We start from the raw sequence: 72089 nt of genomic DNA, 5'->3' as shown, positions 1-72089 counted from the left end.
CCTCAGATGTATGCGATGTTTCAGAAAATGATGAAGAGGATGATGAGTGAGCAGGCTGGCACCAGCTCAGACAAAAATCCATTCAGTCAGAGAATTAGAGATCGTGTGGCCAAGAGGTCAACCAAGTCCTCTAAGGAGAATGTTCAAGATACTTCAGACGAAGATGATACCGATGAAGAATATGAGGTGCCTCCGGTATTTCAGAAATGTGGCCAAAGGAGGAGTCACAAATCAAAAAGTCAGGTTGTAGAAGAGCCCCTGCAAGCACAATTCAGGGAAATGGCCAGAGTGGTCAAGGATCTGCAAGCCCGCGACAAGGGCAAGAAAGTCTTCACCAGCGAGGACTTCTACGACGGTTTAGAAGGGGATGATGATCTGGAGAATCTTCCCCAAAAATTCATCAAGTTCGATGGTTCTGGCGACCCAAAAGCCCATCTCGCCATGTTCTTCGCTGAATGCTCTAGGTTCAAGAGAGACAACAGAGCATTGTTCTTATGCTTTCCCCGCAGCCTGGAAGGAGTCGCGGCCAAATGGTACGCGAAACATGTCAATCCTATAGAACTGAAAGAGTTCGACAAAGTCGTGAATTTGTTCGTTGAACGATTCTTGTTCAATACTGAAGCGCTCCCAACATTGAGCCATCTCTGCAATCTAAGGCAGAATGAAAATGAAAAGGCAAGGGACTTCATTCGCAGATGGAGAGAGACCTGCAACAAAATGAGAGATCCTATATCAGAAAGACATGCTTTATCATTGATCCTCAATAATTTTTCGCAACCATTAAGAGGATTAATCTCTACATCACCCTCCAAATCTTTCATTGAACTCATTGAGCGAGCAGAATGACTCGAGCTGAGCATGGAGAATGGAGTCTATGAAGGCTTCACATTTTCCAAGAATAACCCTCAAGGTGAACAAAAGAAGAAGGCTCACTTCACTTTTGCGGCTAAATCTTTCAATAATAGCAAAGGCAACAAGAATGATCATGACAACAGTTTGGAGGGAATCAAAAAGCAAAAGGGGAAGGACATCAACAGTGATAAACCTCTCAAATCCAGCCCTCAGCATCTAAAGAAAGATCAGGAAAAATCAAAGCGCAAGGACTGGAGAAGTGATCGAGAATTCACCCCTCTGGATCAGACACTCGAGAGTATCCTCGAGTATATGCTTGAGAAAGACCTTGTCCGGTTGCCTAAAGCCAATGACACTCCAGCAATTATAAGCAGATTCAAAGAACAGTTTTGCAAGTTTCATCGAGCAATAGGGCACGATACAGAAAACTGCTTCGTCCTTAAGAACATTGTTCAAGACTGCATTGACAAGAAGCTCCTCGTTGAAGATGAAAAGGAGGACTAGTCATCCTGACAAAGATTTTTTCTACAATCATTCAAGAAGATGACAATGCCAACAATTTCCCATTTCCCATCTTGTTTTTCAAAAGAATAATGTAATCCCATTCTCTTTCCTTGATTTTAAAGCATCAATAAAGTCATCAATTTTTTTTTCAATAGCTTGGCGCCATCTTATTTACTTCCTCATCCTTTTCATAATGTCTCTCTTATGAAGAATATCTTGAGGACATCTATCAGTCAAGAAGCTTGTCGCCTTATTCATCAATTATCCTTCTTTTATTCAAAATTTTCTCCTTAGTTACATTGGGGCATTTTTTTGGAAAATTTATCTTTACCTCAAAACATCCTGTATGCAGGCAGGATAAACCATTTTCTCATTTCGCATATATATGCACTCATTTGCATCAATTTGCATTCATTTGCACTTTATTTGCATTTCATGTGCATGTGCATTGCATTTGCATTAACTATGCACCCAATTCCATCCCCATTCAGGATAAGGGGTTAATCCTGAAAATCAGACCACATACATCTAAATATGATGGTCTTTTTCATTGCAAGTCAAATAATCCAGTCCTCGAACTGGCCATTCTCAAAACTTTCAATCCAGTTCCTGCATTGACAATTTGCAAATTTTTGATCCCGTAACTGGGTTTTCCTCTGAAGATCTGAATTCCGATCCAAGCTCCTTTTCCTTCAAACTCCAACTTTCAAGTTGGTCCATATTTTTCTTCTGTTGATCCGAGTTCCGACTCATGATCTCTCTACTTTATTCAAGCTCTAACTCGAGCTCTTCATTTTCCTCTGTTGATCCGAGTTCCGACTCGTGATCTCGTTACTTCATTCGAGCTCAGATTCGAGCTCTTCATTTTCTTTTGTTGATCCGGGTTCCGACTCGAGATCTCTTTATTCACTCGAGCCTGGACTCGAGCTCTTCATTTTTCTTTTGTTGATCCGAGTTCCGACTCGAGATCTCTTTATTTACTCGAGCCTTGACTCGAACTCTTCACTTTCTTTTGTTGATCCGGGTTCCGACTCAAGATCTCTCTATTCATTCGAGCTCTGACCTGAGCTCTTTATTTTCCTTTGTTGATCTGGGTTCCGACTCGTGATCTCTTTACTTTATTTGAGCTCTGACTTGAGCCATTCATTCTTCTGCATCGATCCAAGGGTCAGTCGATTTCTCAAATTTGATATTTTGCCCACCAATTCCAATTCAAATCCTCGAGTCATTCAATTCTTCAATTTCGACCTCCGGGTCACCCAATTTCCAATTTTCAAATTACCAAAATTCTCAATTTCGACCGTCAGGTCATCCGATTTCAAATCCCCGTTCAGGATAAGGGGATAATCCTGAAACCATTCATAGAAGCAATCCAACTCTCTATAATGGTCCTTGTTCTTCATTGAACTGATAGTGTTCCTATGTGAACTGATAGTCGTTCTTCATCGAACTGATAGTGTTCCAAACGAACTGATAGTCGTTCTTCACTGAACTGATAGTGTTCCAAGCGAACTGATAGTCGTTCCAAGCGAACTGATAGTCGTTCCAAACGAACTGATAGTCGTTCTTCATTGAACTGATAGTGTTCCAAACAAACTGATAGTCGTTCTTCATTGAACTGATAGTGTTCCAAGTGAACTGATAGTCGTTCTTCATTGAACTGATAGTGTTCCCAAGTGAACTGATAGTCATTCTTCATTGAACTGATAGTGTTCCAAGCAAACTGATAGTCGTTCTTCATTGAACTGATAGTGTTCCAAGCGAACTGATAGTCGTTCTTCATTGAACCGATAGTGTTCCCAAGCGAACTGATAGTCGTTCTTCATTGAACTGATAGTGTTCCCAAGTGAACTGATAGTCGTTCTTCATTGAACTGATAGTGTTCCCAAGTGAACTGATAGTCGTTCTTCATCGAACTGATAGTGTTCCAAGTGAACTGATAGTCGTTCTTCATTGAACTGATAGTGTTCCAAGTGAACTGATAGTCGTTCTTCATTGAACTGATAGTGTTCCCAAGTGAACTGATAGTCATTCTTCATCGAACTGATAGTGTTCCAAGTGAACTGATAGTCGTTCTTCATCGAACTGATAGTGTTCCAAGTGAACTGATAGTTGTTCTTCATCGAACTGATAGTGTTCCAACCAAACTGATAGTGTTCTCAAGTGAACTGATAGTCGTTCTTCATCGAACTGATAGTGTTCCAAGCGAACTGATAAGTGTTTCAAGCAAACTGACAATCGTTCTTAATTGAACTGATATGGTTCCCAATGAACCGATGGTCGTTCTTCATTGAACTGATATTATTCCCAGCGATGGTCATTCTTAATTGAATTGATATTGTTCCCAGTGAACCGATGGTCGTTCTTAATTGAATTGATATTGTTCCAAGTGAACTGATAGTCGTTCTTCATTGAACTGATAGTGTTCCAAACGAACTGATAGTCGTTCTTAATTGAACTGATATTATTCTCACCGTTGGGCGTTCTTAATTGAACTAATATTGTTTCCAGCGAACCGATGGTCGTTCTTAATTGAACTGATATTGTTCCCAGTGAACTGATAGTTGCCTCCTTTGGGGAAAGGAGAGGATAATTTTCGTCACGGATGTGTTAAGCCGGACTTCAAATACTCACTTTCACCAAGGATTTCAAGAAAATTTTGTCAATTTGTCAATCAATTGTTGATTTCAGAATCTTTATTGCACAAATCTTTATTTCAGTTTACCTTCAGCATTACTTCCAAAAGAGTGAAGCTTCTGCGAAAAGAGATTCAAACTTTAAATTCTTTCTATTGGCTAACCAAAAGGATGAAGGATAAATCCTCGATATGGCCAAAAAAAAAGAAGATTCAATGTTATTGAAAATTCGTAGATGATCGATATTGATCGCAGTCAATGGCACATCTTTAAAGACTATTCTTGTAAAATGAGGCAGTGGAAATATCCTGAGCGCTGGAAAAAGAGAGAATTCATCCAAGCCCTGTCTCCTTAAAATCACCTAAGCTGCAATTAAGTATCCGCAAAAGGGATCTCTCACCTGTCGTCAAGATGAAGGCGAATTAGGCGAGTAGACCCCCGGGGCCAAAGAAGATTCGAAACATCTCCAAGATGACGGAGTTTGTGACGGATCCTTCCAGAGAAAGTCCAAAGCACTGTCGAGATGAAGGCAGATGCGATGAACCTCTCGACAATCCCTAAAAGGTATTTAATTTCAGCTATCATCCAAAGATCTTCCAGCCAATGAGCCAATATCATCAACATAACCCGTGAGCCAATATCATCAAAGAAGGATCAAAACATCTCCAAGTTGAAGGAGTTTGTGACGTACCCTTCCAAAAGAGAGAAAGAGAGGAAAAAGAAAGAGAGAAAAAAATCAGAACATCTCCAAAATGAAGGAGAATATAGCCAAAACACCAGAGAGCCAAAAGAGTGCAGAAAGATTATTATGAGAGAAGCTCTCAGGATATCAAACTGCCAAATCTATCAAGAATCCTCTTTAAATTTGTGAAATTCTATTATCAATACTCTTTCATCAACTGCTTTCATAATATCAAATTCTCTTTTCTGCTCATATCAAGGAAATTGATAGCTTCCTTGAAGAAGGTCAATTGCAAGAAATTTGGGTTTCCAATCTCGATTCTACGAAGTGAACCTTGTTTGGAGGTAATGCTTTGGGTAGAAGAGAAAGAACATCTTTGCAACAATATGCAACATTTTCAAAAACTTTGAATCAACAACAGAATTCTCAATATTTTGACAATACTTCCTAGCTATCCTAACGTGAAGTGAGAGCTTGATGTCCGTTCTTTGATACATCCTGACACCAATTTTAATCCCTCTGAAGGACTTGATTCCTTCCCTTCTTTGAGAGCATGAACTCTCAGATTTGCACACTTCCCTGTGTCCCCACTGTCCCACCATAGACAGTCCCATTTCGGTTCGAGGTCGAACCACCAATCATTTCTCGCAAAAGGCAATTTCAAAAGCTGATTTTAGTCTCAGTAATGAGACGCCCAAAATCAATCCCTTTTCAAACTTTAGGGACCCCATTTTCCTTCCTTTTGCAAAACCCCTGTCGGATTTACTGTGCAAAATCCGAAGGTTCCATCATGGTCTCTTCCTTCGAGGATTCCATTTCATCTTCCGCCCGATCAGGATACCAGTACTGAAGAAAATTTCAAAAAAATAACCTTGAATTCTCAGAAAACCCTCTTTTGTAAATATTTCTCAAAAAAATTAGTTTTGAATCTTTTTTTAGGGTTTTATTCAATATATATATATATATATATATATATATATATATATATATATATATATATATATATATATATATATATATATATATATATATATATATATATATATATATATATATATATATATAGAAAATAAAGAAAAGAACAAAAAAATAAAAATATAGAAAAGCAAAAAAATAGTTTTTGAAAATCTCTTTTTTTGAAAACATCTTCCTAAAATATTTTTTTAAAGAAATTTTAAAAAGGACAGCTCTTTTGAAAAACCTTTAAAAAAATGAAATTTCATTCTTATTATAAGAAAAGCTTTAACGAAAACTTAGGGTTTTAAAAGAACCATTTCTCTGGCTTTCTCCCTCGCTCGAACCCTCCATGGCCAACCCCACCCCCACCCCCCCATGTGCGACCTCCTCTCCGTCGCCCTCCGATCCTCCATGACTTTCCTCGACCATCGATCTGCAGCAACCCCTCTTTCTTTCCTCCATCCATCTGCAACGGAAGCCCGTTCCAGATTATTCTTGCCCCTCTTTAAAATAGGGAAAAGGGGAACTCTCTGGAGGACCATCGTCTTCACCCCACCATGACTTCTCTTTCTCAATTGTTTCTTCCTTCTCTTCTTCTTCTCTTGCCTTCCTCTAGCAAAGAAAAGGTCGCCCCCCCTTTGTAGTTGTAGTCCATCCTGCCATAGGAACTTCAAGCAACCAGTAAGAGCCTTTTCATTCTCCCCTTGTAATTTTGATTCCCTTATTTTCTTTAGTGTTTCTGGTTAATTGCCTCAGTTAAAGCATTTACACAACATCTATCTTGCATATAGCAAGTATCGATCTGTGTAAATATGCAAGATCAAAAGGAACGAATGTGTTTCAACAAATTTTTTTTTTCTCTTTTCTTTTCATGTTTTCGTTTCGATTTCTGTTTGTGTTATGCTCTAGTCTGTTCCTATTTTTGCCTCGATTCTTGCTTGATTTTTTTTTATATTTTGCCTTGATTCCCTATTTTGATCCCCACTTCTTTCGTCATTATCCGTGCATGAGTGTTATTATTGACATTTTGTTTTCTTGGTTTTATATTCCAAGTTATATCAGATTTGTTTGAATACCCGAAATCTGCTATCAATGCCAGTAGGTTTGCATTTGTTTTTTGTTTTTTTCTTCTCTCTTGCCCGTTTGTTCTTTTTTTTTTCTTCTTTCTTTCATCACTTAGATTTTGGTTTCCACCACCATGTTTTGAGTTAGCATGGCGTCACCGATCTTTGATCTGTTATTGGTTTCATAAGGCTCGTTTAAATTCAATAGGCTGAATCAGCATTATCTGTACATTGAATCTTATTTTCTTTATCTCTTTATATACTATGTGATGAACGAATCCCTTGGTTGAGCATTGATTCGTTACTGCCTTCTCCAGCTTCTAATTTATTCCAAGCTATGCTTGTGTTATGTGTTGTTCATTATTATCTCATATCACCTATGTTCATCAATGAAGTTTCATCATTGTGTTATATCAGTTTCTAATGCTCTCTCCATCGGCATCATTTCATCATTGTGTTATATTTGATTTTGATGCTTTCAGATTTATCGTATGTATTGATTCTCTGCATTTTATTAAGGTATTAAACATTTTTGATATGTTGGTTTATGCATATTGGTCTGCATCTACACCACGTCTAGGAAATGGTAAGAACCTAAGTCTTTGAACTCTGACATAAATTGATTGATCCTTATTTGTTCTTCATGTGATGATGAAATCAAAGAATCAATTAGCTAAGCACAAATTTGATGGTGTTGCCGTGAGTTCACCAGCAGAGGGGATTTACCCCTGTTTTGTTTAATGTATTTCTTATATTTGTTACAAAAAAAAAGAAGAAGCAAAGAATCGTTATCGCGTGTTTTTCTTGTGCCCATCAACAAACTCATCATAAACTACATCACTCAACCTGCAACATCATTTTTAATCAGCATCTCAAAACAGCATGTAATTAAGAGTGCAACAAATGAATACAGTTGGTTGAATGAGCCTCCAGTAGTGGATATTCCTAGAGCTGCTGCTAATGAAAGTTTTACCATCTAAGAGAAGATTGGATATAATCTTTCTCTGAGATTTGATGGCCTATGCTTTTTCGTGGAGTCTACTACAGAAAATCAGCAGCAATACATTTTGAAGCCTGTGTCAGTAACTATCCATTCATCAAGCTGCAGGGAATATATTCATTCCCTAACTGTAGTTGCAACTGTCTTATCAATGATTCTGAGTTGTATGGCCATTCATCTAACAATTTCAGCTTACATGGATGAATTAGAAGAAGTATTGCAGGAGCGTGTTGATCAAGCCAAGCAAAAGTGCTGCAGGGGAATCTGAAATTTCTTTTCCTTTTTTTTTTTTGGTTTTGTGATTCTTTTACTATTAATGGTACAAAATTCATGATTGATGTTTCAGACACTGGATATCACTTTAAACAATTGTAAAGACTCTATCAGGCATAATGCTGCATTTTACCTTCTTTTTTTTTACTGCATTATGCCTTGACAGCCTTATTTTACCTTTCCTCTGTATATGCTAACTCCCTGATTCATGTTCATTGATAGTAAAATAGACTTTTGTAAGCAGCAGTCCAATTTCCTGAGAAAGCAAATGCGATAAATGATCTGATTGCAGGGAAGACGAGTTTCTCTGCTAACTGAACTTGTTGTAAATCATGTGATACAATTAGTAAGTAAAACAGTTGGCGATATCTCGGGGTTTGTTTGACATTAACACTCATCTGAAGTGCAAAATGTCATAAGTAGAATGGATATTAAATCAGTTCGTTTATTTTGGAGACTGTAAGCATTAAGGTGTCAACACCATGATTAAAAGGTTGCTTTGGTTTTGCTATACTGGGCCAAGGATCTAGTGAGATTGAATTCCAGGGAATGATATTACATTGGACACCAGATTTTACTAAATGCAATGTTGGAAATGAGTTTCTCTGGAGCTGGTTGGTTTATTCCTTTGATCTTGAATGATAAAAAGAGGGAATGCATTTTGATTACTTCTCATGTTTTTTTTTTATTGTCCCCATATTACACATTTTCTTGTTACCTGCACATTCATTTCCAAGCTTGCTGCCACAGGAGCACCACTGAACATCCACTGGGTTGGCAGCTTCATTACAACCAACTATTGGTACACCGCAATCTGATAGACTGAGGCAGTCACTCAGCATGGCCCTGTGGCTTCTTGATGTTTATTTTACTATTGCTTTACGAGATGTCAATGACTCTCTCATATGTGCTTTGATTCCATTGTTAATGGCAAGGCATTCTACATTATTCCCAGATAAGAACTTTGTTGCTGAGGTGCGAAGGAGTCTGCTTGAATTTATGCTGGCGTCATTTCAGTGTTCCCCTGGTTTCATTGCATTATTGAAGAAGCCTATCATTGACAGACTTGGAGAAGCATATGACAGCACTGCAAAGACTGAGCTTGCATTGCAGTTGTGCAACTTAACCATCCAGCTATGTATCTCAATTCATTCTCAATTATAAAGCATCTTCTTTACATTCCAGCACATCATACACTATGCACAGCATTGTGGCACCCACTATAGCAGAATAATGCTCACTTGCTGGCTGTGCATTACAGCTCCAGCAACCCTTGCTGTCACCACTGCTACAAACCATTATCATCTCCCATTAGCAGAAGCCGGTACACTGATGAACCAGTCTTCATCAAACCACCATTACGGTTCATTCCAACACCCATTGTGCACCAACCTTGCACATTTCCAACAGTAACACCTTGTGTTGGTTGCTGCCACATTGGTTGCACCCCTGCATTGACACCTTATACCTGTGTGCACAGTTGTAACACCCATACTTACCCCAATTCTCATCTTTCTTATTTCACAAGGAATGATATATGTCATATATATATATATATATATATATATATATATATATATATATATATATATATATATATATATATATGCATATATGTATATATACATAGGTATGTATACAGGTATATATCATTTTCTACTTTTTCCATCATAAATATCTTGGCATATGAGCACCTCACATTTGGCATATTTGAAATGTGCAATTCTCTTTTGCTTCCATACTAACTATAATGTTTTGCAGGGAATATGTGGAAAATATCATTACTTGGGATTTGTATTTTCAATTTTAAGTGTTGTAATAAGTTAGGCCTTAATGAGAATTTACATTTTCAGCTTCTAGATATAATGAATGAGCATTGTAAATATCATAAATTGCTTGTTTTCATGCTTTTTATCTTTGTTTTTCAAAATCTCACAATGGTGAAACATGAATGGCACGTGCACCATTTTATAAAAGGTAATTAATCCTAAGTTGATGATTTACATCAATGGCCATAGTCAGGATGTAAACAAAACTTAGGATTTTTATATTTTACAAAATAACATTGGATCCACACTGAATCCTCTTCAAAATCCATCATATTTTCTTTAAATATTTTTTTCTTTTATCAGAGTTTAGTTTAAAATTAATTCAATAAGTATATCAATGGCCATAGTCATGGTATATTGAGAGTTAATTTCATTCTAGATTTTATAAAAGCACCAAAATATGTTTTATTCTTCACTTGAATTTAAATATGATTAATATATAATATATCCAATGACCATAGTCAAGGATATATTATATCCTCAATCTTATTTACATTCACTTAAAGAATAAAATATGATTTTCAAACCCAATTTCAAAATTATCTAAATCCATTCATCATTTAGGATAGAATTGCATCATATTTTCAAAATTATTTTTCAAAAACCCAAGTGATTTTGAATATCTTTCTTCAAGTTTCTATTTCAAATTCAATTCTATCTCATTTCAAGATTCAAAACTCAATTTCAAAGTCCAATTTGACTTTGAAATTTCAAAATCATTTTGTATTCAAACTTCAAATTTCCAATTCAATTCAAAATTCAATTTCAAAAGTTCAATTTAACTTTAAAGTTTCTGATTCATCTTCTGATTAAAAATCAAGTTTATTTTCTTATCTTCAAATTCAAAATCAAAGTTTGAGATTGATTCTGAATATCAAAACTTGACCCTTCCTAAATTTAAATTCAATCTGGGTTTCCAAAACCCAGATCCATCTTCAAAAGTCCCATTTGGACTTTCAAAATCAAAATCCAAATTTAGATCCAAATTACATCTTGGAGTCCAGATTTCGGATCCAATTCCCATTTAGGATTCTAGATCCAGAGTTCAACCTCATCTTGGATCTCAGACTTCAGATCCAAAATCCATTTTAGGATCCAGAATCCAATTCCATCTTGGATCTCAAACTTCAGATCCAAAACTCCATCTTGGATCTCAGACTTCAGATCCAAAATTCCATTTAGGATCCAAAATCCAACTCCACTTTTGGATCTCAGACTTCAGATCCAAAACCATTTTAGGATCCAAAATCCAACTTTATCTTGGATCTCAGATTTCAGATCCAAAATCCATTTTAGGATCCAGAATCCAGTTCCACTTTGGATCTTAGATTTCAGATCAATTCCCATTTAGGATTCTAAATCCAGAATTTAACTTCCACTTGGATCTCAGATTTCGGATCCAAATCCATTTAAGATGTCAGATTCCAAATCCAAGTTTATCTTTGATTCCAAAAACCGATTCCATTTTCATATCCCATCTAGATCTTTTAAATCTAATTCTATTTTGCAAACCCAATTCGGATTTCTCAAATCTCATTCTGATCTCAAGCTTCAAATCTAGAATTTAATTCCATTTCAAACATGCAGCATTCCTTTTATCACATTAGAATTATATCTCACTCTGTCTTATGATTATATATTTCTCAGTTCTTGTCAATCAGTGTCCTGTGCTTTCACTATTATGCTAATAATGGTCGGTTGTTTAAAAGAATTATGCTTCATCATGAGTGCATATTCACTGCATCTTGTTTTGTTTGACATCATTCGTATATGCTGCAGCCTAATCCCTTGTATGTAAGCAATACTTGATAAATCCGCTCCCAACTCCAGATCACGATTAGAACAACATCCAACAAATGGTCTGGATTCCCTGTGGAGGTGGGCCTTGCGGTGACTTACTCTTCTCCAAACCATGACCTAGCAACCTGGGCTCACTAGGCACCAAGCGGGAATTGATCCTCTGTATGCTTGAGCAACAGAAATCAGCTCGTGGTTATTGTGATCATCGCGAAATTTTTCCTCTCGTAATATTCTCTCTTTTCCGTTTCCAACCTCTATTTCCTCCTTTTTTGAAGAGAGGATATAGAAGAAAGAAAAGAAGAGAGAAGAGAAGAGAAAAGAATAGAGAGAAGAGGAACTCTTTTGCGGGGTCTCACTTGACCTTAATTTTGGAAATATTTTAAAAATAACTCGCCTCCGTTTTGTAAATATTTGCGGGAAAACTGGGAGACGGGATTCGCAAGTTGGTACGAGGTTCGACCGTTCCTGGCACCTTTACCAGGGGTAATCGAACCAAGGGTCAAATTTATGCCTTTTGTTTTGCTAAGAAATTATCTAAGAATTTATTCTAAGTCTAAATGCACAAAGAATCATGCTTGTGCAAATGCAAAGATGCATGCTCCTTTAAAAAATATTTTGAAAATTTCCAAGTATTTCTGGGATGATCTTGATAAGGGAGTGAAGAAATGATCGAATCTAACTTTAGAACTTGAGATATATCAAAAAAGTTCTAAGTCTTTGAATTTTTGAAATAAATCAGAGTTGGAAGAATAAATCTTGATTTTGAGAAAGAATGATTTGAAGCTTTGAAATGAAAGGAAATGAACTTTCAAAGTCAGAAATGGACTTTGAACTTTGAACTTGAACTTAGGAAAGGAAATGAATACTTGAGATGGAATTGAATTTAGATTTTGAAGTTTTGAAATTTAAAATGGATCTGAGAAATGGTAAAAATAGAGATGAATTTAAGAAATTCAGAGGTGATCTGTAGGTGGAATTTGGATTTTGAAATCTAAAATTGGAAATGGAATTGAATTCTGGATCCTAAGATGGATCTTGGATCTGAAGTCTGAGATCCAAATGTAGAATTGGATTCTCGATCCTAGAATGGAGTGGATCTGAAGTCTGAGATCCAAATGTAGAATTGGGTTCTGGATCCTAGAATGGATTTTGGATCTGAAGTCTGAGATCCAAGAGGGAATTGAGTTCTGGATCCTAAGATGGGTCTTGGATCTTAAAATGGGTTTAGGATCTGAGATCCTAGATAGAGTTGGACTCTGGATCGTAAGAGGGATTTTGGGTCTGAAGTCTAAGATCCAAAGTAGACTTGGGTTCTGGATCCTAAGGTGGAATTGGATCTAAAATCTAAGATCCAAAGGTAGTTTTGTATTTAGAAAACTGGATCCAAGTTGATCTGATTTTGGATTTGGAATTTCCAAAAATTGATTTGAGAATTGAATTTTGAATATACAAAATTTATTTCAAAGTCAAATTGGACTTTGAATTTGAAGCTTGAATCTGGAATTTAGAAAAATGAATCAAGGATTTCAAAGTTAAATTGAACTTTTGAATTTGATTGGAGTTTTGAATATAAAATGATTTTGAAATTTCAAAGTCAAATTGGACTTTGAAATTGAGATAGAATTGGAATTTGAAATAGAAGTTTGAAGAAAGATGTTCAAAATCACTTGGGTTTTTAAAAGGGAACTTTGAAAATATGATGCAATTCTACCCTAAATGATGAATGAATTTGAATAATTTTGAAATTAGATTTGAAAATCATATTTCATTCTTCAAATGAATTTAAATAAGATTAATGATATAATACACTCCTGACTATGGTCATTGAATGTATTATATAATAGTCATATCTAAATTCAAATGAAGAATAAAATACCTTCTTGGTGCTTTTATAGAATTTAAAATGAAATTAATTCTCAATATACCCTGACTATGGCCATTGGTATATATATTGAATTCATTTTAGATTAAATTATGATAAAAGAGAAAATATTTAAAGAAAATATGATGATTTTTGAAAAAGAGGGATCTAGTGTGGAATGAGTGTTATTTCATAAAAGATAAAAATACTAAGTCTTGTTTACATCCCGACTATGGCCGTTGATGTAAATCATCAACTTAGGATTAATTTACCTCTTACGAAATGGTGCACGTGCCATTCGTGTTTCACCATTGTGAGAATTTTGAGAAATAAAGACAAAAATGCATGAAAATAGGTAATTTATGATTTTTATAATGCTCATACATTCTAATCTAGAACAAGGGATGTAAATTCTTATTTAAAATCTAACTATTACAATACATGAAAATTTTACAACTCCAAATAGGGATATTTTTAACATATTCTCTGCAAAATTCAAATTTTTTGACAAGGTAAAAGGAACATAGAGACAAGTATTATATTGGTCTTTGAAATGTAAGTGATGGAATACTCATACCTATGTTTCCAGCCAATGGACTCCTAATGTATTATGAATGAGGAAGCATATATATATTGGAATATATTTATAGGGTGCCTATGTGGTTTGTTATGACAAAAATACAAATGTAAAGGGTAATATATATATGAAGTACAGAGGGGTTAATATGTATATGGGTTTTGAATCCTATACAGTGATATAACATACCTAAGTGCAGCGGCTAATTACATATAAGCATTGAAGATGTAGAGGTAATGATGATGGAAAGTGATCAGTATGCACAAGTATGGACAATGAATGTCCTAGATGTATGAAAGGTGGATGTCTTCATGTTATGGATATGATTGGCCTGAAAAACAGCAATTTATGTGCTGATGCCGTGACATTGAGTGTCATAGCAGCTGATAAATAAATGGACAATGCTGAAATAAGTGGTGGGATGATGCTTACTGTGGTAAGCGTGAAGAAATATATATATATATATATATATATATATATATGGCAGCTATGGAATGAAGAACACAACAGTTGCCATGTGTTACTGTAGATGCAAGGAATAAGCCATAATATTCTTGTGCTATTGTGGGTTCAAAGAACCCACTGCCTTGTCTTGTGCCTTTTGCAGGTATGGAAACATAATTAGAATGATAACGTTGGAAATGTAAAATATGTAACAACCATGAGCTATCATGGGGATTTACAGCAAATGGGAGCATAGCAGTAACATGGTGAAAATGGGTAAGCAACAAGTAAATGTGAATGTGGGTAATGAAAATCATGGATGCAACTGAAAATAAATTTTAAACACTTACCTGCCGCAAGGATTTTTAGCCATCTGAAGAAACAACGGGTGCGACATACCAAGATTAACTGATGCTAATCATATAAGAGCAACTAAACTAATAGCTAGCACAGGCTGCCATAACTGGTTGATGATAAACAGAATATGTTGAAAACATGATACCAAAGAAAATGAAGATGACAATGAATAAAATGATCTAACTGATATCAAATGAATGAATAACACTGCCGAAATAGTTAAATCTTACCGTGTGATACCTGCAGGTGGACAAAATGAGGTGGTAGGTTGAAGCAGGAGGATAATGCAATCTGCAGCGAAGATTGAAATAGGGGCTAATGAGAATATGACGATGGTACGGGAAACTGTAACAATACTTGCATTGGTATTCAGATCAATACCATGACTTATCTATTAACAATTCATCTGACCTGCAAATGTTAATACAAACAGTACACTGCTTATGAATATGAAACGATGAGCATGACACGCCAGTGAATTGCACAGGATCATCCTCAGCTTATTAACAACTTAAAAAAAAATGATTGCAGGCACCTGGGAATTGTTTAATGGGTGTTCTTGTGCTGCCCTGCTTCCTTACCTGGTTGACTCCTCAACTCTGAGGATCAGAAGAGATTGGATCCCGAAGCGAAATTTACCAATATCAGTTCCAACGAAGTAACCATGGTCTGTATGAATACGTTCATCTGTGGCAACGATTCCCATTGCTGCCTCATGTTCCCTCCTTAATGAGGGTATTTTCTATGGAGGAGCTATCGGTCTAATACACATCCCTGGTGGGCATATTCTGAGTCAAGCAGTGACATCCACTTTTGAGATAAAACGCATTAGTAATACCCATAGCCTTGCCGTGATGAACAATTTGTCATAGGGATTATCACAACATTGGGTTTAACAGGGAAAGAACGTTACCAAAGGCAAAGCAACAGGTAAACGAAAGTAAAGGACCCACCACCCAACATCGAAAATACATCAGGCTGTAAATGAGCAAAGGTGAGTGCTAAAAAAAAAGAAAAGATGTGATCTAACAAACCGATCAAGGGTAGGCGATGCTATACAATACTGGACATAAAATGCAGGGATGGACCAAGCATCAGAGGATATAACTAATGAAACTTACATCCTGCCATCTCATATAGATCTGACGAATGCACAATGCTGATCGTTAAGAGGCAAATAGATTGCAAATGATGAAGCCAATCAGGTTAATGGAGCCCAATAACATAACACAACCATGAATGGCTCAGGTGGAATCATAAAACAGTAATTGCCTAATATGATATTTTTATATATATATAAAAAAAAATGCAAACCAGAATTAAATACTATGATACAAATGAAATGTATGAATTAGCCATTAAAGTATTTGACGAGAATCCATGAGCGAGACATCTCCACAATGAATGTGGTGTTGGGTCGAAGTTAAACTACTAAGAGAGATATTGAGTCAGGATGACCGTTCGTGACTTTTATATACTGAAGCCGAATCCAGGCGAATAGAAGCAGAGAAAATCAGAAAATATATATATTGATCATAGATCATGCAATGGTATTAATACCCCGGTATTAACATAGATCTGAAGCTAGAAAGCTTGCAGTTCGATGATAATGTTGATTTTAGGTGAAAAACACACGATCAAATGTCAAAATCCCTGCCAAAAGCAGAAGTTATAACACATCTAGAAATTCAAAGCGAAAGCAAGCTAGAAGATTAACAGAAAAAAAAAATCGCATTAGGATTTAGATGAAACGATTAAGACGATTGAGCCCGGTAATATAAGTAAAAAAAATGACTAATGAAATGGAAAATCAATGAAATGGTCCAAACATAAAAGCTTGTCGGAACATGATAGTTCCCTTTCACTTTATCACGCTGATGGGTGGATGTTACACAGGTAACGCCGAAACCACTAGAAGTGCATTAATGGAAGTTGGGAATAGAAAATCCAAAGAAAGGGAAAAAAAAATAATAGGAATGTAGACAAGGAGAGGAAAGACTCACCGGAGCGCTGTAAAATTTGGGAAAAGGGAGGCGATGCTCCTTCAGAGGAACCAGAGGGGAGGCTCGCGGATTCCTCTTACTTATAGGGACCTTGGAAGAGGGAAGCGATCTTCAATAGCTTCCAGAGGAGCACCAGAGGGAGAGGAGGCCGATGGATGCCTGATTGAGCTCCCAAAAATCGATATAATGGGTAGATTAAAGAGGCTCAGTGATGAAGGGTGCTTTGTGAATCTAATGGATGATGAAGCTCATCGATTGAGGGCGGCGTAGGGAATATCTGAACAACGGATGCCCCTGATGTCGCTGGATGCCACTGGCGATGGCGATGGTGTAATCGGGCGGATTGTGAATGTAGAAGATGGATGAAGGCGCTAATGGATGTCTGAAAGTGAAGGAAGATGCGGGGGTGAAGAAGCGGGGGTCTTGGGTTTCCATGTGCGGTTCCTTTTAAAGATGGAGGAGAAGGGTCTGGAAGGGTGGAGGTTATGGATCAACGGCTGAGGTGAGATGATTGAAGGGTTTAGGGAGAGTGGAGGATTTGGAGGGTGCGCCACGGTGAGAGAGGCGAGAGTGAAGAGAGAACGAGGGGAGGTTCCCTTTTTTTCTTTTTCCTTACGAAGAAAACCCTAAAAAAAGGTTTTGCAAAAGACCCCCTTCGGTTTTCAAATTTTTACAAAAGAAAGGGCTTCCGAGGTCTTTAGCAAAAATCGATTTTTACACTCATTTGTTTTTCTCATAATTTTTTTCATTTTTTTCATTTTTGGCGTTATTTTCCTATTTTTTTGTATTTTTAAGTAGAAATCCTAAGATTTGCGAGAAAACAAAGATTAAAACTATTTTTTTGTGTTTTTGCAAAAATATTTACAAAAGGGAATTTTTCTGAAAACTAAAAGCTATTTTGAGAAAATTTCTTCAGAAATGGGTTCGGATCCGAATTTTGATGAAATATGGATTTTAAAGTACTGGATTCGGATCCGGAATTGATTTTGAATATATCAATATGGAATTTAATTTCAGAAAATCTGAAGAAATGACTTGATTTTCTCAGAAAACGGGTTAGGGGCAAAAGGGTCATTTTTATAAAACTTTGAAAAATTTGGGCTGTTCACAGATGCCCCTCTTTGTTACTAAGCTAGTTGAGAGCCGAGCTTAGTGGCAAAGACAACACTCCGTCAGCAGGTCTGAACTGGGTGTGGTAGAATTATCTTGGAAAATATGGCTTCTCAGGCTTTGAAACCTTATCCTGAATGGTTTTATGGAGACAAAATCCTCGAATATGATATATTTGAGTAGAAGATGAGGAAATCGTGATGGGACTTTGGATGAAAATCCCGAAATGGTGGAAAATCAGAATTTTGGTCAGGTCTCATGGATGAGACAAGATACTCTTTTTGGGAATGATTCAGGTTTAGCCCTTAACCTGGATGGGACGAGGATATATCAAAATGAATTGAATGAGGAAAGGATTATGTGAAGATCTTGATGGGACACTTTTGGAGAATGCCTCGTGAAATGAAGCTCAAGTAGGATCCTATCCTGAATGGATATACAAAGCATGGATTCCTCGATGGGAAGAACCATGATGGGATTGGAAGAAAACATCTCGTTAGAACAAGGAATCTCGTTGGAACGACTCTCAGATTTAACCCAAACCTGAAAGGAAGATACCTCGCGAAGCGAGGTTCCGGGTTAACTTTTAGTCTGAATAGGAAATCTACCATACGAGTTTCTAAAATGGAAAAACCATAATGGGACCTTTGGAACTTGGACAAACAAATCCGAAAGGGGTTTTACGAGAGGAGGAAAATATAGAGTTCCCTAAAGCTTCGAAAAGGGGAAGAAATTGGGCGTCTCATTGTTGAGACTGAAATAACTTTTTAAATTTATGACCTCTCGTAGGGGGTTCAGGTTTGACCCTTATCCTGAGTGGGGGAAATCTACCATACAGGTTTCTCAAAAATGGAGAAAGCACGATGGGACCTTCAGAATTTGGACGAACAAATCCGAAAGGGGTTTTTGCAAAAGGAGGAAATATAGGGTTCCCTAAAGCTTTGAAAAGGGAGAAGAAATTGGGCGTCTCATTCCTGAGACTGAAATAGCTTTTGAAATCAAATGATCTTTCGCAAATGGTTCAGGTTTGACCCTTATCCTGAGTGGGGGAAATCTACCATACAGGTTTCTCAAAAATGGAGAAAGCATGATGGGACCTTCGAAATTTGGACGAAAAAATCCGAAAGGGGTTTTGCGAATGGAGGAAATATAGGGTTCCCTAAAGCTTTGAAAAGGGGAAAGAAATTGGGCATCTCATTGCTGAGACTGAAATAGCTTTTAAAGTAAATGACCTCTCGCAGATGGTTCAGGTTTGAGCCTTATCCTGAGTGGAGGAAATCTACCATACATGTTTATCAAAAATGGAGAAACCATAATGGGACCTTCGAAATTTGGACGAACAAATCCGAAAGGGGTTTTTGCGAAAGGAGAAAATATAGGGTTCCCTAAAGCTTTGAAAAGGGAGAAGAAATTGGGCGTCTCATTGCTGAGACTGAAATAGCTTTTGAAATCAAATGATCTTTCGCAAATGGTTCAGGTTTGACCCTTATCCTGAGTGGGGGAAATCTACCATACAGGTTTCTTAAAAATGGAGAAAGCATGATGGGACCTTCGGAATTTGGATGAACAAATCTGAAAGGGGTTTTGCGAAAGGAGGAAATATAGGGTTCCCTAAAGCTTTGAAAAGGGGAAAGAAATTGGGCATCTCATTGCTGAGACTGAAATAGCTTTTAAAGTAAATGACCTCTCGCAGATGGTTCAGGTTTGACCCTTATTCTGAGTGGGGAAAATCTACCATACAGGTTTCTCAAAAATGAAGAAACCATAATGGGACCTTCGGAATTTGGACGAACAAATCTGAAAGGGGTTTTTGCGAAAGGAGGAAATATAGGGTTCCCTAAAGATTTGAAAAGGGGAAAGAAATTGGGCATCTCATTGCTGAGACTGAAATAGCTTTTGAAATCAAATGATCTTTCGCAAATGGTTCAGATTTGACCCTTATTCTGAGTGGGGGAAATCTACCATACAGGTTTCTCAAAAATGGAGAAAGCATGATGAGACCTTCGGAATTTGGACGAACAAATCCGAAAGGGGTTTTTCCGAAAGGAGGAAATATAGGATTACCTAAAGCTTTTTTAAAAGGGAGAAGAAATTGGGCGTCTCATTGCTGAAACTGAAATAGCTTTTGAAATCAAATGATCTTTCGCAGAAGGTTCAGGTTTGACCCTTAACCTGAGTGGGTCGTCCATACGAATTTTTTCAATGAGAAAACCGTGATGAGACAGGAAGAGATACTTTCTTCAGAGGCAACTCTTTTGAGAAATATATACAACGCTAAGTTGTATCAAAAAATGAATATTGAATGTTTATTTCATTCTTGGAATAGCTAGAAAATTTTGCCAATAAGATAAAATCATAGTAGATTCAAATGCTTGGAAATGTGCATGTATGTGCAAAGATATTCTCTCTTTTACCTAGAGTATTTCCCCCAAATGGGGTTAACCCTTCAGTTCTAAGAGTCAAATTCAAAATTTTAGTGCTGATGATTTTCTTCAAGGAAGCTATCCATTTCCCTGATATGAGAATAGAAGAAATATTCTTAATTTCATAAAAGTAGAAAATGAAGAGATATTGATAAAAGAATTTTGCATGAGAAAAAAGATGACTTCTGGCAACTTTGACAGTTTGATATCTGGGTGTTTTCCCACGATGATCTTTTTGCACTCTTTTTGAGTCATTGGGATTTCTTGGGCTTTTACATCATCCTTCATTTGGATGAGTCCTGACTTTTCTCTCTTTTTCAGGGAAGGGTACGTCACAAACTCCTTCATCTTGGAGATGCTCCGATCCTTCTTTTTTCTCAGAGGTTATATATGATATTGGCTTAAAAGGTCTTTAAATGATAGCAGAAATCAAATATCTTTTAGGGTTTGTCGGTAGGTTCATCACACTCGCCTTCATCTTGACGGTGATCCGAACTTTCCATGGAAGGATCCGTCACAAACTCCGTCATCTTGGAGATGTTCCCAATCTTCTTTGGCCCTAGGGGTCTACTCGCTTAATTTGTCTTCATCTTGATTACAATTGAGAGATCCCTTTTGCGGATATTTGATTGCAACTTTTAAACGAAAATGAGAAGATATGGGTTGAGTGGATTCTTTTTATAGCTCAAGATATTTCCACTGCCTGATTGCCAGAAAGTCATTTTTAAACATGCGCCATAGCCAAGATCAATATCAATTCGCTTTTGGCTTTTCAACATCATTGAAGATTTCTTTCATTGATCATATCAAGGACATTTCTTACATCCTTTTGGTTGATCAACAGGAAAAGATTTGAGTTTTACCTCTTTTTCGCAAAAAGTTTCACCTTTTTGGAAGGAAATACTGGAGGTAATCTGAGGAAATTCTTTTTGTGTAGTGAGACTTTTAGAATCAACAAATGCTTTTAGCAAATTGGCAAAGTTTTCATGAATTATTTGTGAAATAATCACTCAATATAGATTTTGATGAGACCTTGAGTTGCAATCTTCTATTTTGGAAATACATGACCAGCAAAAAGCTGGAACCTTTGAAATACATGACCAGCAGGAGCTGGAACGTTTGAAATACATGACCAGCAAAAAGCTGGAACGTTTGAAATACATGACCAGCGAAAGCTGGAACGTTTGAAATACCTGACCAGCGAAAGCTGGAACGTTTGAAATACATGACCAGCAAAAGCTGGAACATTTGAAATACATGACCAGAAAAAGCTGGATCTTTTGGAAATACATGACCAACGGAAGTTGGATCTTTTGGAAATACATGACCAGTGAGATGCTGGATCTTTTGAAAATATATCAGATTTAAGTCAGAACTTGAATTTTGTAAAAAGGAAAGAATTTGATCAGAACACTGAATTTAGAAGGTTACCGATGCGAGGACCGGATTTTCTAAATGAGCTCAACATATGATTGAAAATTTTGAGAAATAAGATGAGCTAGAAAAGTAGAATTTGACGAGAGATTCTGAATTCAATGGACTATCACATCCTAACTGCGTGTGGTCTGTTTTCAGGATTTATCTCTTTATCCTGAACTGGGAAGGAAGGAAAAGAAATACCTCATTAGCAGGAGGCATCAGGTTTATCCCTTAACCTGAAGGGGAACAGAAGGATTTTTAAAGGGAATAAACCTGAATTTTTGAAATTTGAAATGGATTAGCCGGAAGGCTGGATTTTGGAAGAATGTTCCGCCTGGCAGTTGGGATTTTTTTTTTTTGAAAAAGAAGAGAGTCCGAGTTGGGACTCGAATCTTCAGAAAATAAAAGATAAGGAAAAACCCGAGTTTTGAAAACTTAAATTTCTAAAGAAACAATTGCTTTCCAATGCGAGGATTGGATTCAGAAGGAAGTCCTGGTCGGAACTTCAAACGAAATTAAATCGATGAAAAACCCGAGCTGGAACTCGGTTTTCTAAAGAAATGATTGATTTCCAATGCGAGGATTGGATTCAAAAGGAAGTCCTGGTCGGAACTCAGAACTTCGAACGAAAAATAATAGACGAAAAACCCGAGCTGGCACTCGGATTTCTAAAGAAATGATTGATTTCCAATGCGAGGATTGGATTCAAAAGGAAGTCCTGGTCGGAACTCAGAACTTCGAACGAAAAATAATAGAAGAAAAACCCGAGCTGGAACTCGGATTTCTAAAGAAATGATTGATTTCCAATGCGAGGATTGGATTCAAAAGGAAGTCCTGGTCGAAACTCAGAACTTCGAACGAAAAATAATAGAAGAAAAACCCGAGATGGAACTCGGATTTCTAAAGAAATGATTGATTTCCAATGTGGGGATTGGATTCAAAAGGAAGTCCTGGTCGGAACTCAAAACTTCGAACGAAAAATACAACAACAACAACAACTACGCCTTCATCCCAAAACAATTGGGGTCAGCGATATGAACCAAAAAAGAAATTTATTTTGGGTCTTCCACATGAATCCTTTTCCTCCAATCATTTCTATCCAACGCCATGTCCTTGGTGAGGTTCAAAGCATTCATATCCTTTCCTATCATCTCCATCCAAGTCTTCCTAGGCCTACCCCGACCTCTTTTAACTAATATATTTTCCCATTTCTCCAACCTTCTAACTGGAGCATCATTAGGCCTTCGCCGAATATGTCCAAACCACCGTAAACGATTCTCTCACATCTTATTTTCAATGGGTGCAACACCTACCTTCTTACGTATCTCTTCGTTCCGAATCTAAAACTTCGAACGAAAAATAATAGAAGAAAAACCCGAGCTGAAACTCGGATTTCTAAAAAAATGGTGGATTTCCAATGCGAGGATTGGATTCAAAAGGAAGTCCTGGTCGGAACTCAGAACTTCGACCGAAAAATAATAGAGGGAAAACCCGAGTTGGAACTCGGATTTCTAAGAAATGATTGATTTCCAATGCGAGGATTGGATTCAAAAGGAAGTCCTGGTCGGAACTCAGAACTTCGAATGAAAGAATAGAGGGAGAAATCCGAGTGGGAACTCGGGTTTTTGACAAAAAGGTTTTTAATCAAGAGATTGAGTTTTGAAAATTTGCCAGTGCGAGGACCGGACCTGAGATTGAGAATGACCATTTAGAGGACTGAATTTACTTGTATATGATTTGATTGCCCCCTTATCTTGACTGGGGAGAAAATAAAATTTAAAAAGAATTAAAGAGAAGAGATAGAAATTGATGGAAGATTTGACAAAAGAGAAGAATCAAGGAAATTTTATGGATAGAATCTTTGTAAAAGAATTCTCACAGGTAGCATTGTTGCTCCTATGAGGGGTTTCAGGATTATCCCTTATCCTGAATGGGAAAGGAATAAAATTTAGGCAAAAGTTGATGAAAACTTTGATAAAGAATTAAAATTTAATTAAGAAATAAAATTGATAGAAAAAGATTTTAGCAGAGATTAATGAAGCTTTAAAAGAAGAAAGAAAGACATTCAGGACGATCCCTTCTCCTGAAGAAAGAAGGACCTCGTAGGATGAGGTTTCAGGTTTATCCCTTAACCTGAAGGGGGGGGGGAGGACAAAGAAGGAAGACGAAATACCTCATGGGAAAAGAGGCATCAGGTTTATCCCTTAACCTGAAAGGGTAAGTTTTGAAATAAGAATCAAGAAGAATTAATAAAATAAAATGAATAAAATTTTTGATAAAACTGATAAAGATGGATAAACAAAAGATTGATAAAAGTTGAGAGAAAGAGTTTTGATCCTGCCTGCATGTGGGATCTTTAAAATGAGAGAAGAAGATGAGAAAATCATTTTTGGAAAGAAGGATTAACCACGAGAGCTAAGCTTTGAAAGGGGATCATTCATGAGAGATCATCATGAGGGTTAATTTTTTGAAGCAATGATTTGAAAATCAATTTGTAGAAAATATGATCAACACGAGGGTTGATATTTGAATATAACGATTCAAAATCAATTTTTTAGAAAATATGATCAACGCAAGGGTTGATCTTCGAAATGTAATGGTTCGAAAACCAAATTTTTAGAAAATATGATCAACACAAGGGTTGATCTTTGAAATGCAAATGATTCGAAATCAGTTTTTTTTTTAGAAAATATGATCAACACAAGGGTTGATCTTTGAGATGTAATGGTTCAAAAAACCAAATTTTTAGAAAATATGAACAACACAAGGGTTGACCTTTGAAATGCAAATGATTCGAAATCAACTTTTTAGAGAATGTGGTCAACACAAGGGTTGATGTTTGAATGTAATAAAATCAATTTTTGGAAAATGAGATCAACACAAGGGTTGATCTTTGAAATGCAATGATTCGAAATCAATTCATAGAAAAATATGATCAACACAAGGGTTGATCTTTGAATGTAATGAAATCAAATTTTGGAAAATGAGATCAACATAAGGGTTGATCTTTGAATGTAATGGTTCGAAACTAATTTTTAGAAAATATGATCAACACAAAGGTTGATCTTTGAATGTAATGATTCAAAGTCAATTCTTTGGAAAATATGATCAACACAAGGGTTGATCTTTGAAATGCGATAATTCGAAATCAATTTTCAGAAAATATGATCAACGCAAGGGTTGATCTTTGAAATGCAATGATTTGAAATCAATTTGTTAGAAAAATATGATCAACACAAGGGTTGATCTTTGAAAAAGGTTGTAATAAAATATTTGAACTAAAATTTTCATGATTTTTGAAAGACCCTCATAGGTAATATCATTTCTCTCATGAATGATGTCAGGATTGTCCCGAATTTTGAAAAAGAAATTTAATGCCCCAATATAGCAAAAAAAAGAAGAAAGTATTGAATATCAAAGATATAAAGAAAATCGACATTTCATTGATGAGCAAAAGTTGATAATAAAACTGAATATTTATAAGTATTTTAACTAAAAAAAGTCACAAAGACTGGGCTGACTTGCCCCTACAAAGCGACTGACAGAAAGGGATGAAAGCGAAAAACTCTTGGCATTCTCAATTCTCTGATTGGTCTGAAAAAGGTCCGACTGAAACTGCAAGCTGCTCTTCTCCTTCCTCTGGTACCAGAAGCTCTTTATCAATGTAGTCCTGCACAATGTTTTTGAGGACGAAGCAGCGCTCCGTGTCATGCCCCCTCGCCCGATGAAACTTGCAAAAGCGATTCTTCCATTTCCCTTTGGTGACAGAGGGATCATCCTGCTTTGGGAGCTTGATCATTTCTTTCTCGAGCAGCTATTGGAGAACTTCTTCGATCGGCTGACCTAGAGGGGTAAGCTGACGATCATAACCCCAACCTTCATGCTTTGCTTTCTTTGGCTTGCTTGACTTCTGCCGAGTGTTGACCCCTGTCTGGCAACTAGACTGAGCTTGCATGTTTAGGAGGTTCGGATGCTTTTCTCCTTCATTTTGGACAAAGAGATTTTTATCAAGGCAATCCTGAATGATATTCTTGAAGATGAAGCAATGCTCAGTGTCGTGCCCTGTTACTCGATGGTATCCGCAGAACTGGTCTATATATTTTCCCATGACTGTGGAAGGGCTGGCGGCTTTTGGGAGCCTGAGTAATCCGCTAGACAACATGTATTCGAGGACTTTGTCGAGCGGTTCATCCAAAGGAGTGAAATCTCGATCCTTGCTCCAATCCTTACGCTTTGGTTCTTCTTGCTTCTTGCCTCTTTGTTGAGAACTGTATTGAAGAGGTCTATCACGGTTTTCACAATATTTCCCAATCTAGCTTTTATATTCTCTCAAGTTGCTGCCCTGGTTGCCTTGATTGCTGCCCCTGCTGGCTTTGAAATTTCCTATACCGATATTGCCGTGTTCATTCATGGGGAAAGTGACAGGTGTCTTTCCTTCTGTGGGAGCTTTTCTGCAATTGGCTTTAGCTTGTTCGGACAATATTTCAACCATCATCCTTTTGAATAATTGGTATATCGTGGGATCGATCTCACTTTTGCTGTCTTGAACTCCCTTTCTGACAGATTTTTGAGAATCCATTCTTTTATTCTTTCTGCTTGTAACTGGAATGTTAGTGCAATCTTTGAGCTTTGCCTGACTCAACTGATAGTGCCAATGCTCTCTGTAGAGCATAAATGGGTTTTTTAGAAAAGATCTAGGAAGAAATTTTAATAAAGGAGGAAATCATAATCTGAAAATGAAAACATTCCATTACAAGGGATCGGGTTGTCACCAAAATTTGCGACAACCGCACTGTTTTTCTGAAAAAGGATAGACAAGTAAAATGTGAATAAAGATAAATTTTGAAAAGGACATATCCTGACAAAAGATGTTTTATGGTAAATGAGGGTAAGGAATGGAATATAGAAAAGAATTTCAAAAGTTTTTAAAATTTTGAAGAAATGCAGGCAGGATAAAAAAGAATTAGAAGAATTTAAGAGAAGAAAAGGAAAATACACCTGGGTTTTTAAAACAAAGAGCAAATTTTGAATAATATATACCCAGGGTTGTTAGGAAAATATATAAGGAAAATATAAAATATTACACAATTACAAATAGACAAACAAAGATGCACAAATAGCACTCCCTAGAGGCTAACTCTAAATGCAATATTTTGAAATGGCTTGTAGGACCTTAATCCTAACTCTAGGGTTCAAATCATCTAATTCCAATCAAGATATGCCGATATACCCAGGCCGAAGCTCGAAGTACGTGGCATAGAAATATTCCTCCGGTTCTAAGGTAATGGTTTCCCAACATCCTTGAGCACCTACCGATATACCTCGGACTATGGCCCTTAGGTACGTGGTAGGGGGGCGCGAACCCAAATAAGTGGTCCAGTTGTGAGGCTCTCTCCCGAACTATGGTTCAGTGAGACAACCCAGCAACGTGAAGACCGGGACAATATAGGTAGGGAGGTTTTCAAAATATGCTCAACATGCAAGAAATCAGATGGCTCTAATGCAAGTCCTAAAGAGATAGATTTAAAATGAAAAGAAGCATACACTTGCATACATTTTTTGCATTCAATCACTAGAATTGAGGAGAGTTGTATTTCAGACCTAAGTCTAATGTGAACATGGAATAATCTCCTCAATATGGTCCTACCAAACCATACTTAGATCCTATATGCAATGATGTCAGCTTAGGACAAAATCTAGGCCCCTAAGGTTTGCATGGAAATGAAGCTGACATTTGAAGAGTAAAGACTTTAGATAATATTGAAGCAAAAGAAAAGGCATAATTCGACCGGACGGAGACGAGTCCCATCTCGGTCGCCAAAACTGTGATCTTAGATTTTGAAGTTTTGAAATTTAGAATGGATCTGAGAAATGGTAAAAATAGAGATGAATTTAAGAAATTCAGAGGTGATCTGTAGGTGGAATTTGGATTTTGAAATCTAAAATTGGAAATGGAATTGAATTCTGGATCCTAAGATGGATCTTGGATCTGAAGTCTGAGATCCAAATGTAGAATTGGATTCTCGATCCTAGAATGGAGTGGATCTGAAGTCTGAGATCCAAATGTAGAATTGGGTTCTGGATCCTAGAATGGATTTTGGATCTGAAGTCTGAGATCCAAGAGGGAATTGAGTTCTGGATCCTAAGATGGGTCTTGGATCTTAAAATGGGTTTAGGATCTGAGATCCTAGATAGAGTTGACTCTGGATCCTAAGAGGGATTTTGGGTCTGAAGTCTAAGATCCAAAGTAGACTTGGGTTCTGGATCCTAAGGTGGAATTGGATCTAAAATCTAAGATCCAAAGGTAGTTTTGTATTTAGAAAACTGGATCCAAGTTGATCTGATTTTGGATTTGGAATTTCCAAAAATTGATTTGAGAATTGAATTTTGAATATACAAAATTTATTTCAAAGTCAAATTGGACTTTGAATTTGAAGCTTGAATCTGGAATTTAGAAAAATGAATCAAGGATTTCAAAGTTAAATTGAACTTTTGAATTTGATTGGAGTTTTGAATATAAAATGATTTTGAAATTTCAAAGTCAAATTGGACTTTGAAATTGAGATAGAATTGGAATTTGAAATAGAAGTTTGAAGAAAGATGTTCAAAATCACTTGGGTTTTTAAAAGGGAACTTTGAAAATATGATGCAATTCTACCCTAAATGATGAATGAATTTGAATAATTTTGAAATTAGATTTGAAAATCATATTTCATTCTTCAAATGAATTTAAATAAGATTAATGATATAATACACTCCTGACTATGGTCATTGAATGTATTATATAATAGTCATATCTAAATTCAAATGAAGAATAAAATACCTTCTTGGTGCTTTTATAGAATTTAAAATGAAATTAATTCTCAATATACCCTGACTATGGCCATTGGTATATATATTGAATTCATTTTAGATTAAATTCTGATAAAAGAGAAAATATTTAAAGAAAATATGATGATTTTTGAAAATAAGGGATCTAGTGTGGAATCAGTGTCATTTCATAAAAGATAAAAATACTAAGTCTTGTTTACATCCCGGCTATGGCCGTTGATGTAAATCATCAACTTAGGATTAATTTACCTCTTACGAAATGGTGCACGTGCCATTCGTGTTTCACCATTGTGAGAATTTTGAGAAATAAAGACAAAAATGCATGAAAATAGGTAATTTATGATTTTTATCATGCCTATAGATTCTAATCTAGAACAAGGAATGTAAATTCTTATTTAAAATCTAACTATTACAATACATGAAAATTTTACAACTCCAAATAGGGATATTTTTCACATATTTTCTGCAAAATTCAAAATTTTTGACAAGGTAAAAGGAACATAGAGACAAGTATTATATTGGTCTTTGAAATGTAAGTGATGGAATACTCATACCTATGTTTCCAGCGAATGGACTCCTAATGTATTATGAATGAGGAAGCATATATATATTGGAATATATTTATAGGGTGCCTATGTGGTATGTTATGACAAAAATACAAATGTAAAGGGTAATATATATATGAAGTACTGAGGGGTTAATATGTATATGGGTTTTGAATCCTATACAGTGATATAACATACCTAAGTGCAACGGCTAATTACATATAAGCATTGAAGATGTAGAGGTAATGATGTTGGAAAGTGATCAGTATGCACAAGTATGGACAATTAATGTCCCAGATGTATGAAAGGTGGATGTCTTCATGTTATGGATATGATTGGCCTGAAAAACAACAATTTATGTGCTGATGCCGTGACATTGAGTGTCATAGCAGCTGATAAATAAATGGAAAATGCTGAAATAAGTGGTGGGATGATGCTTATTGTGGTAAGCGTGAAGAAATATATATATATATATGGCAGCTATGGAATGAAGAACACAGCAGTTGCCATGTGTTACTGTAGATGCAAGCAATAAGCCATAATATTCTTGTGCTATTGTGGGTTCAAAGAACCCACTGCCGTGTCTTGTGCCTTTTGCAGGTATGGAAACATAATTAGAATGATAACGCTGAAAATGTAAAATATATAATAACCATGAGCTATCGTGGGGATTTACAACAAATGTGAGCGTAGCAGTAACATGGTGAAAATGGGTAAGCAACAAGTAAATGTGAATGTGGGTAATGAAAATCATGGATGCAACTGAAAATAAATTTTAAACACTTACCTGCCGCATGGATTTTTAGCCATCTGAAGAAACAACGGGTGCGACATACCAAGATTAACTGATGCTAATCATATAAGAGCAACTAAAATAATAGCTAGCACAGACTGCCATAACTGGTTGATGATAAACAGAATATGTTGAAAACATGATACCAAAGAAAATGAAGATGACAATGAATAAAATGATCTAACTGATATCAAATGAATGAATAACACTGCCGAAATAGTTAAATCTTACAGTGTGATACCTGCAGGTGGACAAAATGAGGTGGTAGGTTGAAGCAGGAGGATAATGCAATCTATAGCGAAGATTGAAATTGGGGCTAATGAGAATATGACGATGGTACAGGAAACTGTAACAATACTTGCATTGGTATTCAGATCAATACCATGACTTATATATTAACAATTCATCTGACCTGCAAATGTTAATACAAACGGTACACTGCTTATGAATATTAAACGATGAGCATGACACGCCAGTGAATTGCACAGGATCATCCTCAGCTTATTAACAACTTAAAAAAAAATGATTGCAGGCACCTGGGAATTGTTTAATGGGTGTTCTTGTGCTGCCCTGCTTCCTTACCTGGGAGACTCTTCAACTTTGGGGATCAAAAAAGAATGGATCCCGAAGCGAAATTTACCAATATCAGTTCCAACTGAGTAACCATGGTCTGTAACCGATGAATACGTTCATCTGTGGCAACGATTCCCATTGCTGCCGCATGTTCCCTCCTTAATGAGGGTATTTTCTATGGAGGAGCTATCGGTCTAATACACATCCGTGGTGGGCATATTCTGAGTCAAGCAGTGACATCCACTTTTGAGATAAAACGCATTAGTAATACCCGTAGCCTTGCCGTGATGAACAATTTGTCACAGGGATTATCACAACATTGGGTTTAACAGGGAAAGAACATTACCAAAGGCAAAGCAACAGGTAAACGAAAGTAAAGGACCCACCACCCAGCATCGGAAATACATCAGGCTGTAAATGAGCAAAGGTGAGTGCTAAAAAAAAAGAAAAGATGTGATCTAACAAACCGATCAAGGGTAGGCGATGCTATACAATACTGGACATAAAATGCAGGGATGGACCAAGCATCAGAGGATATAACTAATGAAACTTACATCCTGCCATCTTATATAGATCTGACGAATGCACAATGCTGATCGTTAAGAGGCAAATAGATTGCAAATGATGATGCCAATCAGGTTAATGGAGCCCAATAACATAACACAACCATGAATGGCTCAGGTGGAATCATAAAACAGTAATTGCCTAATATGATATTTTTATATATATATATATAAAAAAAAAACGCAAATCAGAATTAAATACTATGATACAAATGAAATGTATGAATTAGCCATTAAAGTATTTGACGAGAATCCATGAGCGACACATCTCCACAATGAATGTGGTATTGGGTCGAAGTTAAACTACTAAGAGAGATATTGAGTCAGGATGACCGTTCGTGACTTTTATATACTGAAGCTGAATCCAGGCGAATAGAAGCAGAGAAAATCAGAAAATATATATATTGATCATAGATCATGCAATGGTATCAATACCCCGGTATTAACATAGATCTGAAGCTAGAAAGCTTGCAGTTCGATGATAATGTTGATTTTAGGTGAAACACACACGATCAAATGTCAAAATCCCTGCCAAAAGCAGAAGTTATAACACATCCAAAAATTCAAAGCGAAAGCAAGCTAGAAGATTAACAGAAAAAAAAAATCGCATTAGGATTTAGATGAAACGATTAAGACGATTGAGCCCGGTAATATAAGTAAAAAAAAACGACTAATGAAATGGCAAATCAATGAAATGGTCCAAACATAAAAGCTTGTCAGAACATGATAGTTCCCTTTCACTTTAACACGCTGATGGGTGGATGTTACACAGGTAACGCCGAAACCACCAGAAGTGCATTAATGGAAGTTGGGAATAGAAAATCCAAAGAAAGGAAAAAAAAAATAGGAATGTAGACAAGGAGAGGAAAGACTCACCGGAGCGCTGTAAAATTTGGGAAAAGGGAGGCAATGCTCCTTCAGAGGAACCAGAGGGGAGGCTCGCGGATTCCTCTTACTTACAGGGACCTTGGAAGAGGGAAGCGATCTTCAATAGCTTCCAGGGGAGCACCAGTGGGAGAGGAGGTCGATGGATGCCTGATTGAGCTCCCAAAAATCGATATAATGGGTAGATTAAAGAGGCTCAGTGATGAGGGGCGCTTCGTGAATCTAATGGATGATGAAGCTCATCGATCGAGGGCGGCGTAGGGAATATCTGAACAACGGATGCCCCTGACGTCGCTGGATGCCACTGGCGATGGCATAATCGGGCGGATTGTGAATGTAGAAGATGGATGAAGGCGCTAATGGATGTCTGAAAGTGAAGGAAGATGCGGGGGTGAAGAAGCGGGGGTCTTGGGTTAACATGTGCGGTTCCTTTTAAAGATGGAGGAGAAGGGTCTGGAAGGGTGGAGGTTATGGATCAACGGCTGAGGTGAGATGATTGAAGGGTTTAGGGAGAGTGGAGGATTTGGAGGGTGCGCCATGGTGAGAGAGGTGAGAGTGAAGAGAGAACGAGGGGCGGTTCCCTTTTTTTCTTTTTCCTTACGAAGAAAACCCTAAAAAAAGGTTTTGCAAAAGACCCCCTTCGGTTTTCAAATTTTTACAAAAGAAAGGGCTTCCGAGGTCTTAAGCAAAAATCAATTTTTACACTCATTTGTTTTTGTCATAATTTTTTTCATTTTTTTAGTTTTTGGTGTTATTTTCCCATTTTTTTGTATTTTTAAGTAGAAATCCTAAGATTTGCGAGAAAACAAAGATTAAGACTATTTTTTTTATGTTTTTGCAAAAATATTTACAAAAGGGAATTTTTCTGAAAACTAAAAGCTATTTTGAGAAAATTTCTTCAGAAATGGGTTCGGATCCGAATTTTGATGAAATATGGATTTTAAAGTACTGGATTCGGATCCGGAATTGATTTTGAATATATCAATATGGAATTTAATTTCAGAAAATCTGAAGAAATGACTTGATTTTCTTAGAAAACGGGGTTAGGGTCAAAAGGGTCATTTTTACAAAACTTTGAAAATTTTGGGGTGTTCACAGGTATGCATGGCAAGAGTCCAATATTTGGGATGGACCGGCTAATCAGTTCTACATATTGCATTTGGAAGATTGACGTCCATTTTTTTTATCATGCATTCCCATTTCACTTGTTGCAAATTCCTGTTTTACCTGCTACTTAGCTTTGGTATAATTTGTTCTGAATTTGTATTTGCTGTAAAGACCTGCTAGCCATTACTGTACAAGGATCTCGGTCTTGCCATAAAATGAGATTCAGATGGATTTGCCATGAAGGTGAGCATGAATGGCCATTGCGATTCGCCCGGATGGTCCATCAGATTGTTGTTGGTCATTGCTCATTAGCATTGAATAGCAAGCATTGAACACTGTTCATCAATCTATTTTGTTGTTTGTTCATCCTAGAACCCTCTTTGTGGTAATCCAGTAGTATGAACGAAGTGTTTTGTTCTTGTTTGAACATTTCTTTTCCTCTGGCTATGCTTTGGTGATTAAAGTGGTGGTGAAATCGTTGTATCAGTTGGGGATCTAACATCTATAATCCGATTATGAGCACCTGCAACATCCTTGAGCCTACATCCACTTCAGTATATCATTTGTAATATTATCCGCGATTCTTTCATTCTGAGGTGACAGAGAATGACATATGAAGAGGCGTGTCTTGGCAGAGTACTACAAGGGACGAGCTGCTACTGCTGCATCCCCTCCAGAATTAAAATCCTTAATTTTTACAGGAAATTTACTTTCACCATCGATGCAAGGCACTTCCATCTTCATAGATGATGATACCTCCATTGTCCGATGCATTAAACCTTTGCTGCAAATGTCAGCTGATAGTCCCTGATGAACCATTTTTTTTTCTTTTTTTTTATCCGCTATTGCGTTACAATTGTTACCTGTATCTGCACTTGCTTTTCTTTCACCATTCATGTTTATCGTTTCATTTTCATCAACACATGGCATATCATCATGCACTCAATGTGACCTTCTTCACAGCATGGTGCCTCTTTATTACGTTGTCACCACCTTCTGTGATTCTCACAGTAGCACCCATCTTCCCCAGTCCAGCCACCTCATACATACCAATAACCCCCACACTACTCACTCAATGTAGCTATAGCAGTATCTACCGTACCTTCACAAAACTTCCCTCCATCACCTACCTACAGCCTCAACCATACTTCCAGTATATGCCCAGGATACCAGCCTCCCTTTCATCCCATATATCATCTTATCTTTAGTTTTCTTTATATACAATATGTATATAGATCGGCTTGTGGTGTTCACAGTCAAACCCATTGCATACCCTGAATATTTCAATTCCTTCACAGCTGCATCTATTACACACCCTTCCAATATCATCAACATTTAGCATTCATGATGTCTCTCATTTGCATTATCACCCTTCATACCCTCCTGCTAACACCCTGCTACACAGCACATTTCCATTTCATCAACACACAGCACTTCATTACTCATTTTGATTTTCTGCATCAATGCACAAATCCCAGCATATAATACCAACTCACCTTCAACATACCTATTATGACATTACATTCATGTCCATATTGTTGCATCTCAGTGCATCCTTATATCATTGTTTGTGAAAACACAAATGGATCATGTGGATAACTCAGTTATTAGGCATTTATGCATATCAAATCACTCATATATCATCCTTTTCATCAATTTATCAATACAGTTTCTGCAAAATCATGTGACATTCATCTCATAATTGATAAATGCATCACTCTCATCCATCATGCCCCTATACATATCATCTTAAATTCATTTCCCATTTCATCTTCATTAGTGTTTCTAGTCTCCTATATACATTTTATATTTGTTAGAAACTCATTTATTTAGTATAAGCATTGTATTTAGATAAGTACATTTGCATTTTATTATTATTGGTCTAAGACATGACCATAGGTTTGTTAGTTTCTCAACATGACACCTCTTTTCCATATTGTTTGTGCTAACTTGGAATTTTGCAGGAAATATGCAAGAATGGTTGAATTCCCTTCTAGATTTAGAATTCCATTATTTTGATTTCAATTTCAATAATGTAATAGCTAGATTATAATGAGAATTTTCCATTTTTTTTAGCATAGATTAGAATGTATGAGCATGCATCTTTATAAAATTATGTGTTTCATATCATTTTTCTCTTTTCTTTAAAAAACCCACAATGGTGAAACACGAATGGCACATGCACCATTCTAATAAGAGGTAACTAATCTTAAACAAATGATTCACATTGATGGCCATAGTCAAAATGTGAACAATGCTTAAGATTTTTATCTTTTATGGAATAACATTGGATCCACACCAGATCTCTTTCAAAAATCATCATATTTTCTGAATTTTTCTTCCTTTATCAGAGTTTAACTTGAAATTAACTCAAAATATATATCAATGACCATAGTCAAGATATATTGAGAGTTAATTTCATTTCAAGCTCTATAAAGGCACTAAAATATGTTTTATTCTTCATCTAAATTTAAATATAGATTATTATATAATACATTTTATGACCACAGTCAGAAATGTATTATATCTTTAATCTTATTTCAATTCATTTAAAGAATGAAATATACTTTTCAAAAATCCAATTTTAAATTCTTTTAATTTATTCATCATTTAGGATAAAATTACATCATAGTTTCAAAATCCAAGTAATTTTGAGATAATTCTTTAAATACCTTCTTCATTTCTCAAATCAATTCTTATTTATAAATTCAAACTCATCTTCTCAATTCTATCTCATTTCAAAATTCAATTTCAAAGTCCAATTTGACTCTAAAATTTCAAATTCACTTCAATTTCCAAATTTAATTTCCAAATTCAAAGTTCAATTCAACTTTGAAAATTCAAATTCATTTCTATTTTCAGAATTCGATTTTAAATTCAATTCAACATACCAGATTGAATTTCAAAGTTCAATTTAAACTTTGGAATTTCCAGATTCATCTCCTGATTTCAAGATTCAAGTTTAAAATCAAGTTTATTTTTTATTTTTCAAAAAAATCTCCAAAGTCCTATCTAAAGATTCAGTCTTGATTCTCAATTCAACTCATCCAAAATCAAGGTTTTGAGATTGATTCTGAACCTCAAAATTTGATTTTTCTAGATTTAAGCCCACTTTCAAATTCGATCTGGATTTCCAAAATCCAGATCCATCTTCAAAATTACCATTTAGATTTTCAAAATCCAATTCCATCTTGGATTCCAGACTTCGGACCCAATTCCATTTAGGATTCCAAATTTCGGATTCAATTTCATCTTGGATTCCAGACTTCGGATCCAATTCTATTTAGGATTCCATATTTTGAATCGAATTCCATTTAGGATTCCAGATTTCAGATTCAATTCCATCTTGGATTCCAGACTTCGAATCCAATTCCATTTAGGATTCTAGATTTTGGATTCAAATCCATCTTGGATTCCAAACTTCAGATCCAATTCTGTCTTGGATTCCAGACTTTGGATCCAATTCCATTTAGGATTCCAGATTTTGGATTCAAATCCATCTTGGATTCCAGACTTCGGATCCAATTCCATCTAGGATTCCAGATTTCAAACCCAGTTTCATTTCTGATTCCTATTCTTAAAACCATTTTCAAATCTATTTCTTAAAGTCTAAATCCAAATTCAATTCCTATTTCAGGTTCTGAAATTAAGAATTTCTTTTTCGGAATCAATCCATTCAAATTCAAAAGTCCATTTTTGACTTGGAAACTCTATTTTTTTTCAAATTCTATCTCAAGTTCCAAAATCTCCTTTTCTTTTATTTCTTCAAATCAAAATCCATTTTCCAAACTCTGATTATTCCAAGACTTAGAATTTCAAGTCTCTTCTTCCAGATCTATTTCAAATTCTAAGTTAGATTCAAAATCTAACTTTTTCAAACCAAATTCAAACCTTTGAATCATTTCTTCACTCCATTATCAAATTTATTTGAGAATCACTTGGGAAATCCCAAAATTTCTAAACTATTTTCTCGAAAGCATACATCTTTGCATTTGCATTGCACAAGCATGATTCTTTGTGCATTTTAGACTTAGAATAAATCCTTAGATAATATTTAGAAAAAACAAAAGGCATAAGTTTGATCCTTGGTTCGATTACCCCTGGTAAAGGCACCAGGAATGGTCGAACCTCATATCGATGAGTGAATCCCATCTCTCCATTTTCCCATAATTTTTTCAAAATGGAGGCGAGTAATTTCAAAACATTTTCAAAATTAAGGTCAAGTGAGACCTTTGCAAAAGAGTTCCTCTCTTTTCTTTTATTTTCTTTTCTTTTCTCTTCTCTCTTCTTTTTCTATCTTTTATTCCCCTTCAAAAAGGGAATAGAGGCTAGAAAAGCAAAGAGAAGGAAAAGAGAGAAACAAGAGGAAAATTTTTGCAATGATCATAGAATTTGGCAACCGTGATGGGACCCGTCTTCGTCTGGTCGAATTTGTGCCTTTTGCTTTGCTTTGATATTATCTAAGACTTTATTTCTACAAATGTTAGCTTCATGTAAACCTTATGAGCCTAGATTTTGTCCTAGCTGACATAAAGCATACAAGATTTAAGTATGGTTTGGTAGGACCATATTGAGGAGATTTATGCATGCTCACTTATACTTAGGTTTGAAATACAACTCTTCTTAATTCTAGAGATTGAATGCAAACAATATATGCAAGTGTATACTTCTCTTCATTTAGATTTTATCTCTTTAGGACTTGCATTAGAGCCATCTGATTTATTGCATGTTGAACATGTTTTTGAAAACATCCCTACCTATATTGTCCCGGTCTTCACATTGCTGGGATGTCTCACTGAACCATAGTTTGGGAGAGAGCCTCACAATTGGACCACTTATTTGGGTTAACGCCCCCCTATTACGTACTTAAGGGCCATAGTCTGAAGTAAATCGGTAGGTGCTCAAGGATGTTGAGAAGCCATTACCTTAGAACCAGAGAATCTTTATATGCCACGTACTTCGAGCCTCGGCTTGGGTATATCAGTGTACCTTGATTGGAATCAGATGATCTGAACCATAGAGTTAGGATTAGGGTCCTACAAGTCATTTCAAATATTGCATTTAGAGTCAGCTTTAGGGAGTGTTGTTTGTGCATCCTTATTTATGCGACTGCGATTATGTGATGTTTCCTTATAATTCCCTATATATATCTTCTTCTTCAAAACCCTGGGTATATTATTCAAAATTCCCTCTTTATTTTCAAAACCCAGGTGTATATTTTCTCTATCTGCATTCTTCTTCTCTTTTAGATCAAATTTTCTTCAAAACCCTGGAAAATCTTTTTTTAGATTTCCTCAATCTTTTTCAAAAATTTCCAGGTTTGTATCTATTCTCATTTCTTCAAGAGTCTATTTGTAAGTCCTGCATTCTATCTGATTCTCTTCGTTCTTCATTGCCCCAGTATTATTCTGATGGCATCCAATTCCCTCGATGTTGTTTTTCCCAGAGATCATGTCTTCTATCAGATAAGGGATGGATCCCTAGATCATCGGGTTATGCAGACTCATTCATTCTTCCCTCGGTGGTGTTATTCTTGGTTCATGTGATCATCGCAAAATTTTTCCTTTCTTGGTTTCTCTCTCTTCCTTCTCTTTATCCTTTCTAACCTCTATTTCCCCCTTTTTGAAAGGGAAAAATAAAAGACAGAAAAGAAGAGAGAAGAGAAAAGAAAGGAAAGAAGAGACATGAACTCTTTTGCGAGGGTCTCACTTGACCTTAATTTTGAAAAAAAAAATAAATAAAAGATTACTTGCCTCCATTTTTGAAATATTTGCAGGAAAATTGGGAGACGGGGCTCGCTCGTCAGTACGAGGTTCGACCATTCCTGGCACCTATACCAGGGGTAATCGAACCAATGATCGAATTTATGCTTTTTTGCTTTTGCCTTAATATTATCTAAGAATTTATTCTAAGTTTAAGGATGCATAAAGAATCATGCTCGTGTAAATGCAAAAGATATATGCTCTTTTGAGAAGAATTTGGAAATTTTATCCAAGTGATTTTGAAATTATAAAAAATATGATAGAAAAAATGGTTTTTAAAGGTTGAAGATGAACTTGGAGAAGTTAGATTTTCTATCTTTAAGATTTTAGAATAGGTCTTGAATTTTGAAATAATCAAAGATTGAGATGAACCTGAATTTGAACAAGGGAGATTTTGAAAAAAAAATGAATATAGACTTCAAAAAAATGGATCGAAAAGTCAAGATAGAATTTTGAGAAATGAAGTGGAATTCTAGATTTAAAGTTTGAAATAAGAATGCAAGGTAGATGATTTTTAAGAAATCTAGATAGGATTTGGAATTGGGTTTTGAGAATATGGAACTGGATTTGTAAATCTAGAATGAAATTTTGATCTGAAATCTGGAATGAATTTTGATTTTAATCTGGAATTGGGAATGGAATTAGATTTTGAAATCTGGAATCAAAAATAGATTTTGAATCCGAAGTCTGAATCCTAAATGAAATTGGATCTGGAGTCTAGGATCCAGGATGGAGTTGAATCTAAAATCCAGAATCCTAAATGGGATTGGATCCGAAATTTGGAATCTAGTATGGGTTTAGAAGATGGATCTGGATTTTGGAAATCTGGATGAGATTTGAAGATGGATCTGGATTTTGGGAATCCAGATGAGATCCAAAGATGGGTCTGGGCTTTGGAAATATAGATGGGATTTGGATTTTGAGAACCCAGATAGAACTTTGAAATTGAACTTGAGAAATCCTAGATTAATTTCCAAAATTTGGGAAGAAGGAGAGAGATTGAAACCTTGATTTTCAAATTTGAATTTTGAAATCAAGAGATGAATCTGGAAATTTCAAAGTTAAATTTGAACTTTGAAATGTTGATTTTGAATATTGAATTGAATTTAAAATTGAATCCTAAAAATCTGAATTTTCAAATTTGATTTGAACTTTGAATTTTGGATTTGAATTGAAAATTGAATTTTGAATATAGAAATGAAGTTGAAATCTCAAAGTCAAATTGGACTTTGAGATTGAAAATGAGATAGAATTGAGAATGAAACGATGAATCGAAATTTACAAGAATTGAAGATTGATTTGAGAAATGAAGAAGATACTCAAAATCATTTGGATTTTTTAAAAAGGAATTTTTGAAAATATGATATAATTCTATCCTAAGTGATGAATGAATTAAAGAATTTGAAATTGGATTTGAAAAACATATTTCATTCTTTAAGTGAATTAAAATAAGATTAAAGATATAATACATTCCTGACTATGGTCATTGAATGTATTATATAGTAATCATATTTAAATTCAAATGGAGAATAAAATACATTTTGGTGCCTTTATAGAGTTTAAAATGAAATTAACTCTCAATATATTCTGACTATGGCCATTGATATATATTTTGAGTAAATTTTAAATTAAACTCTGATAAAGGGGAAAAATATTTAGAAATATGATGATTTTTGAAAGAAGATCGAGTGTGAATCCAATGTGATTCCATAAAAGATGAAAATCCTAAGTTTTGTTCACACCTTGACTATGGTCATTGATGCAAATCATCAACTTAGAATTTAATCACCTTTTATAAAATGGTGCACGTGCCATTCGTGTTCCCATTTGTGAAATTTTTGCCATAAAAGAAAAAAATGATATGAAAACAAGAAATTTTAAGATCTATATATACATACATTCTAATCTAGAGCAAGAGAATAAAGTTTTCTCATTGATATTTAGCTATTGAATTTTAAAATTACAAGTGTCTCTAATTCCAGGAGAGAAAGTGGCAATTTCTTGTACATTTCCTGCAAAAAGACAGCATTAGTGCAAAACAAGATTGCAAATATAAGGCAAAATCTAGATATCATATTTACATTGAATAGAAAATGTATGAAGGAATTAATATATATAAATAGAAAATGCATGAAGACATTCACCTAAATAGATAGACTTACCTAACTGAAGATGAAGGTGGACCAAGAAGTAGAGGTGAGAGGGATAGAAATAATAAAGGATGAAGGTTATGGTGGGAAAAGGAGACAACAAGTTTTGGAGATGGGGCTGTTATACAGGGCTGTGAGGAAATCTGGGGATAAATATGATGGTAAATGAAAAAGTGGTGATGTATGACAGTAAGTGATGGATAAATGTGGGCATAAAGGTGAATATGTTGTATTGATGATAACATTAAGGTGACAACAAAAAGGCAGCTGAGTCAAAAATGCAAAAATTGTTGTTTAACAGGTGATATGCATAGTGCCAGTTGGCGAGATGATAGGATGTGAAGGTGATAAGGTATTTGTGGGGGAAGGTGTAAATGATAGGTGTATAGCCACTGTGGAGAATGTAATAGCAGCACACAGGAAAATGCAGGGATTTGGTACCTGCAAAAAGTGGTACAATAGGAGCTATGTTGAGGGTTATTGTGATTGAAAAGGTACAACTGGGAATTACAATGGTATAGCAGGTGGATGAGTGAAGGTCTTACTGCTGTGTGGAGGTGACAGCAGTGAGATGATGTGTTCTGCACTTATGACAGCACTTGGTACGTGAGGAGCATTGTGAACAGTGCATTTTGCAGGAATGCAAGTGCATAAGTGGGGGTATAGGATGAAGCTACAACAAGTGGGCCAATACAATGGGTTGGTGGATGGGGTTAGTGAAGTGAAGAGGGGTGTAGAAAAAGAAGAAACAGAAAATGAAGGGTTGTGTAGTGGGAATAGTTGAGACAGTAAAATAGGCAAAGTGGTGAAAACGCAGGAAACTACAGGTATTAGATGGTGACAGCAGTGCTGTGGCAATCGCAAGCAATGTGCATCGGTTGTGCGCAGTGTATGGCTGTGAGATGCAAAAGCAAGATGCAGGAAATATCTGGAACCAGTGATTTCTAAATAACACCTACAGGATCGACCCAATGGGTACAGGGGTCTGGTTTTAGATGGAAAGAGAAATGAGGAACAAAAAATCCTAAAAGCAAGAAGACAACATAATTGCAAATTTGACAACCATAAGAAGAAGCACAAAAAAAAAGAAAAAAAAAGGATAACCACTTTCTAACTTTTTTAGAGGCTTGAGTTACTTGCACCAAATAAGTGGGTAATTGGTGTAGCTGGAAAGATCAAATTATTAATGATGATTACAGAGTGGCGCACAATACTTCACATCCATAAAGTATTAACAAATCAAAACAAGACCATTTTCAGATATATAGCATTCTGTGCAGGTGAACACTGAGGATTCACCTGAACAAGTTCCAAACATCAGACTAAAACCAAACTGCTCTAAGAGAAAAATAAAAATAAACAAGGAACCAAATAACCAGGGAATAGAAATAACAAAACAGAAATTTATGAGTGTTTTCAAATTCTTCATATCACAAAGGGCGTCAATGGATAGGTGCAGAGCATAAAAGAGTAACTCATGAAGACACATTGCCTTGTAAGCAATGGTAGTTAAAAGATGGTCGAAATCTCAAGGCATCCAATTCTCTAACTAAGACCATGAGGTGATGAAGATATGATAGGAATGGGGGGGGGTGATAAAATTCAGAGACAACATGTTTGAATCGATATGGAATCACCAAAATGGATGACATGTGTAGATAGATATACAGATGAATGGTGCTTTTTGCAGGAAAGTATGGATCACTATGGGGTTGAGCGGAGATATGATGCTACAGGAGGCGAATGGATGTGCTGGAAGTGTGAAAAAGAACAGTGCACTTGTGGTGCTGGGTGCTGGGTATGGAAATGGCAAAGGGTGTGAGTGTAGTAATTAGTGTAATAGTGAACATATACACTGGTGAGTATAGTGAATGAAGGTGGTTTGGGTGTAATGTAGAGAGAACGATAAGGAGGCGGGGAAGGAGATGCACAATAGGGTAAGTGAGGTGAGAAGGGTGTTAAGTACAGATGTCTACAGCAAATGATATGTGATTACACATTGAACGTGATGCACTTTACATTAAATTGCAAAGCATCTGTTGATGCATGATAGGGAGGCACATGAACTCTCCTTACACCCTCCTGTATAACATTGGACTTGAAGGAATCAATATATACCAGATGTCCCGCATACCCTATCATGATGAATAAATAAATCGAGTAAATTCAATCCTATTTTTTTTTACAGCTCTTCAAGTGGTTTAGCTCATGACAAAATCATGTAAACACATCAACTCTCAGAAGCATAATCCCAACATTCAGATAATTAAATGCAATAAGACACAGAGATAGTTGAATTAAGTTATATGGGTGACCCCTGTTGTGAGTAAATCGTCCAACAATTTGATGTTTCAAACTCATGTTCACATCACGATTTGATCTCAACAGATTGATGTAATGCTCACTGTTGTTGTTTAGCAGGGTGATCTCAGAGGGTTGGTCTGTCACCGAAGGGACGATGTCTGGAGATGGGGATTTCCAGAGCTCGATCACTATTGACTTCTGGGTAATCTGTAATGCTCCCAATACTGTCCCTCAATCAGAATTTACCATGGATTCAGCCTTGTTCACGATGGGTCCAGTAGGGTTATGCTCAATACCAGCTGGTGTGGATGGAGTTTTGGATCTTTGTGATGAAATCAAAGGGGGCTGCATATCATTTCTCGACAAATTTTGGACACCAGCGCCATGGGACAAAACACGGACCACAGTCTACTACTATGGCTACCAATCAAGAACCCAATTTACCATAAATTTGAATGTTAAAGACAATGAGAATCAACCAGTATGTAAGACAAAGGGGCGATAACAAGAGATCAAGATCACAACATAAAATTAGGACAGAAAAGAAAAGCAAAAGAGAAAAAAAAAGGAGAGATAGAAACCAAATCAGTAAAAGAACAATGCCATTAACCGATAATGAATTGGAATAAAAAAAAGAGGGAAATAACCTATGGCAATTTACATAGAACTATGAAAGGAGAAGAGGAAGCAAATAAAATGAAACAGGAGAAAAATCACAGTAAATTTCTAAAAGGCAAAAATGATTGTCGGAATGGGGGAGTTCCTTCATTATGGCACAGGGTGGATCGATCCTGCTATATGCAGGTCGATCCCATCCTCGGTGCTTTTTTTTTAAAAAAGAAACAAATTAAAACAGAGGAATATGATAAAACAAGGCAAATCGAAAGAAAATGGGAAGAAAACTCATGGAAAATCAAAGAGAATACGATATAAAAAATAAAAAAAGGGAAATTAACCAGAAAACTGAAAGGAAATAAGGAAAATCAAAATCATAGAGGGAAAAAAAACTCTTACCGGTTGCTTGAGATTCTTGCAAGGGTAGCCGACCTCCTTCAGCTTGCTTAGGAAAAAAACAACAGATATCAGGAGAAGAAGGAGAAGAAGAAGGGGAATCAGGAGCGTGGTGAAGTGAAGGTGGATGATGGAGAAGGACCCCGATGGTCATTTTTTATAAGAGAAGGCCGTTAGGCCATTTTTCAAAATGGTCTTTTATTTTTCAGAGATTTTAAAAAAGAAGGTCTATTTACAAGTATTTCTTAAAAAGTGGTGTAAAAGCTATATTTTCTGGAATTTTTTTAGATTTTTATGATAAAAGGGTCTAAAGATATGAGAAAAATACAAGGGATTTTTTTTTTAGGAAAATGGGACCCAAATGAGGTCTTTTAAAAGATTTTTGTAAAATATTTATTTTGAAATATTTAATTTTTTTTTAAAATGAGGTTTTTTTGGAAAACACTGGGTTAAATTTGGAAATTGATTTTTAGAAATGGATCCGGGTCTGATTTGGATCAGAAATTGGGTCAGGAATGAAAATTGAGTTTGGATTCCAGCGAATTCGAGAAATAAATGGAATTTTGGTAAAAAAATTGACCCAATTATTCAAAAGACGGAGGTCAGGGGCAAAGAGGAATTTTTTTGGAAAATTTGGGGTGTTCACAGATGGCCCTCTTTGCTGCTAAGACGGTTGTAAGCCAATCTTAGTGGCAAAGAAGACATGCCAAATTTTCTTAAAATGCCTCAGTCAGAAGGTCTGAACTGGGTGTGAAATAATTGTTTTGTAAAACATTATTCTCAGGTTTTGGTACCTTATCCTGAAAGGTTTTGGGAAGAAACAAAATCCTCAAAAGTGAAAATAATTTGGACAGAAGAAAAATAGAAATCGTGTTGGGACTTTAGGATGAATATCCCGACATGAGGAAAAGGAGAGATTTTGAAGAAGTCTCATAGCTGAGACAAAAATAAGAGTTTTTGAAAAGACTCAGGTTTAGCCCTTAACCTGGATGGAACGAAGATATTTGAAAAACCACGATGGGACATTTTTGAAAAAGTAGCTCGTGAGACGAGGTTCAGATATACTTCTTATTTTAATGGATACACAAAGCATGGATTCCTTGATGAGGAAAACCATGATGGGATCGGGAGAAATATTTTGCCTGAACGAGGCAAGTCTCCTGAAAACGATGTCAGGTTGTATCACAATAGATATTGAACATTCATTTCATTTTTGGATAACCAGAAAATTTTGCCAATAAGATAAAATTGTAGTTGATTCAAATGCTTGAAAGTGTGCACGTATGTGTGAAAAATATTTCCTCCAACGGGGTTAGCTTCCCGGATTTCAGAGTCAGATTCAAATTTTAAAGCTATTGAGTTTCTTCAAGGAAGCTAGCCATTTCTTTGATATGAACAGAGAAGAAATACTCTTAATTTCATAAAAGCAAGTAGCAAAAAGACATTGATGAAAGGATTTTGCATAAGAAGAGATGATTTCTAGCAATTTTGGCAATTTGATATACTGAGGCTTTTCCCATAATGATCTTATTGGCACTCTTTTTTTTTTTGAGACATTGAGCTTTCTTGGGTTTTCGAGGGAAGTTTATTACATCATCCTTCATTTTGGAGATGTCCTGGTTTTTCTTTTTTGTTTGGGGAAGGGTACGTCACAAACTTTTCATCTTGGAGATGCTTCGATCCTTCTTTTTCTCAGGAATTATATTGGTGATATTGGCTCATTGGTCAAAAAATCTCTAGATGATAGCAACAATAATATATCTTTTAGGGTTTGTCGGGAGGTTCAGCGCAGTCGCCTTCATCTTGACGGTGATTTGAACGTTCCCTGGAAGGATCCGTCACAAACTCCTTCATCTCGGAGGTGATACAAATCTTCTTTGGCACCGGGGGTCGAACTCACATATTTGCCTTCAACTTAAAGACAATTGAGAGATCCCATTTGCGAATTATTTGATTGTAGCTTATATGAATGAGGAGATGTGGATTGAGTGGATTCTTTTTATCGCTCAGGATATTTCCATTGCCTGATTGCCAGAAAATCACCTTTTAACATGTGCCATAGCTATGATCAATGTCGATTCACTTCTGGCTTTTCAACATCATTGAATATTTCTTTCGCTAATCATACCAAGGATATTTCTTACATCCTCTTGGTTGATCAACAGAGAGAAGATTTGAATTTTACTCTTTTTTGCAAAAAGCTTCTCCCTTTTGAAAAGAATACTAGAGGTAATCTGAGGTGTTTCTTTTGTGCAGTAAAATATTGGAATCAACACATTTTTAGCAGATTGGTAAAGTTCTCGAGAATCCTTTGTGAAATAATCACTCAATATAGATTTTGATAGGACCTTGAGCTGACATTTTGGAGAAGTAATGTAGGGATTGGAAAACTCGACCAGTAAGAACTGAAATTGGCAAGACCAACTTAAAAATGGGGTTAAGTAAAGAATTTTGGTAAAGAACCTTGGTAAAAGAATTTGCTAAAGGACCAGTATTAAACTGGAATTTGAGAAGGATCTTGGTAAAGAAATTTTTGGTAAAAAAGATTTTGGTAAAGGACCAATGTTAAACTGGAATTTGAAGGACAAATTTGAGAAAAATTGTAAATTTGTAGGATCAATTTTGAGAAAATTGGAAATTTGAAGGACCAATGTATACATTGGAATTTTGAAGGATTAGAGTTTGAAGGATCAATTTGGAGAAATTTGGAATTTTTGAAGGACCATTTGTACACATTGGAATTTTGAAGGACCAGTGTAAAAACTGGAATTTGAAGGACCAATTTGTAAAATTGGGATTTTGAAGGAGCAATGTAAAACTATAATTTTGAAGGACCAATTTGAGAAATTGGAATTTGGAAGGACCAATGAAAACATTGGAATTTTTTATGAAGGACCAATTGGAATTTGAAGGACCAGTGTAAAACTGGAATTTTGAAGGACCAATCTGAGAAATTGGAATTTGGAAGGACCAATGAAAACATTGGAATTTTGATGAAGGACCAATTGGAATTTGAAGGACCAGTGTAAAACTCAAATTTTGAAGGACCAATCTGAGAAATTAGAATTTGGAAGGACCAATGTAAACATTGGAATTTTGAACGACCAATTTGAGAAATTGGATTCTGACGAAGGACCAGTGTTAAACTGGATTTGGAAGGACCAATGTGAGAATTGGATTTGATGAAGGACCAGTGTTAGACTTGTTTTGGAAGGACCAATGTGAAAATTGGATTTGATGAAGGACCAATTTGAACTGGATTTTGGAAGGACCAATGTGAAAATTGGATTTGATGAAGGACCAGTTTGAACTGGATTTTGAAGGACCAATATGAGAATTGGATTCTGATGAAGGACCAGTGTTAAACTGGATTTGGAAGGACCAATGTTAGAATTGGATTTGATGAAGGACCAATGTTAGACTTGTTTTGGAAGGACCAATGTGAGAATTGGATTTGATGGAGGACGAGTGTTAAACTGGATTTGGAAGGACCAATGTGAGAATTGGATTTGGTGAAGGACCAATGTTAGACTAGATTTGGAAGGACCAATGTGAGAATTGGATTTGATGAAGGACCATTATAGAAGACTATGTTGCTTCTATGAATGGGTTCAGGATTATCCCTCATCCTAAACGGGAAACTCAGGTTTATCCCTTAACCTGAAGGGGAAAGGAGAAATTTTGAAGAGAATAAACCGGAAGCTTGAAATTTGGAAGGGATTAGTCGGAAGGCTGGATTTTGGAAGAAGGTCTAACCTGGCAGTTGGGTTTTTGAAAAAAAGAGAAGTGTCCGAGTCGGAACTCGGATATTTAAAAAGATGGATGGACCAACCTGAGGGTTGGGTTTTTGAAAAAGCGAAGAGTTCGAGTCGGAACTCGGATATTTAAAAAGATGAAATATATAAAGGGGAAAACCCGAGTCGGAACCCGGATCTTCAAGATAAAAGATAAAAGAGAAAATCCAGTTTTTGAAAACTCGAATTTTCGACCCAACGATTGGCACCAATATGAGCATTAGATCCAAAAGGAAGTCTGAGTCGAAACTCGGAACTTCAAACGAAAGAAAAAGGGGAAAACCCAAGTCGAAACTCGGATCTTAAAAATGAAAGATAGAAGGAAACCTGAGTTTGAAAACTTGATTTTTTCGAAGCAACTTTTGTCTCCAACATAAGCATTGGGTCCAAAAGGAAGTCCGAGTCGGAACTCGGAACTTCAAACGAAAGAATAAAGGGGAAAACCCGAGTCGGAACTCGGGTTTTTGACAGAAAGTTTTAATCAGATGATTGAATTTTGAAAAATTGCCTGTGCGAGGACCGGATCTAGGATCGAGAATGACCAGTTCGAGGACTGATTTATTTGACTTGCAATGAAGAAGATCATCATAGTTAATTGTATGTGGTCTGATTTTCAGGATTAACCCCTTATCCTGAAAGGGGAAGAATAAAATTTGAGATGGACTGATGAAAAGAGATAGAAATTGATGGAAGATTTGATAAAAATGGAGGAAAGATGATGAAAATTTGTCTTGAAAAGGAATCCTCATAGGTAGCATTATTGCTTCTATGAGGGATCTCGGGATTATCCCTTATCCTGAATGGAAAAAGAATAAAATTTGACAAATTTGACAAAATTAACAAAAGGTTGATAAAGAATCACAAGAAAATGATAAAGAATCAATAAAATTGATAAAGAATAAGAATTAATAAAGAATTGACAAAGATCTGGTAAAAATTGATAAAATTTGGTGGAAAAATTGAGGATACTTTGGAAGATGATGAAGGACTTCAGGATTATCCCTTATCCTGAAGGAAGAAGGACCTCGCAGGGCGAGGTTCAGGTTTATCCCTTAACCTGAGAGAGGCATTCAGGTTTATCCCTTAACCTGAGTGGGAAAAAAAGAAGGAAAAAGGAATACCTCATGGGAAAGAGGCATCAGGTTTATCCCTTAACCTGAAAGGGTATGAAGGACATAAGAATTAACAAGAAAAATTAATAAAGTCGATGAAAAATCAATAAAATGACTAAAAATTGATAAGACTGATAAAGATTGACAATACAAAAAGAATTGATAAAAATTGAGGAAAAGGGTTTGCTTGATCCTGCCTGCATATGGGATCTTTAAAGTGAAATGAGAATGTTCATGAGAAAATCATTTTTGGAAAGAGGATCAACCGTGAGGTTGATTTTGAAGAATGATCAACACGAGAGCTGATCATCGAAGAGGAATCAACACGATGGCTGATTTTGAGGAGAGATCAACATGAGGGTTGATTCTTTGAAAACAACGGTTTAAAACCGATTTTGAAAAGAAGGACCAACGAGATGGTTGATTTTGAAAAAAAAGATTGGACCAAAATGATTGGATTTTTGGTGATTATGACGGAAACTTTGCAAAAAGTTTTCATGATTTTGAAAGACCCTCATAAGTAATTTCATTTCTCTCGTGGATGATGTCGGGATTGCCCCTCATCCTGAAGAGAATGGGAATTTGATGGCAAAAGAATATTTTGAAGCGTAAATGAAATAAAAGGTGCCCCAATATGGAGAAAGAAGTAAGAATTGAACACAAAGATATGAAAGGAAATTGACATTCTCATTGATAAGTAAAAACTGAAAACAAGACTTGAGTATTTACAAGTATGTGATAAAAAGAGATCACAGAAGACTGGGGCAGACTTGCCCCTACAAGATGACTGCAAAGAAAAAAAAAAGGAGAAAAACAGAGAAACTTCGACATCATTAGTTCTTGGAGTGGTCCGGGAAAGGCTTGGTTAGGACAGCGGGTTGCTCTTTGTCTTCGTCCTCTATCAGAAGATTTTTATCAATGCAATCCTGGATGATGTTCTTTAGGACGAAGCAATGCTCGGTATCGTGCCCTACTGCTCGGTGGAACTTGCAGAATTTGTCTTTCCATTTTCCCAGGGGGATCGGAGGATCAACGACTCTTGAAAGTTTAATCATATCTTTACTTAATATATACTCCAGAACCTGCTCTAGGGACTGTTCCAGAGCAGTGAATTAGCGGTCATAACTCCAACCTTCACGTTTTATCTTTTCTTTCTGCTTGGCCAGAACTGGCTTGTCATTTTGCTTGAAAGGTTCCTCTCGCTGCCCTGTCTGTTTGTTCTTGCTATCCTTGCTGCTACTGTCGCCAGAGTTGGTTGAGAAGGTATAATTCGCCTTCTTTTTGGGGTCTTGACCGCTCTTGATAAGGGTGATGCCCTCATACATCCCATTGTCCATCCCCATCTCAAGCCACTCAGCTCGTTCAATAAGTTCTATGAATGATTTTAATGGGTAGGTGGAAATAAGGCTTCTGAGAGGTTGAGAGAAATTGTTCAAGATGACTTGGAGCATGTGCTCCTCTGAGATGGAAGTTCTTATTTTATTGCATGTATCTCTCCACCTCCGAATGAAATCTATGGAATTTTCCTTATCTTCTTGTTTTAAGTTGTATAAGTGATGGAGGGTTGGCAGTGCCTCAGTGTTGAACATGAATCGCTCCACAAACAGATTAACAACTTTATCAAAATCTCGGAGCTCGACGGGGTTGATGTGTTCTGCATACCATTTTTGCCGCTATGCCTTCTAAACTGCGAGGGAAGCACAAGAAAAGAGCACAGTTGTCTTCACTGAATCTGGCACATTCTGCAAAGAACATTGTAAGATGATCCTTTGGGTTGCCGGATCCATCAAATTTAATGAATTTTCTGGGGAGGTCATCCAAGCTGCTGTCCCCATCTAGCCCGAGGTAGAAGTCTTTCCTGGTATACACTTTCTTTCCCTTATCTCGGATTTGCAGGTCCTTGACCATTTTAGTCAGAGCTTGAATTGAATCTTCTGTCGGGATCCCCTTTCTAGGGTTGTTCACTGACTCAGGCTCTTCTGCCACCTTCTTGGGTTGTCGCAGATGTCTTGGGACAAACACAAACTATTCTTCCTCGAAATCTTCCTCTGTCGATTTTGTACCCTCAGATGTATTGTCCTGCTGGATCCTCTTTTTGCTGATCCTGACATGCTTTTTCACTGGCTTTCTCTTGATCTTGTTCTTAGAGGATGTTTTCTTTGAACTTGCCTCAGTTTGTTCGGACATCATTTTTGCCATCATCTTTTGGAATATCTTGTACATTGCTGGGTCAACATCATCCCCTTCTGAATCATGTTTTCAGGATAATCTGGGAGAGTTCACTTCCTCCACCCTACTGTCATCGTGCTGCTGAGCTGCCCTCCTCCCTGCTCTCGTTTGAACCATGATGGAAAGCCTGATGTTTTCTGAAGAATAAAAGAAGGGTTCAAAGCTTGGAAATTCTTTGGGAAAAGAGAGGTGATGAAGGAGATTTTAAAAGATTTGAGAAGAGATCTCTTGATGAAAGAGCTCTTTGGATGAGAGAATAGAATTTTGAAGACATGTTTGACGATGGATGACAAGACCTGAATATTTTGAAAGAAGAAGAAGGAGAGATTAAAACCAAATCAGTAAAACTACAATGCCATTAACAAATAATGAATTGGAATAAAAAAAAAGGGAAATAACCTATGGCAATTTATATAGAACTATGAAAGGAGAAGAGGAAGCAAATAAAATGAAACAGGAGAAAAATCACAGTAAAATTCTAAAAGGCAAAAATGATTGTCGAAATGGGGGAGTTCCTTCGTTATGGCACAGGGTGGATCGATCCTGCTATATGCAGGTGGATCCCATCCTTGGTGCTTTAAAAAAAAAAAAGAAACAAATTAAAACAGAGGAATATGAATAAACAAGGCAAATCGAAAGAAAATGGGAAGCAAACTCATGGAAAATCAAAGAGAATGTGATATAAAAAAAAGGGAAATTAACTAGAAAACTGAAAGGAAATAAAGAAAATCAAAATCACAGAGGAAAAAAAAACTCTTACCGGTTGCTTGAGATTCTTGCAGGGGTAGCCGACCTCCTTCAACTTGCTTAGGAAGAAACATCAGATATCAGAAGAAGAAGGAGAAGAAGAAGAATGAAGAAGAAGGGGAATCAGGAGCATGGTGGGGTGAAGGCGGATGATGGAGGACCCGATGGTCATTTTTTATAGGAGAAGGCCGTTAGGCCATTTTTCAAAATGGTCTTTTATTTTTCAGAGATTTTCAAAAAGAAGGTCTATTTACAAGTATTTCTTAAAAAGTGGTGTAAAAATCTATATTTTCCGGAATTTTTTTAGATTTTTTTGATAAAAGGGTCTAAAGATATGAGAAAATTACAAGGGATTTTTTTTAAGAAAATGGGACCCACATGAGGTCTTTTAAAAGATTTTTTGTAAAATATTTATTTTGAAATATTTAAAATTTTCTAAAAATGAGTTTTTTTTTGGAAAACACTAGGTTAAATTTGGAAATTGATTTTTAGAAATGGATCTGGGTCCGATTTGGATCAAAAATTGGGTCAGGAATGAAAATTGAGTTTGGATTCCAGCGAATCCAAGAAATGAATGGAATTTTGGTAAAAAAATTGACCCAATTATTCAAAAGACGGAGGTCAGGGGCAAAGAGGATTTTTTTTGGATTTCATGAAAAATTTGGGGTGTTCACAGATTCCCCTCTTTGCTGCTAATCCGGTTGTAAGCCGAGCTTAGTGGCAAAGAAGACACGCCAAAGTTTCTTAAAATGCCCCAGTCAAAAGGTCTGAACTGGGTGTGAAAGAATTGTTTTGTAAAATATTATTCCCAGGTTTTGGTACCTTATCATGAAAGGTTTTGGGAAGAAACAAAATCCTCGAGAGTGAAAATAATTTGGACATAAGAAAAATAGAAATCATGTTGGGACTTTGAGATGAATATCCCAACATGGGGAAAAGGAGAGATTTTGAAGAAGTCTCATAGCTTAGACAAAAATAAGAGTTTTTGAAAAGACTCAGGTTTAGCCCTTAACCTGGATGGGACAAAGATATTTGAAAAACCACGATGGGACATTTTTGAAAAATACCTCGTGAGACGAGGTTTAGGTATAATTCTTATTTGAATGAATACATAAAGCATGGATTCCTTGATGGGGAAAACCATGATGGGACTGGGAGATATACTTCGCCAGAACGAGGTAAGTCTCCTTAAAATGATGTCAGGTTGTATCAAAATAAATATTCAACATTCATTTCATTTTGGATAACCAGAAAATTTCGCCAATAAGATGAAATTGTAGTTGATTCAAATGCTTAAAAGTGTGCACGTATGTGCGAAAGATATTCCCTCTTTTACCTAGAGTATTTCCTCCAACGGGGTTAGCTTCCCGGATTTCAGAGTCATATTCAAATTTTAAAGCTGTTGAGTTTTTTCAAGGAAGCTAGCCATTTCTTTGATATGAATAGAGAAGAAATACTCTTAATTTTATAAAAGCAAGTAGCGAAAAGACATTGATGAAAGGATTTTGCATAAGAAGAGATGATTTCTGGCAATTTTGGCAATTTGATATCCCGAGGCTTTTCCCATAATGATCTTTCTAGCACTTTTTTTTTTGAGACATTGAGCTTTCTTGGGTTTTCAGGGGAAGTTTACTACATCATCCTTCATTTTGAAGATGTTCTGGCTTTTCTTTTTTCTTTAGAGAAGGGTACGTCACAAACTCCTTCATCTTGGAGATGCTCTGATCCTTCTTTTTCTCAGAAATTATATTGGTGATATTGGCTCATTGGTTAAAAAATCTCTAGATGATAGCAGCAATCAAATATCTTTTAGGGTTTGTCGGGAGGTTCAGTGCAGTCGCCTTCATCTTGACGGTGATCTGAACGTTCCCTAGAAGGATCCGTCACAAACTCCTTCATCTCGGAGGTGATACAAATCTTCTTTGGCCCCGGGGGTCAAACTCACATATTTGCCTTCAACTTAACGACAATTGAGAGATCCTCTTTGCAAATTATTTGATTATAGCTTATATGAATGAGGAGATGTGGATTGAGTGAATTCTTTTTATCGCTCAGAATATTTCCATTGCCTGATTGCCAGAAAATCGCCTTTTAACATGCGCCATAGCTATGATCAATGTCGATTCACTTCTGGCTTTTCAACATCATTGAATATTTCTTTCGCTAATCATACCAAGGATATTTCTTACATCCTCTTGGTTCATCAACAGAGAGAAGATTTGAATTTTACTCTTTTTCGCAAAAAGCTTCTCTCTTTTGAAAAGAATACTAGAGGTAAACCAGATCACCAAATTCTTATTAACACTCTAGGAAGACATCCACCAATGCTCCCAATAACCTACATAGAGACAAAAGTATATATATTCACCCACAACTTATCACACGTTCCTTAAAGTCTCCAGCAGTAAGGACTGCATCCAGAAATTACTTTCAATAAAAAAATAACAACTGCGTTCTAAGGGGGAGATGTAAGTCGATGCTAGCACTCACCTCTGAGCCAACAAATCAACTAATGAGAATGAAACTAAAAAAAAATAACTACAGATTATAAATAGGGAAACGTAGATGCAATCTAATACTATTGACGTCTAAGGGTCAAGTACAACATTAACAATCTGGTGGAAGTAATTGTTGTTGTTGATGGGTTGGAAAACCACAAACAGGATCCAGTAGATTTTGAATGTTTCTCAGGGCAAGTGATAAAATAGACAAGAAAATAAGTAGGATCAAACATGGTAATCATCTTCAGTAAAAAAAAAAAAACAACAATGATAAGCAAGGTAAAGGAGCAACATCAAAAAAAAAAAAAAAAAGTTGGCATAGTGGGTCAGAAATATAGACAAGAAATCGCAGGTAATTAGCAGAAGATAACCAAGGAAACAATAAGAATTCAAACCATAATGAGAAACTTAAGGATCACAAGCGTAAGCCAATTATCAAAAAAATATAAAATAAATAATAATAATAATAAAAAAACAGAAAACAGATATAAATTAGAAATTGAAATTAGTAAAGGAAACCAAAGAAAAATGAATCGTAGCCTGGAATGCAATATGAAGTAGCATAACAAAATGTGAAGAAAACGAAAATCTGAACCAGAATCATAATACACAGGATAATGCGGGAAATGCTTAAACCAAATACGACAGGGACTGAATCCAATGAATCAGATGATGCTAGGTACAAAAATGAAACGGGAAAGAGAGAGAAAAAAATTTGTTGGAATTAGAACATTCCGTTTGATATTGCACGAGGGTGGGTTGATGTTGCACAGGCAACTCAAAACCACAAGCAATGCGTTAATGGAGAAATAATAGGAAAATTTTCCAAAGGAAAATAAAGAGGAGGAAGTCAGAGGAAGGGAGAATGATGATTTACCGGATCACTTCGCTTTGCAGGGGGATCAGAGGAAGCTTCCCTCTTTTTTCATTGAAATTCTTTCTGATGAAGAAGAGAACCAGGGGAATGAGAGGAAAGAGGCTCAGAAGGCCAATGAGGAGGTGGATGGCGGATGAAGCTTTGAGAGGGTAGTGTGGTGAGAGCGGATGGAATCTGCAACGGAAGGGTGAAGGATGGATGGAATGGATGCAAGTGTTAATGGATGGATGCCTCAGCCAGGAGAGGTAGGAGATGGATGAAGTGGAGGGGAGGCGAATTGTGGATGAAGAAACGGAGGCCTGCGGCTCCCTTTTTATAACGGAAAACCGTTAGCCAATTTTCCAATCGGGTCCCTTCTCTTTACAAAATTTTCCACAAAGGAGGTCTTAACAAAATGTTTTTTCTAAAAAGTGTTGTCACAAAACTTGATTTTCAAAAGGGTGCTTTCAAAAGGCCATTTTTGTGTTTTCTTTTTTCGATTTTCTTATTTTTTTGCTTTTTTTTTCCTTGAAATTTTCTACAATTTTTTTTTTGTATTTTTGAAAACAAAACTCTAAAAACTTATGGGATTTCTAAACCATTTATAAAATTTTACAAATATTTACCAAAGAAGGCTTTATTGAGAATTTGAGTTTATTTTTAGAAAATTTCTTCAGAAGATGGGTTTGGATCCAGTTTTTGAGCAAATATTCGAGTTTTGAACCTCAAATTGAGGAATATAATGTGATGGATCCAAACGAATACCAGACAAACTGTCTGAGCCTTTCAAAAAGGTTATTTTAATAATTTTGAGAATTTGATTTAAAATTGGATAACGAAGCTCAGATTTGGATTTTGACAATGGATCCGGATCCGAAATCAAGTCAGATATGTAAAATGAATTTAATTTCAGAAGAATCTGAGAAATAAGATGGAATTTAGATTAAAAAGTGACCCAATTACTCAGAAAATGGGGACAAAGGGCAAAAATGGAATATTTACAAAACTTTTAAAAAATTTGGGGTGTTCACAGATGCCCCTCTTTGCTACTAAGCCGGTTGAAAGCCGAGCTTAGTGGCAAAGAAAACACTCCAAATTTTGAAAAAAAATGCCCCAGTCAGCAGATCTGAACTGGGTGTGGAAGAATTTATTTGAAAGACATGGTTTCAGGCTTAAAACCTTATCCTGAATGGCTTTGGGGAGACGAAATCCTCGAAAATGACATAACTGAATAATAGAAATGAGGAAATCGTGATGGGACTTTGGGCGAAGATCCCGAAATGATGGAAGGTAAGAATTTTGATCAAGTCTTATGGGTGAGACAAGATCAGTCTTTTGAAATGACTCAGGTTTAGCCCTTAACCTGGATGGGATGAAGATATCTCAAAATAACCTGAATGGGGGAAAGGAATATATGAGGACCTTGATGGGATATTTTTGCGAAAATGCCTTGTGAGATGAAGTTCAAGTAGGATCCTTTTTTGGATGGATATACAAAGCATGGATTCCTTGATGGGAAGAACCATGATGGGACTTGGAAGAAAACACCTTGTCAAAAAACGAGGAACCTCGTTGAAACGAGACTTAGGTTTAACCCAAACCTAAAAAGGAAGATACCTCGTGGGGCGAGGTTCAGGCTTAACCCTTAACCTGAAGGGGACGACCAAATGGAATCCTCGAATGAAGAAACCATAATGGGACCTTCGGAGTTTGGACGAACAAATCCGAATAGTGTTTGCGAAAGGTGGAAGATAGGGTTCCCTAAAGCTTGGAAAATGGGATGATTTTGGGCGTCTCATTGCTGAGACTGAAATAGCTTTTGAAATCGATGACCTCTCGTAGAAAATACAGATTTGACCCTTAACCGGAGTGGGTACTACCATACAGAATCCTCGGATGAAAAAATCGTGATGGGACTAGAAAAAAATACCTCGTCAAAATGAGGAATCTCGTCAGAACGAGACTCAGGTTTAACCCAAACCTGAAAAAGGAAAAATACCTCGAGGGGCGAGGTTCAGGCTTAACCCTTATCCTGAAGGGGACGACCAAATGGAATCCTCGAATGAAGAAACCATGATGGGACCTTCGGAGTTTGGACGAACAAATCTGAAAGGGGTTTGCAAAAGGAGGAAGAAAATGGGGTTCCCTAAAGCCTGGAAAAGGGATGAACTTGGGTGTCTCATTGCTGAGACTAAATCAGCTTTTGAAATTGATGACCTCTCGCAGAAAATTCAGGTTTGACCCTTAACCTGAGTGGGAATGACCATACGACATTCTTGAATGAAGAAACCGTGATGGGACAAGAAAAGATACTTCAACTGAATGAGGCAACTCTTCTGGAAGATATAAACAACGCTAGGTTGCATTAAAATGGATATTGAATATTTATTTTATTCTTGAAATATCTAGAAAATTTTGCCAATAAGATAAAATTGTAGTTGACTCAAATGCTTAAAAATGTGTGCGTATGTGCAAAAGATATTTCCTCTTTTACCTAGAGTATTTCCACCAATGAGGTTAACTTCTTGGTCTTAAGAGTCAAATTCAAAATTTCAGCGCTGATGATTTTCTTCAAGGAAACTATCCATTTCCTTGATATGAGAAGAGAAGAAATATTCTTAATTTCATAAAAGCAAGTAGTAAAAAGATATTGATAAAAGAAGTTTGCATAAGAAAAGATGACTTCTGACAACTTTGGCAGTTTGATATCTGGGTGTTTTCCCATGATGATCTTTTTTTTTTGCACTCTTTTGAGTCATTGGGCTTTCTCGGGCTTTTAACATCATCCTTCATTTTGGAGATGTCCTGACTTTTCTCGCTTTTTCGGGGAAGGGTACGTCACAAATTCCTTCATCTTGGAGATGCTCCGATCCTTCTTTTATCTCAGGAATTATATTGATGATATTGGCTCAAAAGGTCTTTAGATGATAGCAGAAATCAAATATCTTTTAGGGTTTGTCACTAGGTTCATTACATTTGCCTTCATCTCGACGGTGATCTGAACTTTCCCTAGAAGGATCCGTCACAAACTCCTTCATCTTGGAGATGATCCAAATCTTTTTTTGGCCCCGGGGGTCTAGCTCGTATATTCGTCTTCATCTTGACGACAATTGAGAGATCCCTTTTGCAGATATTTGATTGCAACTTTAAATGAATGTGAAGACATGGATTGAGTGAATTCTTTTTATGGCTTAAGATATTTCCACTGCCTGGTTGCCAGATAGTCGTCTTTAAACATGCGCCATAGCCACGATCAATAACAATTTGCCTCCGACTTTTTAACATCATTGAATATTTATTTCGCTAATCATACCGAGGATATTTCTTTCATCCTTTTGGTTGATCAACAGGGAAAAGATCTGAATTTTATCCCTTTTTTGCAAAAAGTTTCACCTTTTTGAAAAGAATACTAGAGGTAACTGTAAACACCCCAATTTTTCACTCACTTCCCCGACATTTCCACCAAGCATCATCATTCAGCCTTTGAAATCGCCGAAGGGCAAAATGGTCATTTTCTGAGCTTGGAAACCCACAAAAGTCCAAATTTCATCTGCAACCCTCAAAATTTCTCAATTTTAGCTCAAATGTTCACAATTCAATCCCTGACAGGAGACGGGAATCTCCAAATCCTGATTCAAGATTACATTTCATAAGACATGTCATTGCATGAATATTTCATATCACTTCACCGCAAAGCATGTCATTTCGAGGTCCAGAACTCTCGATTTCAAAATTTTCAATCCAGATTCGAATTTCAACTCTTTTCAAAATTGATTTCAAAACCCTGGGTCTTCAAAATTGTCAATTCTTCCCATTTTACCCCCAGGACTCTGAATTTCAAAATATTTTCTCAGGAAAACGATCTGGACAGTTTTCAATATGGATTTCAGCCACCTTATCTCAGATTTTGCCCTTTTGTCAACAATTTCAAATATCTTCCTTTTACAAAATCGCCCTACAGGGGCCAACTCTTTTCAAAAAATTTGTTTTGCCAATTAGTCCAGATTTTATGAAAAATTCCAAAAAAAAGGATTTACTATCTTGTCCTTATTTCAATAAAGAAGCAATGTGGGGCCCACCCTGAGGTGGTGCCACATAGGCTTTTCTTTTGAAAAACCTGAATTTTGAAAAACCCTAAAATATAGGAGCCTTGTCCTTGGAATGGCACCACTTGTCTTTTTCTCTCTCCTCCCATTCCCCTGCCATGTGTCAACGGGGGTTCACCTAGAGGTGGCGCCACACGTCATTTTCTCTCTCTTTCCATTTCTTTGCCAAGTGTCAGTGTGGGGCCTCTCTAAGATGGTGCCACATGTCCACCACCTTCACCCTATGCCAGGTGTCATTCCCAAGTCACCATGAGATGCCAAGTGTCATGTGTTGTCCTGTTTAGAAGAAGTAGAGCTTGTCTTCCCTGAGGTGGCTCCATCTGAAGTATGTCTCCTTCAAGAGACACGTGTCAATCTCTCCCTTCTTCAGAAAAAGCAGACTGACACATGTGTCTCCCTACTTTTCTCAGAAAAGTAGGTGACATGTCATTTCTAGCTTTCTTCAGAAAAAGCAGACTGACACATGTCTCTCCCTACTCTTCTCAGAAAAGTAGGTGACACATGTCATTTTCAGCTTCCTTCAGAAAAATCAAGGGACACGTGTCACCCCTAGTCTTCTTCAGAAAAAGCAACCATTTAAAAAATTTCAAACAAGGCCTAGGTGGCGCAAATCCTGAACTTTACCTTTTCTATCTGGTCTGAGATGGCGCCACATGTACTTGTCCCTCCTTCTCTTCCCTCCGCCATGTGTCACTGCAGGAGCTCCCAGAAGTGCTGCCACATATCCACCCTCTATTCTTTCAGAGCCAGCCTCATTTGAATTTCAAATACAGCCTCTGAGGTGGCATCATTTGAGAAGACTCCTCCAGCCAGCTGACACTTGTCAAAAGCAGAACCATCCTAAACTGCCACATGTCCAGACCTCCCTACATCAAAAAAAGTAGAAACAACTCCCCTCTCAGGTGGCGCATTCTGCTTCTTTTGTTCCTGTCCTCTTGCCACATGGCAGTGTGGAGCCATCCTGAGGTGGCGCCACATGTCAGCCTCTGCTCCCTCCAGAAAAAACATAAATTCGAATATTTAAACTCCTCAGAGGTGGCACCACATGGCACTCTCCCCCCCTTTCAGCTTTAAACCTCAAACCCCCTTTTAAGGTGGCGCCATTCCAGAGCTCCCACTTGGCTTCATTTTTATATTTTATTTTATTTAAAATAAAAGTAGCCCACCATGAGGTGGCGCCACATGAGGGCTCCATGCAAAAAGCAAACTTTGAATTTCAAACCCCATGTAGCATCCTCTGAGGTGGCGCCATTTGGGAGACTCCTGTAGAGAAAATCAAGCAAGCTTTTTGAAAATTTTCAAATTTCCCTGCTGAGGTGTCTCGCCCACAAAATTCACATTTTTATTTTCTCAAATTCCAAGTGGCATGCCCTGAGATGGCGCCACATGGAGGGCTCAGATTGAGCCTGTTTGAAATTCAAAATTCTCCAGAATTGCTACAAATACAAGGTCCCATGCCCAGCTTAGAGAGAGCGCTTTTTTGATTTGGCATTTCAACTTGGATTTCCTCTAGTACACAATTTTAATTTTCTTAATTCACGCCCCCCTTGGTCTTAGTGAAGAGGGTGCATTGAAGTACAAATCTTGCTCGCACCAATCTTGCTCGCACCACTTCCAATTCGATCTAGTTGCGGATCAATTTTCGGGAACATTCGGAAGCCCAGATCGAAGGACAAAAGAAGCCGTCGGTAGCCGTTCATTTCGGGAGTTCCAAAGCTACAGAAAAATGCAAGGTGCACTTCTATTCCTATCGATTTCGTTATAGTAATATCTTTGCTCGATTCGTGTTGTCGTTTTGAAGAAAGAGCTCATCCGAGTGATGGATCGAGTTATTCTCATAAAATGATTCATATCAAAAGATGTTTCTTATGCTTTTTTTATTAAATTTTTGCATTTCATCATGTTCATGCATTAAAATAAGTTAGATTTACATTTTATTTCATTAAAATAGCATGTTTCATGAATTTATTTGATATTTCATGCATTCAGCTTCATTTACGTAATTCACTGTTCTTGCCAGTTAGTACACACGCCATTTCATGCATTCATTTTTCGTTAAAAATGGTGATAAAATCCTAGTATGCGCCCTTAGGTGTCTCTAGAAATATGCCAAAAATTTAGAATGATTTGAATTTGTTTACTGTGGTAAAAGTTTAAAATGGTAGGTCGGGTTTTGTTACCCGGGATACGTTTTGAAAATTTATTTCTGACTTGTAAAATCAGGATCTCTCTCATATGAGGTCTGATTTTCAATCCGAAAGATGTTCTGCACTCAAGATGATGTTTAGTTTTTAATCTGATTTTTTTCAATTTTTATGAATGTTTTTGATGTCTGAAAAAAATCCAAGAGCTCGAGACACGTTTCAGAGCCTGATTTGGGCCTCTGAGACTTTGGATCGACATAAATCGTTGGGTTCTCTTTGGGTATTGCTCCAAATCCGAAATTGTAAAAAATGAATGTCATGCTCGGGATGTCCTATGTTTGCATCGGAAAGCTTATGATTTTTAGAATAGTTTTAATATCTGTTTCGGATTGTTTTTGTAAGTCTTCTGTTCTGTAGATTTAGGCATGAAAAGTCATATTTTTATCTCTGTTCTTGTTGATCAAATGCCAAAACCATAAAAATGAAAATTGTTCCTGCATCTGTCAATAGTTTCTCATTTAAATATCAGAGATTTCCAAGGTGGATTGTTATTGTTTTAGCATTTTATATTAGATCAGGTCGATTTTACCTCTGTCAGAGCCAAATTCTTGTTACCGATCTCACCGTAGTTCAAATCCCGAGGCTGTAAAAGCCAAAAGTGTTCAATTTCGGGTCCTTTAGCAGTATGCAAAATCTCATATGTTTCCATGGTGGAATGTTTGTATTATTGCATTATGTGTTGCATTTGGTTCGGGTCCGCAAGCAAAATTCGCCCCTTTTAGGACTTTCTTTAAATTTCAGTATCTAAACCATGTCATTTCTTAAGTTTTAGCATTCTAGTCTGTTTATCAGAATAGTTAGATGCTCCATACCAAATTTGACAGCATTTGGAATTCGTTTGATGCTCGGTTTAGCTGTATCATAAAAAAGGGCCCCGTGGGACCCTGATCCAAGCGAAAAACAAGCGAAATTCGTTATTTTTGATGAATGATAGCATGTCAAAATTCTTATTTTACAGTCCTAATGTATTTAGCAGCATGTCATCATGCCCCATATTGCATTTCATCATCATTTGGTTCAATTCAAATTTCAAAATCTCAATTTTACCAAAATTTCCTTAAAAAAAACCTTATTTTAAAGGTATAACTTCAATATTAGGGGTATTTTGGTCAATTTGACCATAATTTCGAATTTCAAACTATTTCTTACTGGATTTTCTTGCATTTACACTATTTCAAATATCAAGAAAGCATAAGAATAGGGTTTATATCCAACTAAGTCCAATAATTTCAGAATATTATTGGAAAATCTTAGAAAAACACACATATTTGAACTAACCCCATTTCCAGTTTGGCATAGACATTCAAAAGAAGGAACTAAAGTCTGCAATTTCACTTGATTTTATTTAATTAGTGTTGTAATAATGTAAATTTTGGAATAAGAGGTTTAATTTCCTGCTTAGACTAGGACACATATCATATAGTTTGAATTCATGAATATCCTGATTATGTGATTCATGCATTTTATTTCAAAAGCACTATGGATGTACATGAATAGCACGTGCACCAACTCTTAGGGAGTTGATGAACTCGGTGGAGTCCATATTTACGGCCCTAGTCGGAATATGGACGAGACCCAGATCCATCATCTTTCTACTAGTCACACTGAGCCTACACTCTTAGGCTATCTTAAAAATGCACATCATGTTTTCAATTTTGCAAAATATTGTGAATTAAATCAATTAAACTCTGAACATGTTCATGGCCACAGTCAGAATATGTGAAGAATTTACTTTGACTTAATACACATTTTTCCAACAAATTTCTCGGAAAATCTTTTCAAAGTGCATTCATTCATTCAAATCATCTGCATCATGGCATCATCTGCTTTTCTCATGATTTTCTCAAGAAAATTTCACTCCATGGATATCGATTCCTCAAGAAACTATGAAGATTTTTGAAGTTGGATTTCCCAAGTCAAAGTTTTCCCGTGATTTTCCCTGAAAATGTTATTTTCTTAAGATTCACATTTCAAAAGGAATTTCTCATCTTTATCAGGAATCAAAATCGATTTTTAGATATTTCAAGGACAAAACTCTCAGGATTTCAATTTTCTAAGTTTTGATTTTCCTTCTTCAAAGGGTCTTCCAAGGAATTTCAATCATTTTCCAAAGAAAGTTTCAAAAGTTGGAATTTTCCCTGACAAGCATTTTCCCTTCAAATGTTTACTCTTTTCCAAGAATTCTTTCCATTTTCTCAGGATTGTCATCCATTCATGATTTTCCCAAATCTTTATACACTTTCTTATGATTTTTAAATCCTTTTATCTGAGTTTTTTTGAGAAATTGATTTCCAAATATTTCCAACTCCAAAGGTTTCCTAAGCATACATCATATTTTTCCAACTTACATTTTACAAAATCTCATAGCACATGCCTGAATTCTTTGTGCATTTAGGATAGAACACAATTTCGATGATTTAGCTAAGTCAAACACATTTTGGTCCTTGGTTCGATTATCCCTGTTAAAGGCGGCAGGAACGGTCGAACTTCATACCGACAGGTCGAGCCCCATCCTATGAATTTTCCCGCTATTTTAAAAAATGGAGGCGAGTATTTCAAAAAAACAATTTCCAAAATCTGGTCATATTTGACTCGTGAAAGCATTTTCCTCTTTCTCTTCCGCAAGGAAGGGAAGATGAAAAAATTTCGCGATGATAACAGGTTTGGCGACCGAGATGGGACCTGTCCTTGTCTGATCAAAATTGTGCTTGAATTAGTTCAACTATTGAAACTGTGTTTACAAAATGTCAGCTCTTTTACTTTTGATATCATGCGAACCTAGGAGCCTAGATTCTGACCTAGCTGACATTGACTGCATATAGCTTAGGCATGGTTTGGTAGGACCAGATTGAGAAGATATTTTCATGCTCGCACAGACTTAGGTCTAAATACAACTCTCCTCAATTTAGGATCTGAATGCAAACAATGTATGCTTCTTCAAAGATTTTAAAAAATCTATCTCTCTAGGACTTAGAGCCCTCTATTTCTTGCATGTGATCATTTTTTTTCAAACCTCCCTTACCTAATTTTACCCGGTCTTCATGTTGCTGGGCTCTCTTCCAGAACCCTAGTTCGGGACAGAGCCTCACAACTGGGCCACTTATTTGGGTTAACACCCCCCTACCACGTACCACGGGCCACAGTCCGAAGTATATCGGTAGGCGCTCAAGGATGTTGGAAAACCTTACCTTAGAACCGGAGTTGAGATTATATGCCACGTACCTCGGATTTCGATTCAGGTATATCGGCATAACTGGATTGGACAAAGATGATCTGAGCCTAGAGTTAGGATTAAGGTCCTACAATTTTTTTTCAAAATGATGCATCTAGAGTCAGCCTTTTAGGGAGTGTTGTATGTGCATAAATGTTTGTGCAGGATGTGATTGTATGTATCTTATTTCTTCAGTTCTTCTTATTTTTCTAAAATATTAAGCCTTTTTCAAAATACCCTTATCTTCCACAAGATATTTTCTTTTCTCAAACCCTGGATGATTTTCCCAAACATCCAATTTCTTTCAAAACTCTAGGTGATTTTTCATTCTCCCGTTCTACTGGATCTCGAACTTCCAGCCTTATTCCAATCCTGCCTGCAAATTTTTGAAATTTCAAATTTTGCTTATATCTTCAAAAAATTTTCCATATCTTTCAGTATATCTTCCAAATTTTATCCAAAATTTTTGTCATGTCCTTCCAATCCCATCATTTGTTTTTCTCTCAAGAGTGTTGGTTTCAAAATTCTTTTTCCCATCATGCTAAGCATCCCATGTGGTTCTGCAGAGAGCATTGGCATGGTTGTGTGATCTAGACGAGATCAAAGACCGCGCTACTTCAGCACATTAGTTACAGACAGTGAGTGAGAAATGGATTCCATAAAGTCTGTCAAAGAGGGAGCACAGACCATCAAGGAGGACATCGATCCCGCTATATATCCATTGTTCAAAAGAATGATGATCGAGATATTATCCGAGCAAGCTGAAGCCAATTTCAGAAAAGTTCCTATTAAAGAAGAGGCATCCATCACCATCCCTATGAGCATCATTGGAGACCACAACAGTGTAACCAGTTCTAAACCCAGCAACAACAAAAATAGAGGCAGTCAAAGCAGCAAGTTAGAAGAGTCTAAAGATTTGAAAGGAAAATATTCTAGAATCCAGAATAGACCTTTCCAATCCAGCCCTCAGCAAAAGGAAAAAAATCAAGGAAAACCAAAGTGCGGAAACTGGAGCGGCGATCAAGATTTTACTCCTATAGACGAGCCACTCGACGAAGTCCTTGAATACATGTTGATTAAGGGATTAGTCAGGCTCCCAAAAGTCACGGATCCTCCCCCCATCATGGGAAGATTCGCGAACCAGTTCTGCAAATTCCATCGAGCGGTAGGGCATGCCACTGATCATTGTTTCGTCTTCAAAAACATTGTGCAAGACTACATTGATAAGAACCTCTTTGTTGAAGACAGAGAAGAAAAACATCCAGTAGCCCTAACCAAGCAAATTCAGTCCAGTTCCCAGAAAGAAGTCAGCACTTAATAGAAATCAAGCAATCTGAAGAAGATAAAGCATGATGGTTGGGGTTATGATCACGAGTTTACTCCTTTAAGTCAGCCAATTGAAGAAATTCTTGGATATCTGCTCATGAAGAAGATGATCAAACTTCCAAGGATCGTGGATCCTCCCGTCACTATGGGGAAATGGAAAGATTGTTTTTGCAAATTTCATCATTCAATGGGGCACGACACCGAACGCTGCTTCGTTCTCAAAAATATTATACAGGACCACATCGAGGAAAAGCTTTTGGTGCCAGAAGAAAGAAAGGGACGAGTTGCAGTCCTGACCAAGCCTTTCCTAGATTACTCGGAAGAATGCCAATGCCAATGCCTTCTCATTTTGTCATATTTATTTTTGTCAGGACAATATAGTCCTAGTTGTTTTCCTTTTTTCAAGTTGTCATCCTTTTTAAGGCATCAATAAAATCATCAACTTTTCTCATTTAACTATGATGTTCTTCTTTTATCGTTATATTTCCTCTCAAGAGCCTTTTTTTATATTATTCTCTCTTCCCCATTACACTGGGGCATTTTTTTTGAAAATTTGTTTTCAAACATTCTGTATGCAGGTAGGATCAAATAAAACCCCTAACCATTCATTTGCACTTTATTTGCATTTCATGTGCATGTGCATTTCATTTGCATTAATTATGCACCCAATTCACTTCCCATTCAGGATAAGGGATAAGTCCTAAGACTATGAATGATTTCCCATCTTAATCATCAATCTCTAACTCCAGTTTACAATCTCTGTTGATTTCTCCTCAAAATTCTTCAGATAGAATCCACTTTCCAAAATCCAGTCCCCGCACTGACAATTTGCAAAATTTTGATCCCCTAACCGGGTTCTCCTCTGAAAATCTGAATCCCGATTCAGGCTTCTTTTTCTTTCAAAATCCAACTTTCAAGTTGGTCCATATTTTTCCTTTGAAAAACCGAGTTCCGACTAGGGTTTTCCTTCAAATTAAATTATTCTCTTTGAAAAACCGAGTTCCGACTCGGATTTTCCTTCAAATTATTTCTCCTTTAAGATCCAAGTTCCGACTCGGGTTCTCCTTTAAATTATTTTCTTTGAAAAACCGAGTTCCGACTCGGGTTTTCCTTTAGATTATTTCTCCTTTGTTGATCCGGGTTCCGACTCGTGATCTCTCTACATCATTCAAGCTCTGATTCGAGCTCTTCATTTTCTTTTGTTGATTCGGGTTCCGACTCGTGATCTCTTTACTTTATTCCAGCTCTTCATTTTCTTTTGTTGATCCGGGTTCTGACTCGTGATCTCTCTACATCATTCGAGCTCTGATTCGAGCTCTTCATTTTCTTTTGTTGATCCGGGTTCCGACTCGTGATCTCTCAACCTCATTTGAGCTCTGATTCAAGCTCTTTATTTTTTTTTGTTGATCCGGGTTCTGACTCGTGATCTCTTTATTTTATTCGAGCTCTGATTCAAGCTCTTTATTTTCTTTTGTTGATCCGGGTTCCGACTCGTGATCTCTCAACCTCATTCGAGCTCTGATTCGAGCTCTTCATTTTCTTTTGTTGATCCGAGTTCCGACTCGTGATCTCTCAACCTCATTCGAGCTCTGATTTTTCTTTTGTTGATCCGGGTTCCGACTCGTGATCTCTGTATTTTATTCAAGCTCTGACTCGAACTCATTATTCTCCTTTGTTAATCCAAGTCATTTCAATCCTCAGGGTCTGTCAATTGCTCAAATTTGATATTTTGCACACCAAATTCCAATTTCAATCTTCAGATCATGCAATTCTCCAATTCCGACCTCTAGGTCACCCAATTTCCAATTTCAAATTCTAATTCTTAATTCCAATTACCAAATTCTTAATTTCGACCTTTGGGTCACTCAATTCTCAATTTCGACCTTCGGGTCACACAATTTTGACCTTTTGGTCAAACCAATTCTCAATTTCAACCGTCAGGTCATCCAATTTCGACCTCCAGGTCATTCAATTTCCAACAACCAATTTTCCAATTTCCAATTTCGACCTTTGGGTCAATCAATCTCAATATCCAATTTCAATCATTTTCTCTTGCGAGAGACCCTTTTTAGGGAGAGTTCAAGGGAGCTCGTTCTTTTCGCATGCTATCCAATTCGTTCACTTAGCCCCTTTTCAGGGAGAGTTTGAAGGGACTCGCGTCTTTGTGAACCGTTTGCAAAACAATTCCCAATTTCACACAAGGAACCCTTTGATAGGGAGAGACTCGGCGGAGACTCGCTTTCCTTGTGACCACCCCAATTTTCATACTAGGTCATTTTCGTCATGGAGGACCCTCTTGTCAGGGAGAGTGTGATGGACTCGTTCCTTCATGACCCAAATTTTCTGACCTCACTATTATCGGCCCCCTTTCCATAAGAGAAGCCTAATATTATGGAGCTTTGACGAAAGCTTAATTTCTCTTCGAAAGTTCATTTTGCAAACACCTCCTCTTTAGGGAAGATAGGAGTATTTCCCATTTCCCATTCAGGTAATGGCTAAGCCTGAGTCTCTCTTTTTGGGGAAAAAGAGAGGAGAATTTTCGTCACGAATGTGTTGAGCCGGACCTCAAACGCTCCCTTTCACCCAGGATTTCAAGAACATTTTGTCAATTTGTCAATCAAATTATTTGTTGTTTTCAGTGTCTTTATTGCACAAATTCTTACCTCAGTTTACCTTCAGCATTACTTCCAAAAGAGTGAAGCTTTTGCGAAAAGAGATTCAAAATTCAAATTCCTTTTATTGGCCAACCAAAAGGATGAAGGATAAATCCTCGATATGGCCAGAAAAGAAGATTCAATGTTATTGCAAAGCCATAGAAGATTGATATTGATCGCAGTTATGGCACATCTCTAAAGATTATTCTTAAAAGACAAGGCAGCGAAAATATCCTGAGTGCTAGAAAAGAGAGCATTTACCCAAGCCCTGTCTCCTCAAAATCACCCAAGCTGCCATTAAATATCCGCAAAAGGGATCTCTCAATTGTCGCTAAGATGAAGGCGAATTAAGCGAGTAGACCCCCTGGGGCCAAAGAAGATTTGAAACATCTCCAAGATGACGAAGTTTGTGACAGATCTTTCTAGGGAAAGTCCAAAGCACTGTCGAGATGAAGGCAGATGCGATGAACCTCCCAACAATCCCTAAAAGATATTTAATTTCAGCTATCACCCAAAAATCTCTAACCCATGAGCCAACATCGTCGAAGAAGGATCGAAACATCTCCAAGTTGAAGGAGTTTCTGACATACTCTTCCCAAAAGAGAGCAAGAGAGGAAACAGAAAGAGAGAAAAGTCAGGACATCTCCAAAATGAAGGAGAATGTAACCGAAACCCAAGGGAGCCAAAAGAGTGCAGAAAGATTATCATGAGAGAAGCTCCCAGGATATCAAACTGCCAGATCTATCAAGAATCTTCTTTAAACTTGTGAAATTTTATTATCAATATCCTTTCATCAATCACTTTCACAATACAAAATTCTTGTTTCTATTCATATCAAGGAAATTGATAGCTTCCTTGAAGAAGGTCAATTGCAAACAATTTGGATTTCAAATCTCGATTCTACGAAGTCAATCTCGTTCGGAGGTAATACTTCAGGTAGAAAAGAAGGAATATTTTACAACGATATGCATCATTTTCAAATACTTTGAATCAACAACAGAATTCTCAATATTTTGACAATATTTTCTAGCTATCCTGACGTGAAGTGAGAGCTTGATGTCCGTCTTTGATACATCCTGACACCAATTTTAACTCCTTCTTAAGGACTTGATTCCTTCCCTTCTTTGAGAGCATGAGCTCTCAAATTTGCACACTTCCTTGTGTCCCCACTGTCCCACCATAGATAGTCTCATTTCGGTTCAAGGTCGAACCACCAATCATTTTCCGCAAAAGACAATTTCAAAAGCTGATTTTAGTCTCAACAATGAGACGCCCAAGATCAGCCCCTTTTCAAGCTTTAGGGACCCCATTTTCCTTCCTTTTGCAAAACTCGTGTCGGATTTATTGTGCAAAATCCGAAGGCTCCATCATGGTCTCTTCCTTCGAGGATTCCAACCATTTTCCGCCCAATCAGGATAAGGGTACAAACCTAAGCCTCATTTGATGAGGTATTCCATTTTCCGCCCGATCAGGATAAGGGTACAAACCTGAGCCTCATTCAAAGAGGTATTTCATTTTCCGCCTAATCAAGATAAGGGTACAAACCTGAGCCTCATTCAAAGAGGTATTCCATTTTCCGCCCAATCAGGATAAGGGTACAAACCTGAGTCTCATTTCTATGAGATATTTCATTCCCCAATCAGGTCAAGGGTTAAAACCTGAGCTTCGTTCCATGCGAGGTATATCTGTCCCATCTAGGTTAAGGCCAAAAACCTGAACTTCACTCTCACATAACAAATCTTTTCTCTTTCATATCTACCATCTTCATCAAGGCCAATTTTCTTATACCCAGTCAGATCCTTCTAACTGGGGCATTTTTATATAGCCCAAATTTGGTGTGTTTTTTTTTGCCTCTAAGCTCGGCCACAAGCCGACTTAGTAGCAAAGAGGGGCATCTGTAAACACCCCAAATTTTCACTCACTTTCCCGACATTTCATCATTCAGCCTATGAAATCACTGAAGGGCAAAATGCTCATTTTCTGAGCCTGGAAACCCGCAAAAGTTTAAATTTCATCTGCAACCCTCAAAATTTATCTATTTTAGCTCAGATGTTCAAAATTCTATCCCTGACAAGAGACGAGAATCTCCAAATCCTGATTCAAGATTACATTTCATAAGACATGTCATTGCACAACATTGCATGAACATTTCATATCACTTCACTGCACAGCATGTCATTTCGAGGTCCAGAACTCTCGATTTCAAAATTTTCAATCCAGATTCGAATTTCAACTCTTTTCAAAATTGATTTCAAAACCCTGGGTCTTCAAAATTGTCAATTCTTCCCATTTTACCTCCAGGACTCTGAATTTCAAAATATTTTCTCAGGAAAACGATCTGGATAGTTTTCAATATGCATTTCAGCCACCTTATCTCAGATTTTGCCCTTTTGTCAACAATTTCAAATATCTTCATTTACAAAATTTCCCTACAGGGGCCAACTCTTTTCAAAATTTCTGTTTTGCCAATTAGTCCAGATTTTATGAAAAATTCCAAAAAAAAGGATTTACTATCTTGCCCTTATTTCAATAAAGAAGCAATGTGGGGCCCACCTTGAGGTGGTGCCACATAGGCTTTTCTTTTGAAAAACCGAAATTTTGAAAAACCCTAAAATATAGGAGCCTTGTCCCTAGATTGTCGCCACTTGTCTTTTTCTCTCTCCTCCCATTCCCCTGCCATGTGTCAATGTGGGGTTCACCTAGAGGTGGTGCCACACATCATTTTCTCTCTCTTTCCATTTCTTTGCCAAGTGTCAGTGTGGGGCCTCTCTAAGATGGTGCCACATGTCCACCACCTTCACCCTGTGCCAGGTGTCATTCCCAAGTCACCATGAGACGCCAAGTGTCAATCTCTCCCTTCTTCAGAAAAAGCAGACTGACACATGTGTCTCCCTACTTTTCTCAGAAAAGTAGGTGACACATGTCATTTCTAGCTTTCTTCAGAAAAAGCAGACTGACACATGTCTCTCCCTACTCTTCTCAGAAAAGTAGGTGACACATGTCATTTCCAGCTTCCTTCAGAAAAAGCAAGGGA

Source organism: Nuphar pumila, chromosome 8, assembly GCF_984573655.1.
Source record: "Nuphar pumila chromosome 8, dmNupPumi1.hap1.1, whole genome shotgun sequence".
Lineage (NCBI taxonomy): Eukaryota > Viridiplantae > Streptophyta > Magnoliopsida > Nymphaeales > Nymphaeaceae > Nuphar > Nuphar pumila.
Note: the sequence above shows the minus strand (reverse complement) of the source record.